The 70,413-nt window shown below is 39.7% G+C and overlaps 6 protein-coding genes across 17 annotated transcripts in view; 5 read left to right on the forward strand and 1 right to left on the reverse strand.

Moving 5' to 3' along the window:
• The window catches only part of LOC137725362 (abscisic acid 8'-hydroxylase 4), a 3,641-nt gene extending 2,012 nt beyond the window's left edge, over positions 1-1,629 (forward strand). The window contains exons 5-9 of the mRNA XM_068464021.1: positions 1-72; positions 292-370; positions 482-588; positions 750-868; positions 1,289-1,629. The exon at positions 1-72 is cut by the window's left edge and continues 18 nt beyond it. Of these exons, the coding sequence (XP_068320122.1) occupies positions 1-72; positions 292-370; positions 482-588; positions 750-868; positions 1,289-1,412 (501 nt within the window). The 3' untranslated portion in view covers positions 1,413-1,629. The remainder of the gene's footprint in view (positions 73-291; positions 371-481; positions 589-749; positions 869-1,288) is intronic.
• Positions 1,630-20,523: 18,894 nt separating this feature from the next.
• LOC137725653 (ceramide synthase LOH2) lies at positions 20,524-25,171 on the forward strand. Its single transcript, XM_068464411.1, has 6 exons — positions 20,524-20,939; positions 22,494-22,702; positions 22,926-23,081; positions 23,205-23,390; positions 23,483-23,661; positions 24,710-25,171. Exons 1-6 carry the CDS (start codon positions 20,823-20,825, stop codon positions 24,727-24,729), a joined length of 867 nt encoding a protein of 288 aa, XP_068320512.1. The 5' UTR covers positions 20,524-20,822; the 3' UTR covers positions 24,730-25,171.
• A 256-nt stretch (positions 25,172-25,427) lies between these two features.
• LOC137725650 (alpha-amylase-like) lies at positions 25,428-42,781 on the forward strand. Of its 2 annotated transcripts, none has more exons than XM_068464409.1 (4): positions 25,428-25,836; positions 25,957-26,092; positions 26,668-27,473; positions 42,505-42,781. In XM_068464409.1, exons 1-4 carry the CDS (start codon positions 25,750-25,752, stop codon positions 42,742-42,744), a joined length of 1,269 nt encoding a protein of 422 aa, XP_068320510.1. In that variant the 5' UTR covers positions 25,428-25,749; the 3' UTR covers positions 42,745-42,781. The 2 variants fall into 2 exon arrangements, with proteins under 2 accessions (XP_068320510.1, XP_068320509.1); XM_068464408.1 differs by lacking the exon at positions 42,505-42,781 and adding an exon at positions 27,712-28,152.
• Positions 28,774-31,275, forward strand: LOC137725654 (alpha-amylase-like). The gene is made up of 3 exons (XM_068464412.1): positions 28,774-28,988; positions 29,064-29,193; positions 29,385-31,275. The coding sequence occupies exons 1-3, from the start codon at positions 28,902-28,904 to the stop codon at positions 29,735-29,737; spliced, it is 570 nt and encodes a 189-aa protein (XP_068320513.1). The 5' UTR covers positions 28,774-28,901; the 3' UTR covers positions 29,738-31,275.
• Positions 40,687-51,815, reverse strand: LOC137725655 (probable LRR receptor-like serine/threonine-protein kinase At1g06840). Of its 11 annotated transcripts, none has more exons than XM_068464419.1 (13): positions 51,710-51,815; positions 51,479-51,624; positions 50,988-51,088; positions 49,958-50,526; positions 48,594-48,662; positions 48,341-48,415; positions 47,800-47,987; positions 47,621-47,693; positions 47,114-47,233; positions 46,908-47,027; positions 46,362-46,554; positions 41,024-41,104; positions 40,687-40,801 (listed from the first exon to the last, which is right to left on the reverse strand). In XM_068464419.1, exons 8-11 carry the CDS (start codon positions 47,657-47,659, stop codon positions 46,471-46,473), a joined length of 363 nt encoding a protein of 120 aa, XP_068320520.1. In that variant the 5' UTR covers positions 47,660-47,693; positions 47,800-47,987; positions 48,341-48,415; positions 48,594-48,662; positions 49,958-50,526; positions 50,988-51,088; positions 51,479-51,624; positions 51,710-51,815; the 3' UTR covers positions 40,687-40,801; positions 41,024-41,104; positions 46,362-46,470. The 11 variants fall into 11 exon arrangements, with proteins under 11 accessions (XP_068320520.1, XP_068320525.1, XP_068320522.1 ...); XM_068464424.1 differs by lacking the exons at positions 40,687-40,801; positions 41,024-41,104 and having other exon boundaries at positions 46,421-46,554; positions 47,551-47,693; positions 47,800-47,851; ... (1 more) ...; positions 49,958-50,031; positions 50,350-50,526; XM_068464421.1 differs by lacking the exons at positions 40,687-40,801; positions 41,024-41,104 and having other exon boundaries at positions 46,421-46,554; positions 49,958-50,031; positions 50,350-50,526.
• LOC137725652 (alpha-amylase-like) lies at positions 43,989-46,017 on the forward strand. The gene is made up of 4 exons (XM_068464410.1): positions 43,989-44,139; positions 44,243-44,372; positions 44,579-45,381; positions 45,763-46,017. Exons 1-4 carry the CDS (start codon positions 44,053-44,055, stop codon positions 46,015-46,017), a joined length of 1,275 nt encoding a protein of 424 aa, XP_068320511.1. The 5' UTR covers positions 43,989-44,052.
• Positions 51,816-70,413: the final 18,598 nt, after the last annotated feature.

The raw sequence follows: 70,413 nt of genomic DNA on the forward strand, positions 1-70,413 counted from the left end.
TATGAAGCTAATGAAGTATGTAAGAAGACCTTGAGTTGGGCACTGATTAAGAACATGCCACTCACATATAGGGTAAACCCAACTCACACTAGCCATCCAAATATTCAAAAGCGAAGTGATTTTTGTACTCATTTTCTCCTCTGCCCTCTCCGGCCGTTGAATAAATCAAAGAAGCATTAATGTACAGAATTAATAGGAGAGTGCAGAGTAAGAAAATGAGCCTGAAAATCACTATTTTTTTTTTTTTAAATGGGAAAAATTTTACTGAGCTGGATATATATGAAATTTCAGGTTATATTGGAGAGCTTGAGGATGGCAAGTATAATATCTTTCACATTTAGGGAAGCTGTGGTTGATGTAGAATTCAAGGGTGAGGAATTTAAGTTCATTTTTATGCCATTTAAGTAGAAAAATACAAGTAATTAAAGAGGTTTTATTTCCATAAATTTCGTTTCAAAAGTTGATCAAAAAAATATTGCAGGATATCTTATACCAAAGGGTTGGAAGGTGATGCCATTGTTTAGGAACATACATCATAGTCCAGAATTCTTCTCAGATCCTCAAAATTTTGATCCATCTAGGTTTGAGGTATGTAGAGACACTGATATCAGCTGGATTCTGTCAATTTTTTTGCTTTTTTTTTTTTTTTTTACCTTCTCTCTCTCCTCAAACAAAAACAAATTCTATGGAAAAGATCAAACTTGATTTTTTTTCCTTATATTTTATTTTTGTGGTTGTGGGCAAAATAGGTTGGTCCAAGGCCTAGCACTTTCATGCCATTTGGGAAAGGAGTGCATGCTTGTCCAGGAAATGATCTTGCCAAGTTGGAGATGCTCAGTTTGGTCCACCACCTTGTGACCAAATTCAGGTACACAATGCAAATATGCAAATATCATTTTTGTTTTTTTTTCATTAGAATTGTCTACATTATATCCTTAGGTTCTTAAAAAGAATAATATGTATAAAATTTGATGCAACTTACTATTGTTTCTGCATCTAATCTTTTTTATTTTTTCTCGAACAAACTTTCATTAGAGTGATGATCCTCTAGGGACAGAAATACAATCATAATACGTGTAACGTGTAACAAAACAAGATGTGTGTGAAAACCAAACTAAATTATTATGATATTAATGTTCAAGTTCAGCTATTGCATTGCATCCGCTGTATCTAAAACCGTGTTGGTAAAACAATCATGTTAAAACATTTTCACTGAAATGTGTAAAGATTGTGTGTTGATCCCAAATTAGAAAGCTCTTGTTGTTGATATAATGATTTGTGATTGCAGGTGGGAGGTGGTGGGATCACAAAGTGGGATTCAGTATGGTCCATTTCCAATTCCTCAGCATGGACTACCAGCCAGATTTTGGAAAGAATCCAACCAATCTCAAACAAAACTTGGGGGCCACTAATTGATCGCCTTCCCCAACCAACTTAATTACTCATGTTAATAACCTTCCTAAAACCCAATTAATTTTCACTAGTCCTCTTGTTTTTCAGATGGGGGTCTCTGTCTCTCTATGTCTTTAGAAGGAGTCTATCATTTATATCTTCCATGTAATTTTTAAGGGTGATTTTGATCATCTCTATAAGAAACTTCAATGATTAAGGGGTAAGCCTTTTATATTACCCTATGAGCGGATTTGTTGTTGCCTATTACAAAACATGTTCAAGCTATAGTTTAAAAAAAAAAAAATTACTTTATTCACTTGACGATGAAATTTAAATTCAAAACATCCAACAAATAGATATTGAATATCATTAAACCAAATAGTCATTGACACTATTATATCAAGAAGGAAATGCTTCAAGCTAGATGTGCCTTCTCAGTACAAATATACAACATTAAAACTGCAAGAAAGAACATATTTTTCTAGAATATAGTTTAGAAATGTTTTTAAAATGACTGAAAGCGCTTTTAAAGAAACTGTTTTTGAGTTCCAAAAGCTCTTCAAGCTGGTACTTCTAATAGAATGAACACTAATTAAATTACTACACACTTGGCCTCTTCGATCAATAAGGTGGAGACCAATAGCTAAGCTTTGTTTATGATATCTCACTGTTTATGACAGATTGAGAATCAGATTCCAACATGATGGAAGAGAAGCCAACCTTTTATTGTCATTTGCAACATGAAGGTGACTTCCATTCACATGACAAGACAACAAAAACGAAGGGACCATACTATAACTCAAAACGCCTAGACCAAGCAATTGAATGGTCATGCTTCATGTTAATAGATAAAATTTCCACAATACAATAAAAGATGTATATAAGATAGAAAAAATATTAGGCCAAATAATACAACAAGGGCAACGAACAAAGCAAATGCCGCACAAACAACTATGAAGTCCACATCTCTCTGGTCAAATCCACAAAGCTTTAAACAACGCATGGGCCTAAATGTGTCACCACGTAGAGCAATATTTGCCATCAAACGCCGCATCTTGCCAAGAAGATACTGGATAACGTCTAGTCTATTCCAGGAGCATCTCCAATTGGGTTATACCGAAAATGCTCATAACTACCCTATTATGAACAGCTTTAAAATATACATTGCTTTTTCAAATGTGCTTTCGTTTTACTTTAATCAACTCTTCTAACTTTGCAATTTATTGCTTTAATTTCTAATTAAGGGCACGTTCACTTAGCAGAAACGAAAAATTGAAAGAATCAGGAGTTTAAAAGTAGGAGAAGTAACAAAAGGGAATCAAATCAATTAGCGCCCCCCAGTTGATTTGATTCTTGATTTTTACGTATTTGATTACAGACAGCTAATTTCCTTACGTGTCACAAAAGTAAACGGAAGGGAAAGTTAAAGAGTAAAAAGATTCACTTACCCATTACTTTAGTAAACACATGAAACTCAAGAATCAAAACTATCAATTTAAATTTCTTGTAATTAAACATGGTTGTATGGAAAATATTTTCAAAGACGTCTTTCTTCCGCAATAAATTTGCTTTATCCAAATGGGTTTACAAAAGTTTGCTATCTCATTTGATGTATTGGACTGGAGGTGGAGGCCCATCGACCATAATAAGCACTAGTACAGACGTTAAACCTCACATTTTATACCATGTATTTTCTCTCCCATACTTTACTCTCATTCTCTCATCTCATTTCATCTTCCATCGTACTGCAATGACATTTGTTGCACATTCAATTCTAACGTATACCATACGAAAATACACACACGCAATACATTTTCTTTAAATTGACTGTGGACGTAACAATTTGTTGGTTTTCTTGAAAACAACCGTTTCGTAAGAACATTTCGAAAAATACTTCCGTGTGACGGGAGTGATAGGCAAGGTTTTTTATTTCTCCGGAAAAATTGTTCCACCTATCTCATGAGATTGGCATTGTTCGCCTGATGGGAACTTGCATATTGCTTCACGTGGGGGGGTCTTTAGCAGTGGCCACGAAAGAGCCAATTGTCAGGAAGTCGGTTGGCCGAGAAATAGCAAAGGTGCCGTTGATTGGACGAAAAAAAAAGAAAGAAAGGCAGGTGCCCACCACAAGGGCAAAGAGGTTGAATGATTTGTGAGGGTGAGAGCTTGAGAGGCCTAGCAAACTACACAATGATTTGTGAGGGTGAGAGCTTGAGAGGCCTAGCAAACTACACATTGATTTCCCTATTTTGCACGGGTGGCATTAGACCGACCAAACCGACTGATCCGAATCATATTAGTTGGTTTCATTTTTTCAGCAAGAAAAAGCTCAAATAATTTAAAAATCAAACCGGACCGATTCACATTTTGAGTTGGTTCGATTTTGATACTTTTAAAGCTGATCAAAATTAAACCGAAACGACTATGTATTTTTTAGCTATTAACTTATTCATTTTACATGTATCAACTTATTATAGCTTATTTGGAGGTCTTACCGTATGTATAAGTTATAGTGATCATTAACAATTAGGAGATTTAAATGTATCTTATACTTATGTGAGGTTATAATTAATAAATCGTTTGCTAATAGGAGATTTTATTTAATTGAAACTTAGTTCTATTTGACTTGATGAACCTTTTATATTCGGAAAAAACTAATCTTTCAATCAAGTTGAAATGTATGAGATGTGTGGATGTTTAGAAGATTAAAACTCTTGAAATGTTGAACGTTTTATTTATTTATTGTTGAATAAGCTCAAACCTACCGAATCAAACTGATTAACATTAGTTTCATTTGGTTCAGTTTCAATGGTGGTATGGGTCAAAACTAAACTCAAGCGAACCATCAAATATTAGTTAGTTCAGTTATATTGTTAGTGTCAACCCGATCCGCACCCACCCCTACTATTTTGCTTACAAATTGTGAAGCAAATGTGCTTTTGCTGGTGGTCCCTTTTGGCCCCAAATTTGATATTTCAATTAAAGGACATACATGGATAAATAAATAAAAAAGTTAAACGGATAAACATAATTGTCCTACAATGGGGCGCCCCCACCCTAGTTTGAAATTGGAATTACCCTAAATTATTATTGTCTGAAAGATTCCTACCAATATGCCCTCCACCTTCACTAACCCCCCCCCCCCCAACCCAATTTCTACATGCTTCCAATATAGCTCTAATATCTTTTTATTTTTGGGTCCGACCAGCTCTAAATATGTGGAAATTCTTGGGCACAAACAACATGACCATGTGGTCATCTGACCGCGCACACACAACACAAAACACCCCACCCCTAGTATTGGGCCCCGACAACCTAACCACGTGGCCATTTGACCGCACACATAAAACACCCTTACCCCCCCCCCCCGGGGCGGTGTACCGACTGAAGAATATCTCCTAATATGAAAGTCAAAATTAGCACTAACTAGAGACCAAATGCATAGTAAGCATAAGCTTTTTGAGAACATTCAACAAATACTATTAACTATTTTTTAGCATTTGAATATTTAGTACTGCTATTAAAAATATTGTGCCTTGAAAGGAGGAGAAAGTTGCCTAGGGTTTGGCTTCACAAGTGCTTTTGGCGGGCAATTTTCGTTCTGGATCTTGAAGATCTATGGCGGGCGGTCGTGCAAGGTAGACCTATCAAAGACCAGCAAGAGGTCGGGAACTATGGGCGAGCCTGATCTGGCAGGTGACATGGAGGAGCTGGGGTGAAGCTAGGATCAAATCTCAAGTTATTGGAGAAGGAAAGGAAAGTAATTGTCATGAGAAGAAAGGAAGTTGAGGAGGCCCTGATTGGGTTTCATTTTTGTCCTATTGTTGAGGTGTTCACGACCAAGGAGGTGCATAGGGATGTGTTTATCGACATATTCACGTCTTTGTGGAGAGGGAAGAGTGGGGTCTTGATTTGAGATTTGGGAGGTCGGCAGTTCCTTGCCTGCTTTGTGACTGAACAAGACCTGATTCGTGTGATTGAGGCTGACCATCCCTAGACTTTCAAGGATGACTTAGTCATGGTGGAGAACAGAACACACGCTGGTAAGAATCGATGGGAACCCCTTACTCTTGGGTCATTTTGGATGCAATTGCACAATATTCCCCCTCTGAGTATGACCGAGGGGGTCGCACGAGCCATAAGCGGACTGGTGGGTACATTTCTGAAAGTGGATAGAAGTGTGAGTAAAAAGTGTATTGGCAGATTCCTAAAAGTTAAAGTTCACTTCAATGTCAATGAGCAATTGATGCAAGGAACATATGTGCAATTCCCTGATGAAGATATAGAAGGTGAGAAGAAGGGGGACGACCTCTACACTTTCAAGGACCTTGATGCCATGACAGACTTGCGTGGTAATTCGCTTCATTTGGGGAGTCGCAAAGGAGCGGGGTCGGGAGATAGCAGAGGGAGAAGGAGCTCCAGAAGGCAACAACAGAGTGGGGAGACAGATAGCTTTAAAGTCGGAAGTGCACGGATGATCTTAAGTACAAGCGGTAACTTGGGGAGTGACTTCTAAGGCAGTTACCAGAGTGGGGTAGGAGGCAATGGCACCGGGAGGAGTGAGGGTGCGGGTGATGGTGAAACGCATGATACAACCAGCTAGCCTCTAAAAATGAAGCTTTATTTTGGCACAGAAAGTACCAGATTGACGACAAAGGAGAAGATCAGGGCCAAAAAGGAGAGGGATGAAGAAGTGAGGGGAAGCAAGGGAGAGAGCTTTCGATGAGGTCTGATTGGACCGGGGGGAACTGTGGCACCGAGGGTAGAATATATGGTCTTGATTAGTTTGGTTGAGGGTGAGGAAGGTTCCACAAGAGGGAAGGGCTGTGAGGGGGTGAAAACAAAAAGGGATTCTGGAGGTAGGATTGATTTGAATCTCATGCCGATGGAGGAGGATCCAATCAGTAACTCTAAAAACGATATTGGGGATTACTCAAGACAGGCGACTGGAGTGGAGGGGAACTCACATGAGAATCAAGAGCTGGTTTCAACGGTGGACACCCAAGACTCAGACATGTTTAAGTTGGGGCCAATTATTGATGTTATCTTGAGGGAGGGAAAGGCTAAAAAGTGAGGACTTATGCAAATGGAGGAGTCTGAGGATGCAATAAGGGTGCTGCCCAGGAGTGTAAGACAGCGCTCGACTAAAGCCACAACTAAGGCAGAGGAAACTAGCCTTGAGGGGTATCCTAAGTCCCTATGAAGCTCATAGTATGGAAATGTCAGGGTATCAGGGGTGACCTGACAGTTGACAACTTGCTGGAGCAAAATAAGCTATACACCTCTAACATAGTGATCCTGCTTAAAACAAAAAACAAGAGCAATCGCTATGGGTATCTAAAGAAAAAACTAGGAATGACGTTTATCCATGCAGTGGAACCTAGAGGAATTGGAGGTGGTTTGTGTTTATTCTGGAAGGATGTTTCACAGGTTCTCTTCGTGAAATATACTGATTTTGTAATTAGATTAGGGCAAAAAGTGTCACTGGCAATTATTTGCCATATACACTAGTACTAATGAGAAAAAAAAAGGTGAGACCAATGGAAGGTGCTTAGCAATCAAATCGAGAAGGAAAATGATCTCTGTCTCCTAATAGGAGACTTTAATGATATACTGTGCAACGGTGAAAAAGAAGGGGGAAATCATAGATTAGTGGCTAACATGAGGGATTTCAGGGAGTTTATGGTTCATAATGAACTGTTGGACTTAGGTTATGAAGGCTATCCGAAGGAATAATAGAGACTTCATGCCTATTTAATAAAGACTTGATCGTGGCTTAGCAAGTTCGGGATGGCATGACCTATACCCGGACACAAAAATCTTAAATGTAGCTTTGGAAGGGTCAGACCATTCAATGCTACTACTCACCATAAGGAAGTCAGAGGAATGGAGGGGAAGAAGGTTTATGTACGATGTAAGATGGAGCAAGTTGGCAGAGTGCCGCAACCAGGTAGCTAAGGATTGGAAGGAAGAGGCTAGGGGCTCTTATGCTTTCGATTCTGCGAAAAGCAGAAGTCCGTCAGGAGGAGTCTCAAGGGGTGATATAGAGAGCAAGCCAGAAACTCTAAAAAAACCATTGACAAGCTAAAAGGTGAGTTAAGGGAAGCTTACCAATCAAAGGAATTTGCCTCGGTAGGGGTGCACCTAAAGGAAAAAGAGCAAAGGAAAGCGCATAAGGAGGAAGAGTCTTTCTGGCGAGTTAAATTTGAAGGTCCAATGGCTTAACAAAGGTGACAAGAATACCAAATTTTTTCATGCACAAACGATGAAATGAAGGAAATCAAATAAGATAAATGGCTTGGAGGATCCGCAGGGGGTGTGGCATAAGGGTGAAGAAGAGATCTGTTCTTTCGCGGTGGACTATTTGTCTGACCTTTTTCAGTCCAATAAGGTGTACCGAATTGATGAAATTATGAGTTGTGTGTAGACAATCTGTTATTGACAGCTCCGGTACTTGATGGCAATATTCAGGAGGCTGTTTTCCAAATCCCACCCATGCGAGCTCTGGGGCTAGATGGTTTCTCCGGAAGCTTTAATCAGGACCATTGGGAAGCGGTGAGAGTGGATGTGATCAACACAGTCAAAACCTTTTGGCATTCAGGCAAGCTCTTAAGGAAACTAAACCGTATAAATTTGGTTATCATTCCGAAGGTGTCATGTTCGAAGAACTTGCTGCAGTACCGGCCTATTGCTTTATGTAATGTAAGCTATAAGGTCATTGCTAAAGTTCTCACGAATAGGATGAAGAGGGTGATGCCTAAGGTGATTAGCGAGAATTAGTCAGCCTTTGTGGCTGGGAAGTATATACAAGATAATATTCTTGTAGTACATGAGATTTTTCACTCTCTTATGCATTAAACAAATAAGGATAGGGTGGGTACGACTTTAAAGTTGGATATGGCAAAGGTGTACGATTGTGTAGAATGAGATTTCCTCTTAGTCATGATGGCTAAGATGGAGTTTGCTCTAGTGTTTTGCAGTTGGATTAAGAAGTGTATTTCATCTGCTTTCTACAGCATTTTGGTGAATGGGAACCCAACGGGGTATATTTTGCCACAAAGAGGGCTAAGGCAAGGTGACCCTTATTCCCCATACATGTTCCTTCTTTACACTGAAGGGTTCTTTACCCTAATCCAGAATGGTATGAAGAGAAGAGCTTTCCACAAGGTAAGGGTGGTACCACATAAGATGCCTATTTCACACTTATTCTTTGCTGATGACTCAATGTTATTCTGTGATGCGACCTTTGATGATATGCAAGGGGTGAAGGACATTTTGAACATTTATGCGGAGGGGTTGGGTCAGGAGATTAATATGGCAAAGAGTTCTATTTACTATGGGTCAAAGGTTAAGAAGCGGGATAAGAAGATTATTGAGCGTACTTTGAACATTCAAAGTAAGGTGGGGTTTGGAAAGTACCTTGGGCTTCAAGCTAATTTTGGTCATTCAAAAAAAGTTGTCTTCAAAGAGGTCCGGAAGCGGATCGAGACAAAGATGGCGGGATGGGCTGAGTAGTTTTTCAACCAAGCAAGGAAGGAAGTCCTTATAAAAGCAATGGCAATGGTTATGCCAAATCATGTCATGGGTTGTTTTAAGTTACCGATCAGGGTTTGCAAGGACATTGAGAAATCTATTCAAAGCTATTGGTAGAGGGGAAATGAGCACCGTAAGGGGGTTCAATGGGCCTCCTAAGATTGCTTATTGAAGAAAAAGCCATGGGGGGGCTGGGGTTCAAAGATATCCAGTGCTTTAATCTGGCCTTCTTGGTGAAGATTGGGTGGTGACTGATCTTATATGGAAGACATAGTCTATATACATAGGATGGAAATCTATAATGATAGATTTCAAGACATAATTGGATTATCTCAATCCCTATTGATAAATGATAGATGTAGGAAGTTTCTCGAATGATAAACTTCAAATGAAATGACAATTCCAGTCAGAGTGCGAGTTGCTCTTTAAAAAGGGAATGTACCTTTTTTGACTCCCAAAGAAGCATATAGCGTAAATATAATCATTTATGCATACGTAGAAAGGTGATTTACGTATTTCATATTGTATGAAAAACATTGATATGAGTTGTGCCAAGATCGGTACAAGACAATATCAGTGCAAGCCCAAGATCAGAACCATGGCAACTGTCGATTAAGTTCTTAAGTATTTAAGAAATACTAAAAGATAGATTCCTCAAGAATGAGGAAGAATTAGAGTAACACAATGGAAGCGTAAATGTATTAGATTATGAATCTAATATCGTATCCATCATTGAATGTCTTTTCATTTTGAATGAAGAGATAATTAGATATCTCTTTATTATGACTAAAGAGTTATTTGGGTGGAAACATTAAAAGTAATGACTTTAGTGTGTTCCATCATGCAAAATATATCGCCATATAGAAGCTTGCAACAATGTTGTTTGGATGGGAAAGTTCATTTATGAACTCTCCATTCGGTTCCAACCAGAAAGTGTCTCTAGTGTACCGACACTACGACACTAATGGGGTGATAGGTCAAGCCAAGGAATCAAGGTCTCATCAACATCCGAACTCAAATAAGAGACTGAACCACATGATTGAGAATCATGTATAATGGTGATGTCGTTATTCTCAAGGTTGCTTATGTGGATAACATATAGATATCCATTGTTAAGGCCTACTACTCAACTATTTTTGAAATGAATTCAGAAAAGGTATCATCACCGATGACCAAGCTGATTGGCTCTAGTGCAAATGGAAGATTGTTGGAAATGTGCCCTAAAGCTAATCATATGATGATGCTTTACAGATATTTCACATGTTAAACTAATCTAGTTTAATATAAAGGGAAAAGATTATTGTTTAAAGCCCTCTCATATAAATGTTGTATGCTTAAACGATAAGTAGGAATATGTAATTGGGAGAATGTGATCTAAAGAAGTTAGATTCATGAGACCATTCTCTTTCGTATACATATCCTAAACGTTCCTGATCATAGGATTGCTAATTGGGCATTGACAATCCGTTAAGATCAGTACGTGCTATGTCTTCTCTTAGAAAGAGTGACTGGTCTCGAATCATTGGTGTGACTGACACCAAGACAAGCATGTAGGTGTTCAATAGAGAATGAGCCCATTGAATGTGATTAACAAAGAGTTCTTATATGCATGTCACATGAGAACTCATGGTTGGGATAATGCAAAGTAGCCCTTTAACCTAAGGCATCATAGTTGTTTTGTGGATAGGTCTTTGATCTTTGACTATGTCAAAGTCACTCCGTCAAAGGGTGTCCACGACATAGTTAGGGTTAAGCCACTTAGTCATAGAGGCAAGTGAGTGCACAACAAGGGATCTCTAACCTTCAAACCATTTGAGTTAGAATACTTTATGATATGATTAAGAATCTCTGGCCAAAATATGAGTAAGATTTAGGAAGTCGTTCCAAATCACATTCAAGGTAATCGTATAAGTAAAAGAATCACATTGGATAGTAGACATGAATAAATTATCAAACCAAACAATGTGGTCAAGAGTATTGTATTAGAGAAAAATCGTATTGCATTGTAATCCTAAATTGAATAGGTTCTCCACCTCTTTTGATTAGCTTGGGTAGCCATGATATACTGTTAGGTGTCACTCATGGTTTGTGGAAGCCCTAAAGGTGTATAATCACTAAAGGGAGAATTGAAAGTACGTTTCAATTCACAATCAATTTCAAGAGTTCTAATCGCCCACTGCCTCGCTAAAAGGAACCTAATGGATTGTACACCGTGTAAGGTAGAAATTGAAGAAACAACGAAGATAAGTAAGGATAATTAAATGGTTTAATTATTTATGGCTAAGATTAATTAATATGTTAATTAATCAAATGAATAAGTTCGTATTAGACCTCGAGTTAGTTTTAGGCCTCAAGGTCCAATGGGATTTGAATGTCAAGTCCAAATACTCAAGTTGTATGACAACTTGAAAACACAAAGGGCTTGAAAGCCTAATAAACCCATCAAGGGCATCCATAAGATTAAGAGGTATAAATGCATCTTTATAGCCATTTCATCATTAGGGTTTTCTTTGAGGAAATTGGAAAGAATACAAGCTCTCATTTTTTTCTCTAAGAGGTCGGCCACCCTAGAGGAAAATAGCTAGCAATCTTTCTTCCTTTAGGTCACTCATCTCTTCCTCAATGCTCTCCTTGGTGTGGAGACTTAGAGGTTCCCCATTTTGGGAACTTGGAGAATCCATTCCTTCATCCATCCAAGAAGCCATGGAGCCAAAAAGCAAAGTTCCTCCATCCAGATCTATGGAGTCAAGGAGCAAGGAGACTAAGGAAATAAGACCCTCACATGGGTGAATATCCTTTGCTAAGCAAATAGGTGCTTCAAAGGTATAAAAGTTTCTCAACTTTTTTCTTTAAGATTTAAGTTGAGTCTTGGTTCACCACAACTACTAGGCCTTGAATTTCATGGGTAAAGTTTTGTTTTTGAGTGCATACAAGCATGATTCCGCCTTTCAATTGTTAATTGCATGCATAGATGTTGCTCAAATGAACTAGTTTTCACAAATATATCCTTCAAATGAAAATACGGCAAAAACTATACTTAGTCTAGTACCTTGGGCAGTTATGAAGCAAAACTTTTCAGTACAAAGGTGGCCGCCAAACCTAGCGTTGGAAGAAATAAATCTAGAGATGGTTCCTTTTTTGATACAGTTACATGGGGTTCCGTTGAATGTTAGCTCTAGGGCTAATGTCTGTAGAATTGCTTCAAAAATAGGGGAAGTGATGGAAGTAGAGGACCCAGCTATTGCACCTGATTTTCTCAAAGCTAAAGTGGTAGTCAATACTCTAAATCCTTACCCCTCTGGTTGTTGGCTATCGAGAGATGCTAATGAGCAAACATGGATATAGTTGCGTTATGAAAAACTTTAGGATTTCTATTAATGTTGTGGTCAAATTGGTCACTCAAACACTGAGTGTGCTTTTGAGCCAATGCATGGGGTGTGGCTGGGTATAGAGACTGGACTCGAGTGCCACCGGTTAGAGACATGGTGGAAACTCAAAGACTTTTACCTGTCAGTCAGGGGGATAAGAGAAGGGCAGAGGCTCAACGAAAAGGTGTTCAAGCTTCTACGTAGGAATCTGTAGAGAGGAAGTCTGACAACGAGAACTGGCATCCTGCCAATGTGAGCATGTAACCTCCTACTATTGAGACAAGTGGTCCGAGAGCAAGTCATAAAAGATGGCGAAGGTTTGGTAGACAAATGGCAGTTCAGTTCCTATATCCGGCTTATGACACTTCAAGTACTGGTACTTTTCCGATAAGTCAACAGGTAATGGTGGCTATTAGATCATCGAGCTCCACCAATCTTCAAGATTTGGATACTTCTAGCTGGTTGGCCGAACACTCGAATGTGAAGATTGAGGAAATTCCAGGAAAAAATATTCCAGCTATGAAGGCTCTGTAGGCTTACCAGGAGACAAGATATTCTTTTAAAAAAAGGCGGGGTTAGGGGTGATGGATATTGCTTGGCATTAATCCCTACAAAAGAAGTGTCGACCTTTTACTATGTCTAAAGATGTAGAGGAGAGGAAGCAGAGAGTGGCCGAGAAATTCAGGAAAATGAGTGTTAAGGAAAGATGTTCGATGATAGAAAGAGCGATTTATGCAGATGAAGAGTCGCAGGAAATTCCTTTTAAATATCATGATTTGTGGGAGTATTTGGCGGCGGAGTTAGAAAAAGAAATGCAGGCATCGACTAGGACCGAGGCAGGTGGTTCTTCGAAAGGTGGTGACGGTTAGCTTTCAACAGCCGCACGATAACCATGATTACCATATTTTGGAATTACTGTGGTCTTGGGTCGGACAAGGTAATTCGGGCCCTTTATGGGCTAATTAGAAAATACCGACCTCTATGATCTTTCTATCTGAAACGAAGATGAAAGATTGTCAAATCGCTGGTGTTAGAAAACATATGGGTTACTCGAATGGTTACAATGTTGCACCGATTAGCACAACTGGTGGCTTGAGTTTATGGTGGGATGATTCCATAGAGATTGAAACGATAGATTCTTCGAGATGTTTGATAGATGCCCACGGCACAGTTATGGACTCCCAATCTGTTTTCAGATTCACCAGAGTATATGGCACCTCTTACAAAGTTGAGAATGTGGGTTTTTGGAGGAGTGTGATTAATGACTTTTCTCCATCTAACATTCCCTGGATTTGTGGTGGTGATTTCAATGATGTCTTATGGGATTGGGAGAAGTTGGTGGCAATCGAGCTTGGTTTGAGGGTGTGCAGGCGGTTCTATAGAAATGACGTAATGTTTGCTTAATTCAAGTTGGGTTCAGAGTCCTTATTTCTCCAATAGTCGACATCATACTTCCTTCCCCAAAGTAAATTTGAAATTTGGGACCCTAGAAATAAATTGTTCTATTTGTGTAGATTTAATTAATTAATTTAGTGTTTAAGGTTAATTATGCATGTTGGTTGACAAAATTAGTTGAAATTAGTGGATATTTGTGGAACTTTTGGAAAATTTAGGTAGGATGTTAGTTCAAGTCTCACTACCAGCAATCCTAATTGGTGAGCGATCTATAAATTCCTATGTAAATATATATCGGTGGCAGTTGGCAATTAAGTGTTACATGTAAATCTTTCTGCTTCGGGGTTGTAGATATGTCCTAATGTTTGTGGTGAGAGTAACCAAACTCCCCCTAAACTTTTAGCAAACAAACAAAATGGGCATGAATATGTACCCCCACTATGAATTTTCCTCGAGAGACGAATGATATACAGACTTTGTTATTGGGCATAAAATACGTGCAAACTAATAAATTTTCTAGAGTGACAAATGATATTCAAACTTCCATATGAAAATGGGCACGAATTTTGTGTAGAGAAATATGATATTTTCATTATAAACTTGGATAATTGAAAATCTATAACCATCAGATGAAGATTTATAATCAATCTTAAACTTTCCGGTATAAACGTAAGCTTCAAGATGGTATACATGGAACACTAAATTTGAGATAATTTCATATGTAGCAAACCAAACTAGCCTTCTGACTCCCAAAAAATAACAATTGAAAAAGTTCTTATGGAACACTAAATTTGAGATAATTTCATATGTAGCAAACCAAACTAGCCTTCTGACTCCCAAAAAATAACAATTGAAAAAGTTCTTATTGCCATGTCGGAGACATCTTTATTTGAGGAGGAGGCTTTGTTGTCCGGCTCTTCATAAATGAAGTTACGATTGGCCAGCTCATCCTCATAATTGAAAATAAAAAAAGGACAGAGTGAATTGTTTCAATGACATATGTAGCAGAGTAAGCAAGGTAGCTTGCTTACTCTCATAGTAGTGCATGTTGGAAGACAGTATACATTGCTTACTCTCTAGTGGTGGAGCTAGCTGCTTACTCTCTAGTGGTGGAGCTAGCTGATGTGAAATAAACTAACACACAAATTAAACTCTCTTTTTGATAGTTGTAGTATGTGAAAGTAGGGATCGTTCTAGGCCGGGGATTAGAGGGGATGCTAATCTACACCAATTAAACTCTAAATCACTAAACTAGACTAAAAAAACAGAAAACTAAACTTAAACAACTCAAAACAAGCTAAACTAACTCAAATAACACAAACCTGACTCAAATAACCCAAAACAAGCACTAAGGAATGATTTGGACGAAAATCTAACTAAATTGCCTCAAAACATGAACTAAAGAGAAGTTTGGACGAAATTTAAACTAAAAAGACTCAAAATACTAAATGGGGATTTGTTTGGATGAATTCTAACTTAAAACAAGTAAATTGCAGAAAAAAAGTAAAGGGTACGAAATTTGGATGAATTAAAGAGTGAAAGGCTAGCTAGAGGGTCCTTCTCCACATATGACACATATGCATACAAATCGATTTCTAGTTATTATTCATATAAACCATGAATGACAATGCCCCAAGTTAATTGTGAACTGCACAAATTAACCATCAGATTTTCCTAAATTCATTGAATTGGACTCAGCGACGCAATCAAATTATTCTTATCAAGTTCCCTATATGAACTGCATGATAGAGATACACATCAAAGATCATTAAGTTTTATGAAAATCATAAGTATTGACAAGGCATTCGTAACTATGAACTGCATAATACTTCTGCAATGGATTTACTTAACACAATTATGACTAGTGATTTCCACTACTTATAAATATAAGTTCATAACGATTAGGTGAAATTCCCTTATACTTTAGCATCAAATTCATGCATGCAAACTAAGTATGCATCCTTATTCAACATACAAGAATAAGTTATCGATCAAACAGATAAGTAAATCGTATTCATGTTTTACGAAACAATAACTGGAGGAAATCAATTCATATCACATATATTCATGGCTTCGAATTCACCTCTAGCTAAAAAGAAATTAGTTCCACATGTTTGCAATTAAACAAAACCAATTTAATTTAAACATTGAACTAAAACTAAGGATAGAAAGAACCAAGAAACGCTTCAGCACTCCAATGGCAGGCTACACAATCCTTGGATGCAAGGCACGGCACAAAGTTCCTTCTTTCCTTCCCTTCTTGCTGCGGCACAATGTAATTTTTCTAGTTTTTTTCTCTAAGGTTCTCTAATGTGTAGTGGTAGAATTATGCAGCACTAAGTGGTATTTATAAGGCTAGATGCGGCACAATTTCTGAAGGAAAAATGATTGCACGGCATAATTTGTAAAGGAGAAGGATAGCAGAATCCTAGGAGGAAAAGGACTAGGGTTAGGTGCGGCAGAAATAGGGCTTCTAGAAAGAGGGAATTGTGACAGGTTTCTAGAAGGACAAGGGATAGGGTATGCGGCAATAATCTAGGGCAGATGATAAGGCTTCTAGAACCAGATATTTAGGTGATTTAATATGAAATTGAGTCCTCTTTGCAGCTGGAATTAAGGTAGGATAAGATTAGGTTAGGATAACATAAGATAAGGTTGGATAATGTTCCTTCCTTTTAGCTGATTCCTTATCTTCAATGTCTTGAATCAATTCTTTCATATGTTAAGCACATTCCTAGCCTCTTTTGATCTTCAAAAACGTCCATCCACCTTGCTCCATGCATGTGCTATCCATTACAAGCCCAAAACTACTCTAAAATGCTCCAAATTGTCTTTTCTTGCCAACTTTGCCATTTGGACCTACAAACACACGAAAATAGCTTAAATCACTATAATAAATAGAAACTAACTGAGTAAATGCAAGGAAATAGGCTAACAAAGTCGCATAAATATGCTCCTATCAGTAGCATGGGTCATTGGTTACTTTTGACCCCAATGACTTCAAAATGCCCATGTATATTTGTTTGTGTATTGTATTTGACCTCTATAAACAGTTAAGGCAAACTAAATTACAACCTCTTCCTACTTCTATTTTCTTCTATCATATTTGCCTTTCTTTTATCTCTTCTTATGTGCGACTCTATTATGTGCACCATGTGCTCAAGGAAATACCATAGTTAAAAAGCCTTGGCAGTCCTCAACATTACTCGACAGCTAAAGAGGTAGTTGAAAGCCTTTTTGGTTTATATGATGACCCCATTAATTAAAATTCCTGGCTCTGCTGCTACTCCTATCCATAAATCTCTTTTAGTCCCCTTGGAAGATAAGTTTAATCAGCTAAAAAGGTTTAACAAAAGTAAAAAAATATATCAATGAACAAATACTTTCACAACTAAAAAGTCAGTAACCAGCACAGTTACATGAAAATAAGTACGTGGATAAAGATGCAGGTAAAATCCTTGGTAAACAATGGAAGGTAGTTTAAAATGATCTTAGGATCTTAGATGGCCAAGATGGATTTCAGAAGCCAGGCCGAGTAGCAATTGACAGAAGAGCATTGCCTGCACTGGTCACACACATATTGCACTTCTGAGGGGGCACTAAAAGAAGTACATATATGGGGGATTTATTGGTATATTATCTAGTAAAATAGAGAAAGGAAACTCAAGAAAATTATAAAATCTATCGTTAATAAAATGATTATTAGAACTAATCTGATACCATATATCTTAAAATCTAGAAGAGATCCTATTAAAAGAGATGAATAAATACATTATTTTGGTGATTCCTCTCAAACACTTTAATGGGATTTGGCGATTTACTGTCGACGTCCCTAGCAGACTCTTTGTGCCATCTCACTACGAACAGTACATTGTTTCTGCTGTTGTATCTCGTCTTCAAGTTGGACAAACATCATCTTTATCAAGTTTGTCGACAGATGTGTATTCAAATTTTGTAAGTTAAAAAACAAAATGACAGAGTAGCCGCACGGTAATTTAGAACAGGGTTGGAAGGGTGTACTTGGCGTGTGCATGCAGCACTTATGTTTCCTTGGGCTAGGGGTAAGAAGATAGTAAGCAGAACAAATTCTAATAAAATGGCGATGATTGGACTATCACCATTCCAACAATGGAAAAGATACATATCTGAAACAGCAAGAATGAGTCAAGTTGCTAAAATTGTTTACAGCCTCAGAAGTAATCTATTTCAAAGACAGACGTACCAAGTAATCAAAATCCCTCAACAGTACTGCTGCAAGCTGTGGCCAAACAATTTCTCTGCCAGACCATTACTAATTCATATTCCATGGTGTTTTCATTCAATGTTTGAGAAGTATGACTATCATGGTGGTGATTCTGAACAAAAAGCATGGTGGTGACTATCATGGTGGAAGATAATCAAAACATGTGTTCGTGTTTGAACATGATGTGGAAATCCACAAAAGAAAGCACTTACAGGTCTCTGGTGCTTTTGCTTGGTCCCTCACTGCTATGAAGCACACTAGTCGATTGATACACATACACTAGTCGAAGGTGATATTTTATTACAAAAACAGGACAAGTACATACAAGTGCCCAATTACACTTAAAGCACAAAATAAAAAGTGAACCCCAAGGCAATGCCAAACGGAAGCCCAACCAAAAGTAAGAGCCCAAAATATGAAACCATACAAACAAAAAAATACCCCAAAAACCAACACCCCACGCCAAAGATCTCACCAAACACAGCCCATAATCACAAAAGAAGAACTCCATCTTCCTCCACCAAACACCACAAAAATTGAATCCGCATTCACCGAAGAAAAGAAGCTAGTGAAAAATACTTTTCACCAGTAACAATGCCGAAAACAACACACGGTTAGAAGGTGCGGTGTGCACACCTGAGTCGTAGCTCTACACACCTTCCTAGAAAGCTGCAAAATGCAGGTAAATGAATCTATGGAAGTTCATGAGTATTCAATCAAGATTTTAAGTGACTTTATATAACTCCATAAAAATTTGAGTGTCTTCATTTCGAATTTTAAAATACTTCATGAAACTCCATGTGTATTCAATTAGGATTAACGTATTTTGAAAGATGACGGATTTTAATGGATATGGAAACAGTGTTTTTTAGGCTTTAAGAAATTAGGCCTATTCCTCTAAGATTTCTAAAGATTTCACCAAAACAATTCACATGGAGTAACTCAATTGAATACAATTTTTCCATTTTACACCATAAAATATTGATATTGTATCAATGTGTATCTTTGACTGGATTAGTTTTTACCTTCATTAAATTGACGACATGGTGAGCGTGAGATTTTTATATAGGCTAACATGTAAGCCACATTTACATAATGTTGACAAAAAAAAAAAAACCCATCAATTTAATATATGATTAGATGTTCAAAGAGATAAATTGATTCCATCTCAAAACTTCATGGTGCAATGTGAGAAAATTAGAACTTCATGACTCATTTTGAAACTCACCGCAAACAAAGATTAAGCATGTAAAATACAATTAGTCTATATTTTAATTAATACTATTTAAATTTAATACAAATAAAATCTCACAGCTGAGAGCACATTACTGTAATCAACTTAATTGCGATGTAAGGTACATCAATATCACTTGCATTATATTCCTTACGGAAAATGAGATCAAGTATTATTGCCACCTTCTTTGACCATTCAAGCAAAGTGTGCAAGAATATATTTTTTAATAATTACACTTCAATAATTTGATTCATAATGTTTAAATAATCAAAATTCAAGTGGCTTTTGTAATTTTCCCACATGTAGTTGTCGAATGCAGTCTTATAAGAACATTATGTGGAAGTGGAAGACAACTACCACCGACGTGTGTGTGAAAAAAATCATTATGTGCATCCTTGTTTTCCATCGACTTGTCAAAAGGTTGCGTGTTCTTTGTCTACTTAATAATATGTGGAAAATTCTGTTGTTATTGTGCGGTAGAGGACCATGGGAATGCAGATTTTTCTCTTGCTTTTCTTCGGCAGCCGGCAGCCTTGCCTTATTAAACAAGTTACAACGTCAATACTTTCAAACGTAAGAAATAAGGCACAACGTCGCCTTCACGACCTCTTATCCTAGCCATTGGTTTCAAAGGATGACTTTATCCTAGCTATTGGTTCCAAGGGATGACTTTAACCTCTTCACCTGAGAGTCACGTGTGTTTATTTACCAGAGCTTACAACATGATTTAATTGATAACTTTTCACCGTAGAAATTACGTTAAACGTGCAATATCACCTCACAGATCCTCTATTTGTAAGCCTGATTGGGTGAATACGATATTAGGGAAAAGGATCCTCGCCATATCCTTTTCTTAGGGATCCCGTGATTGGGACTGTCTATCGTAAATTGTGCGGTCAAAATTCATTTTAAATTTTAAAATTTAAAATTAAATATAAATAGTACCTAACAAAAACTGACCGTACGATGTATGATGAACGATCACGATAATAGTATTCCTGCACCTCGAAATTGTCCCATATACCTGTTTAGGTTCTTAATTCAATAAAGTAGTTTTCACTTTTTGGTTTTCAAATTTTAGTTTGAAGATTTTATTTAAAAACCAAAAGTAAAAGTTGAAAACAACTAAAACAGCTAAAACTAAAAGTTGAAAACGAAATAGTTATTAAGCGGTTTCATGACCCCTAAAATCATAACTTTCGTGCGACCACTTAAACTTATAGGACCTGATTGCCATGATAAACAAAACAACAAGAGAAATGTTGAGAAAACTAAAATGACAGGACCAAATAGCAATATCATCACTTTCAATGGTATTTTTAATATTTAATTTTGTTTTCAATAAATTGACTCCTGTTTAATGGTATTAGATGAAGATTACTACTAAAAATGGAATTCCTGAAATTCTGCAAATAGCAATATCTCTCTCTCTGTCTTACATGCTCAGACACTCCCCTCCCTAACCAGCAAAATCCAGACTTCTCTTCCCGCACTGACAGACAATTAGGGCAAATACAGATCCCCAAGATTGGGAAATGGAAGAATATCGCCTGCAATTGTTGCTCATTGATCCATTCCATTGAGGTCGGAAGCTGTACTGGAATTTGATCCGCTGATTGATGCTCTTCGCCCGAGCTGTGGTTCCAAGACACCGCCAATGGATTCGTTCTGGAGCCACAATGCCGCCCCGGGCTTATGGGATTTCCTCGTCGCTGTCTACTTCGCTTTCGGCTTTTTCGCTGCTCGCCTCATCTTCGACAGATTCATCTTTCGCGTAAGGTTTCGAGATCTTTGTTGCCATTTCAAGTAGCTTGAACGTTAGGTTTCTGTTCAATTTTCTATGACAGTTTGGTGGGTTCTGTTTGGCTTCTGAGAAAATTGTGGGAAAAAGAGAGAGAGAGAGAGAGAGAGAGAGAGAGAGAAGGAAATCTTGAATTGTATGATCACATATCTTGTCCTGCTTTACTTTCATGACTTTTAGCAGTATTTTCTTTTTCTTTTTGTAGAAAAATCTTTCCTTTTTCATGTTTTAACTGCGTAGCTTAGTTACAGTGGCGCTTTTGTTTATTGGACTCCATTGATGACGCGTTTAAGTAGAGGCATTTAGCAGGACTTTTAAGTTTCTAACTAAGCTATGCGTTCGAATAATTGAATTCGGTCTTTTAATGGTTGAGAAAGAATCTTAACATAATTGGTCCCTTAATGGGTGAGCAGGTATGTTTTTTATTATGGTGATCTGCTTGAGTTGAGTTAGTCCAGTAATTTCGGTGATTTGGAGCACAAAAAAAGAAAAAAAACAAACAAACTGCCCTGTTTGAGGATTATACGGTTTGTGGCGGAAATCATCCGGAGACTTTGAGATTTCGATGATTTATCAGATCCGTGATAACGGTTGTGAGGTTTTATCATGAACTTGGTTTGATGATGGGGTGTTTAAGGTTCTGTTAGTGCTCGTTTCTGGTCTAGCATCTGGAAACGGTGATTTTCATAGGCCTTAAACTTGATAGTTGCTTAACTTTTTCTGATTCTGGGAAAAGTGGAGATTTGTTTGTGCTGAGTTGTTAGATTTGGTCCTTTGGAGTATAGGTTGACTAGTTAGTAATTAAATATTAACTTGCTGATGTCGGGCTGTTCAAGGTTTTGGTACAGTAAGTTTTGGTATCTGAAGGGGGTGCTCGTTATGGACCCTTAACCTGTAGATTTTAAGGTGATATAGATGATACCCTGGGAATTGTAATTTGGTTTTCCAAGTGTTGGTAATATAGGCTGTTTAGATTGGCTTCATCCCAGTGTTTGGTTTGCTTAATTTAATTCTATATCCTAGGAGAACTGATATTTTTGTGTTCTTTACTGTATGTACAACGATGTACTCTATTCTTGATCTATAAAAATGATCTTCCTTTAATTCTATGACATCTATTTCACCATGGTAACAGAGGAATATGGTCGTTGTAACTTCACATCTGCCTCTCGAAACCTTATCTTACCTTGAAGGCTTAAACTTAGACACCCCGCCCCCGCCCCCTGCCCCCCCCCCCCCCACAAAGCACAAACAAAAAAAAAAAAAAAAAAAAACCCACCACACCATCTGTAACTGGAATGCAGCTTTACCAGATTTATATGTTTTTCACATGATTCATAAATGAAATGCAAAAGAAGTGAGATTCAAATTTAAAAATTTTCATATCATAATCATCCTAAGTCTGACAAGTAGCATGTCTTTGGCAAACAGAGTGATCAGATCTTAGGTTAAACTATAACCTTATCTTACCTTAAAACTGTATCTCTCATACTACAATATTTTATGTTTTTCTTTTCTGCTTTTCAGAATATTTCCGTCTGGTTGTTGAGGAAGGGATCTGCTCCATTGAAGCTTGATATGGCCACACGGGCAAAGATTGTAAAATGTTCGGAGTCAATGTGGAAGCTAACATACTATGCCACTGTTGAAGCATGCATTCTCAGCATAACCTACCATGAGCCATGGTTCAGAGATACAAAAGAGTACTTTAAAGGCTGGCCAAACCAAGAGTTGCGGTTAGTGATTCATACGGTTGGGCTTAATAGTCCTAAACTCTCACTACTGGTTAGATAAACCATTTTTTTTTTTTTAATTGCTGAAAATGGCTCAGTTATGTCTTTAATTTTGCATATTGTTTGGAATGACTGAATATGTAAAACTCGAGATTTATGATGAGTTGAGTTTGACAGATATAGCAGGGCAAAATCATCTATCCTGACCCTATCCTTCTCATTTCAGGCTTCCCATAAAGCTTTTCTATATGTGTCAATGTGGATTCTACAGCTACAGCATTGCTGCCGTCCTTACATGGGAGACTCGAAGGAAGGATTTCGCGGTGATGATATCTCACCATGTAATTACTGTTCTCCTGATTGGGTTCTCATACATAACAAGGTATATTTCAGGTTTTCTGCAAGTACTTATGTTAGTACTGCAAAAAACAACTTTTTAGCTGTGTTTATTTGTGTGATGTGAAGGATCTCATGCAATTACTTTCATGTTATTGTCCACTTTCAGTTTTTTTCGGATTGGCTCAATCATTCTTGCCCTACATGACGGAAGTGATGTATTTATGGAAACTGCTAAGGTTTTCAAGTATTCTGAGAAGGAGCTTGCGGCAAGTGTGTTCTTTGGATTTTTTGCTGTTTCGTGGGTCATACTGCGGTTAATATTCTTCCCTTTCTGGGTCATAAGCGCATCAAGGTCTGCTCTCGTAGTAGATCATTTTATTAAACCACATTTACATGTACAGTGCCTCCTCCAACTTATCTGTTCTTATGGTTGATATTTTCCAGCTATGATCTTTGTGACTGCTTGGATCTGTCGAAGCCCTCTCCCACAGCTCTGTATTATGCATTCAATACAATGTTACTGATGCTTTTTGTGTTCCACATATACTGGTGGGTTATGATTTGTTCAATGATAAGGAGACAGGTGAACAATAGAGGACAAGTTGGAGAAGATATTAGATCTGGTAAACCATATATTTTGCTTGAGAGTTTTAAATATTACAAATCCTAATAGTGCTTATGAAATTTACTTTGTGAAGCACGTTATTATATTTTGGAAAGTATACTTTCTGTCTCTTGATCTCATTAATTTGGTAATGGCTGGAAGCATTTAGTCAGAGTTTCTTCCGTAAAAGACACTTTGTTAATAAGTGTGTGCCTTGATATTTAATAAGACCGCATGCAATAAAAAATCCTCATGTTACTAATCTTATTTGAACATGGTAAATTTGGGACGTATGTTGCCTATACTATATTTCAATGACTACTTAGAGTTTGTTTTAGTTGTAAGTACATGGATAGTTTAAGGAAATTTGATCAGGGTCCAGGCAGCTGATCAAGAAAGTAGCACGTAGTTCTCCTGCAATGTAAGTACTACTTAGATTGTATATATTGATATGAATGGGTTGGTGGATAGGATACATCATATTGAATTAAAATTTTCATGATTGCTACTAGACCTAGTAATTTAATTTTCAATTCACGTATAGTAGTTGGTATGGCTTGTCCCAAGCGGCCTGATGGTTGTCGGCTCATGCTGAAATAGCTTGTCAGAAAATGGGGATATGGCTAAGGACAATGCTACTTTTGCCAACCTTTATTTCCTGACCTAATGTCAAACAATATAGTTGATTGCATTAGAAAAGGAACACGATGTTACAGAACCCAATGTGAGCATGCATGTAAGTTGGGAAAGAAAAACTGGGAAGTAAATTTGGGTTCTCTGGCATTGTCTGATACGTTTTGCTATCCCCCGATTCCCAGACCAAGTATTGGTGAAGGCTCTGCCCATATCTAAGCTAAGGATTTTGGTTTGATGGCCACCTTTCAAATTTGTCACTTTATTGTTGTACTTGGACTAGGCATCTTGTGTTCTCTCAACCCACCGTATGTAACATCTACATTAACGCACAATGGAACACAGTTTAGAAGTGAAAAGTGAAGTCTCTCGTGTTTTTTAGATGGGATTTTTTTCTCCCTTTTTCTAAAGATTTTGTTTTTGCATTCTTACAGATTCAGAGGACGATGATTAGGCGGAAGATTTTCCCAAGTTCTTTTTGTGTGGCTGTTCTAGTATGATGGGGAGACTACTTTTGACTCCTTGGTTTATCGCTGCACTCTAAAATGATCATGATCTGTAGGAAGGGCTTTGATAATTTCTTCCATTTACAAATTTTCTTTGGTGAGTGCGGATAACCGTGGAGAGGTAGGAACGTGGAGGTAGGGACATGGAGCACATCTCATGATATATTTGTTTTCCTTGTACGGTGGAGTCTCTGTTAAGCTTTCGGGTGTATAAATAGAAGGCAGTTCCTGTATAATTCTTCTCTGGATAATCACTTGTTTCGATTTGGCCTTTGTATGGGGAAATGAAAGGTATTCACAATATAGAAAAGAGAAATTTTCTATGGCATGCTATGTTATTTGATTAAAGACCTCCTGTGTAGTAGCGCATCGTACTCTATATTCTCTCTCTCTCTTCTTTTTTTTCCCTATCTTTAACGGAAAACAAAAATAGAAACTTGTTTTTTTCCTCTATCTTTAACAGAAAACAAAAATAGAAACATTTCAAAGCGGACCCTTTGTTTTTCCATCCTCGGTTTATGTGTAGTGCTTTTTTTTCGTGAAATATAAAGCATTTGTGAACAGAAGTGTTTTCTAGAGATTCTCTCTCAACCAGGTTCTTATTTGATTGAGAGAGAGAGAGAGAGAGAGAGAGAGAGTTGTACTATTAAACTCTCTCTCTCTATCGACTTAACTGCAAAAGCACTCCATTTGGATGCGTGACATTGGTGTTGTGGGAAGTGTCAACTCACCACAAACAAAACTATAGCCAATTCAATATAATGCTTGAGCTTATCTTGTAAGGAATTCCAATGTATTGACTCATGACGCGAAGACTTGAAGTGGAATATGAGTAACATTTTCACACCTCCAATCCAAATTATCCAATCCATCTGAATTGTTAAGAGTTAGAGTTAAGATCGATCGATAATCTTTACAATTTAACCTCAAACAAACATTCTGGTAATAAATTCTGCAAGGAAAGAGACATGAAAGCTCTAACCACTTCCCTCTTCTTTCTCCTTTTCTGTATACCTCTACTCCCCAACTTCACTGCTCCCCAGATTCTATTTCAGGTAATCTCTCTCTCTCTCTCTCTATATATATATATATATATATGTATGTATATATGTGTGTGTGTGTGTGTTTGAATGACTAACCGGTTTTTCTGGGGCTGGCCGGCGAGCGATGATCAGGGGTTCAATTGGGAATCATGGAAGGAGGAAGGAGGATGGTACAAATCTTTAAGCAAGTGCACACCTCAACAACTAGCTTCTTCTGGGATTACGCATGTTTGGCTTCCTCCACCTTCTCATTCTGTTTCACCTCAAGGTATATGCTGTTCTTTCACCTCCCCCATTTAGCACTTTTCAATTCAGTTACTACTCAAAACCAGATTACAATTTGATAAAGCAGCCGAATTAGTTTAACAAATCTGTTAAACATCAGATAGGATGCATTCAATCCGATACAATATATTTGAAATGAACTTTGATTTATACGGAATCGATTTAAATCCAACCGTTTTCATCTTTTGGTCTAATTCAATTTTCCATATATAGGGCTAGTTCGGTACCTAGAATTCATCAAATAGGTCATATAATTCAATGTGTGTAGGTAGAGGTGAATGATTTTTTTATTTTTAGGGGATTAAAAGGGATAAATTTTCTTCTTGAGGAATTTATCTTCTGCCTTCAAGTTGGACACAAGTACTTCCTTTATTTCATCGACATATATACCTTGAGTACAAGAAAGTATTAAATTATATTCCAATCCTGGGCATCAAACAAGCCCAATATCCTATAGCCCAAACGGCACTGAACTTTAGTTTTATAACATTCTTCCTATCTAGTCATTAGCTACTTGCAGCAGCTGATGACTGTCATTTGACTCTTCACTTTTCCAAGGATACATGCCTGGAAGGCTCTATGATCTGAATGCATCAAGATACGGAAACCAAGATGAACTCAAGGCGCTGATAAACACCTTCCATGACAACGGGATACAAAGCATTGCAGATATAGTCATAAACCACAGATGTGCAGAGAAGAAAGATGAAAGAGGAATATGGTGCATCTTCGAAGGAGGAACTCCAGATGATCGCCTTGATTGGGGGCCGTCTCTTATTTGCAGCGATGACACAGCTTATTCCAATGGCAAGGGCAACCCTGACACTGGAGCTGACTTCAGTGCTGCTCCTGACATTGATCACATAAACACAAGAGTCCAGAGAGAGCTCGCAGATTGGATGAATTGGCTAAAGACTGAAATCGGGTTCAGTGGATGGCGATTTGATTTTGTCAAGGGATACGCTCCAGAATTCACCAAGTTGTTTGTGACAAACACAAGGCCTAGTTTCTCAGTAGGGGAACTTTGGAACTCCCTTGCTTATGGAAGTGATGGAAAACTCGAGTACAATCAGGATGCTCACCGTCGAGCACTTGTGGGATGGGTAGAGGGTGCTGGTGGAGATGTTACAGCATTCGATTTTACTACAAAAGGGATACTTCAAGCCGCAGTCCAAGGGGAACTATGGCGGATGAAAGATTCGAATGGAGGGGCACCAGGAATGATTGGCTTGTCGCCAGGAAAGAGTGTAACTTTCATAGATAATCATGATACAGGTTCTACACAGAACATGTGGCCATTTCCATCAGATAAAGTCATGCAGGGATATGCATACATTCTTACTCATCCGGGAATCCCCTCAATCGTAAGATTCTAAATTTGATTTACTTTCTTCCAAGCGGGAAAGCTGGCATCTTCATAACCGCTAAAATTCGTCTAGCTGAGTACAATATGAGATTTATAATTATTGGAACAGAAATCTCTTTGGACAGAAAAGTTAACTTTGTTAGCATTTAGTCAACAACTATGTTGATCTAGTGAACTTATGTTTTTTTTTACTTATACATTCTTAAATTTTCCTTATCTGAACATATTTGTAACAGTTTTATGACCACTTTTTTGACTGGGGCTTGAAAGAGGAGATCACTAAACTCGTTGCAATCAGATTAAGGAACGGGATCGGACCTGACAGTGCCTTGCGTATTCTAGCATCTGATGCAGATCTCTATGTAGCTGCCATAGATGAGAAAATCATAGCAAAGATTGGTCCAAGGTATGATGTTGGGAACCTTGTACCTCCAACCTACCAAATTGCAACTTCTGGAAATGATTACTGTGTGTGGGAGAAAAAAGCAGGAGCCTTGTTGGAATGAACTAATTAATTACAAATTTCTGTATTACAAGTGTATTATATGCTTAATTATTGAGGATAAAGCAAATAGTAGTCCTCAACCAAAATAGAAATTGGGGTCTTTTAAGCCCCGATTTGAGACTATAACATGTGTAGATTCTCTGGAAGCAACAATTTGGTGGAAGTCAGGACAGTGTTAATGTTGCCTGATTTGATTCAAGACCTCCTGCAAAGATTCTTATCGATGGAGAACCCAGTTAAACCGTCATTGCTAGCAAAATGGGGTTACTAGTAGACCCGAATCTGAATCAATGAACACACTACCACTTCACTTGACAAACAAACTTTAGTAACGCTAGCGGCATTGCTAAAGCTTTCACACACGGAAGCTTGTATCTCTGAAAATACCATTCAACTCTCTCTATTCAATTGAACTTTGATGCATTCTTGCTTGAAATTTGATGCGTCAAAGCAGCAGATGCAGCAGACTGCACATTTAACTTCGCAAACCAGCACACAGAAAGCTTAACTAATGGTCCATGATCCGCATTGAAGTAGGAACGGAACCTTAATCATCGTTTTTTAGGAAAAATAACAGTCAGGTTTACAGTTAAACAGAACAGTCGGGATTTCACTTAACAAAACAGTCGAAGTTTTTTTCACATCTTTCGGCAAAGTAACTGTCAGCTTTCCACTTACCAAAATAGTCAAGATTTTGGAACCAAGTCAAGTCTCCTCCCAAGATTTTGGTCCGACTATTCTCGTTAATCTCGTACCTTAGTTTCTTTCCTTACAAATCAAATCACTTGCCTAAAAAGTCCAATTTGCACCTCTTTTGGGCCAGATAACAGTCAAGTTTTCACACCCTCCATCTTGTTATATAACATTGAAAAACAGTATTGAACCATAACGTTCACAAAGCAATTCAAGCTCAAAGGAGACATGAACACTCGAATCGTTTCCCTCATCTGTTTCCTACTCTCTATCCTTCTCACGCCCAACTTCACTGCTTCACAGATCCTCTTTCAGGTATTTATCTGAATACTTTACCTCTCTCTCTCTCTCGCAATAGGACTAACGTGTTTTTGGGTGTATGATGGTCAGGGGTTCAACTGGGATTCAAGCAGGAAAGGAGGATGGTACAACATTTTAAAGCAGTCTGTACAAGACCTAGCTAGTTCCGGAATCACACATGTTTGGCTTCCTCCATCTTCTCAAGCTGCTTCAGATGAAGGTATTTCTATGTCCTAAACTGTAAACTCCCTTTTGAACTTTGTCATTAGTCCAAACCAGATTTTGTTCAAAGTTTTTGAGCCAGAATATGATCTCAAAGTCCGGTATTAGGTGTTCACTTTCAAAAGAATAGTCTTGTATGATGGTTATGACAATTCTTGTCCTGAAGCTTCATCTCCTATTTTTCCTAAGGATACATGCCGGGAAGGCTTTATGATCTCAATTCAAAATATGGAAACAAAGATGAATTGAAGTCACTGGTAAGCACGTACCGTGACAGTGGGATACAGTCTGTGGCAGATATAGTTATAAACCACAGAACTGCAGAGAAGCAAGACGAGAGAGGAATATGGTGCATCTTTGAAGGAGGAACTGACGATGATCGCCTTGATTGGGGCCCATCTCTTATTTGCAGCGATGATACAACTTATTCTGATGGCAAGGGGAACCCGGACACTGGAAAGGACTTCGGTGGTGCTCCAGACATTGATCACAAAAACACGAGGGTTCAGAAAGAGCTCTCGGATTGGATGAATTGGTTATAGACTGAAATCGGATTCAGTGGTTGGAGATTTGATTTTGTCAGGGGATATGCTCCTGAATTTACCAAGCTGTATATGACAAACACAAGTCCAAATTTCGCAGTAGGGGAACTTTGGAATCCACTTTCTTATGGAAGTGATGAAAAACCGAACCCAGATCAAGATGCGCATCGTCAAGAACTAGTCGGATGGGTGGAAAGTGCTGGAGGAGGTGTTACAGCATTTGATTTTACAACTAAGGGGATACTTCAAGCTGCAGTCCAAGGGGAGCTTTGGAGGCTGAAGGACTCGAATGGTGACGCTTCGGGGATGATTGGCGTGAAGCCAGGAAATAGTGTCACTTTCATTGACAATCATGATACAGGTTCCACACAACATATGTGGCCATTTCCATCTGATAAGGTCATGCAGGGATACGCTTGCATTCTCACTCATCCAGGGATCCCATCAATCGTAAGCTCGTACACTTTCATTTAACTTTGAGTAATGCTATAGGCACGCAAACCCGACATCATTGTTGACATATTCTTTTATACTGGCCTGCCCCATATACAAATGATTTAGGGCCCACCTATACTAGAGAGTGTCAGCAATAGTGTCAGTTTTGCATGTGGACATAGAATTATTATTTACGTTTTTCTCAAGCTATAACATTGCCATCTTTCTTTATAATGAATTTGTTTCCCAACCTATATAAATATGAAAGAATGTGAGAATTGAGTCAGAGTCAAGCACTCACTGTTTAGCATTTGAGTGCTTGCTATTGCCCTGGTGAACTTATTTTTAACTGATGCCTATGGTCTATGTAGCTTCCATAGATGAGAAAATCATAGTCAAGATTGGTCCGAGGATGGATTTAGGCCAACTTATACCTACAAACTTCCAAGTTTCGACTTCTGGAAATGATTATGCCGTGTGAGAGAGAAGGGCATGAGGGTCTGTATCATCTGGAATAAGACTACTTTTGAATTAAATAAACTCTCTGTTTTAGTAATTTAAAAGTTGATCATATATTTTATTTCCTAACGTTTTGTTTGTTTAAATTCCTCCAAGACGGAGAATAATAACCAAGAAAGTGGAGTTTTCTCCTATATATGTTTGCAGTCCATCAAAATTACAACACCCTTCACGTAAAAAACATGACAATTAGAGTCACATTTCAAAGACTTCCCAGGAATGCGGAAAGTGTAACTTAGATGATAGGGTTCTTCCGAGACACCGAATTATCTTGAATAGGATCCGGTTTACAACAAAAAGGGACACCTGCTGATTTATTCAGTGCTAATTCTCATGTATTTCTGTGCACTGCAGAGGGTGAGTGTTCTTCGAAAATGTGTCAAGTGCTGTGACATCGATGTCGAAATTGATGTGAACCGAATAAAAAAATCCTCATCGAATAGGACATGGCGAGACACATACATGCGTCTCGTAGACAGATCCAAGCACTTGTAATCTTGATGATTCAGTGAGTAACCTAAGAAAACAAAAGCATTTGATTTTTGTTGAAGTTTATTTTGTGTATAGGGCATTAACCAGGGAAAATGTCGACAGCCAAACACCTTTAAAATGTCATACATTGGTTTTTTTTTGAAACAGTTTCTCATAGGGTGATGCATTAGACAGAAGTCTAGTTGGCATGCGATTTATCAAGTAAGTAGCTGTGGAACATGCATCAAACCAAAATTTATTAGGCATGTGAGATTGAGAAAGCATAACTATACTTGTTTCAACAATATGTCAATGTTTTTGCTATACAATTCCATTTTTTCAGGGTGTTTAGGACATGCAAATCGTTGTGAAATGCCATTAACAGTGAGAAATTTTTTAAATGCATGGCTTTTATATTCTCCGCCTTCATCACACTGAAGGGTTTTAATTTGCAAATTAAACATTTTTTCAACATTTGCCTTAAATTTGACAAAGATTTCAAATACTTCACTTTTGTTTTTCATGGGAAAAATCCAAGAGTAACGAGTATAGTCATCCACAAACAACACATAATAACGAAAACCTTTATTAGAAATAATTGGAGAGCACCACACATCAGAATGCAAAAGTTGCAAAGGAAAACGAGAAACTGATTCACTCTTTCAAAAGTAACTTAGTACTCTTTCCTAAGGGACATGACTCACAAAAGCTTACATCTGAGGTACCATGAATTGGTACCAAATTATTTGAAATTAAAAACTTAATTATTGAATTGGCAGGGTGACCAAGCCTAGCATGCCATTTTTTTACTAAAGACCGAATCCCTACAAAGGCTGAGATTGGATACTTGAGTTGTCCACTTCCACTCAGAAATGGGTATATGATAAAAGCATATTTATGCGACTTTGTTATTTTATTTCTTTGCATTGACCTAGTTAATTTGCATTTATTGTAGTGATTTAAGCTATTTCCGTATTATTAAAGGTCCAGTTGGTAAAGATGACAATAAATGGCAAAATGGAGCAATTTGGAGCAGTTTTGGACTTGGATTGGATAGCATGCTTGGATAGCATATGGGCTGGATGTTTTTGGTGTTTAAATGATGTTAGACATGTGCTAAAATCTGGAGAAATTAAAGTTGAGGCTTGGAAGGCCAAGAATTACACAAGAAAGAGGAATCCTAGTTGGAGAGGAACATTATCTTATCATATCTTATCGTATCTTATCATATCCTATCTTATCCTATCTTATCCAACCTTATCTTATCTTATCTCTAGCTGCAAGGAGGAATCCTAATCACATTTTAACACTCTCTACCTGATTCTTAGAGTCCTAAAATAATTCAAAATGCCAAAACATTTTCCTCCTTAGATTCAGCCGTTCCCCTCCCTATATATATGAAATTTATGCATGTTTTAGGGTGTGCCATGCCTACCATTCATCCATTGAAGTTGATGAAATTTTCAAAGTTCTTTCTATCTTTGTTTTAAGTTTCAATGTTTATTTTAGATTGTTTTTCAGTTATGATGAACATGTGTAACTAAGTTTCTTTTTAGCTAGAGGTGAATTTGAAGCCATGATTATATGTTTTATATAAATTGATTACATCCAGTTATTGTTTCATAAAACATGAATGTGATTTACTTATTTGCTTTGTAAAGAACTTATTCTCGTATGTTTATTAAGGATGCATACTTAGTTTGCATGCAGGGATTTGATGCTAGGATATAAGGGAATTTCACATAATCGTTATGAACTTATATTTGTAAGTAGTAAAAGTCACTAGTCATGATTGGTTAAGTAAATTCTTGGCAGGAGTATCATGTTTTTCATAATTACGAATGCTTTGTCAATACTTACGATTTTCACATAACTTAATGATCTTCAAGATGTATCTCTATCATGCTTTTTATAGTTAGGGAACTTGAGAAGAATAATTTGGTTGCGTCATTGAGTCCAATTCAATGAACTTAGGAAAATCTGTGAGTTAATTAGTGTTGTTCACAATTAATTTGGGGCATTGTCATTCATGGTTTATAGAAAGAACAACTGGAAATCGATTTGTATGCATATGATTCATGTGTGGAGAAGAATCCTTTAGCCATCCTTTCATCCATATTTCATTCACAACTTAATTTACTTGCTGCCATTTACTTTTGTTTTAATTAAATTCATCCAAAATCCCCCCCCCCAGTCATTGTTTTGTTGTTAGTTTAACTTAGTTTTCAGTTTTATAAGTTTAATTTGTGTTGATTAGCATCCCTTCTAATCCCCGAAATAGAACGATCCCTACTTACTCGTCCTACGATTGCATAATTTATAGGGTTTAATTTGTGTGTTAGTTTCTACCATATCAGTATAACCCATTCTCACATCTCCCTCGGAAAAACGTCTTCCGAGTCTTGAGGTCCTTAACAAGGAAAAAATATGGAAAAATTAATCGGTAGAAATGGTTGTCTAAAGTAAACCTATGGGCAAATATAATGTTTTGTGATGCAGTGGGACAATGAAGGATATTGTGCAAGTCAAATGAGCAAGTGGTAGTATGTAGTTTATTCGAACCAGAATGAGAGATAGAGATGCCAGAGTCATTACCTATACTTTCAATAATGTCATTACTATTGTACTTTTTAGGATTGACCAGGTTTTGAATTTCAAGAGTGATGTGAGCATTGGCGCCTATGTCTAACAGCCAGGTACCATTTTGTTGTTTGTTGAGGGTGATAGGAGAAGACGACATTGCTATGAGTCTTTTTGCTGGAATTCTTCCTTCAAAGGCAGCATTCATTCTTTGATAACAGTCAAGAGCCAAATGGCCTGGTTTGCCACAAATTTGGCCAACAATTCTCTCACCATTGGAACCAACTTTCTCTCCATTACATGGCACACTACATGGGTTATTGTTGTTGTTACGAGGACTGTTTCCTTGTTGGTTGAAAGGAATACCTCGATAGGATGAAGAAGCACCTCTCCTAGTCCCCCAAGTGCAGCCACCACCTCGGCCCCAAGAAGCAACAAATGCATTGACCGACGTAAATTCCACCAAAGGATTAGTGTACTCAGTCATTCTACACTCAGTGGTTAACAACAACGCCTCAAGAGTTGGGTAAGTGAATGGTGAATCACGAGCTAGAGCAGCACTGACAGTCATCTTGAAGGCAGGTCCTAGATTATTCAATAAATCTGGACCAGTTCATTATCACTCACTGGTTGCCCGGCTAGGTCAAGGTTGTCAGCAATCGCGTTCATACGATCCAGATAATCCGCCACAGTAAGATCACCTTTCTTTGTCTGCAGCAATTCATTTCTCAAAAAAAAAAAAAAAATTGTTTTGTGAAGTAGAAGCATACCTTTGCTCTAGTGCTTCCCAGGTGGCTCGAACAGTCCTCTTACTCGCCATGACAGACAATACAGAAGTAGTCAAGGATCCATTTATCTAACTAAGGATCATTGGATCCCGTTGAACCCACAAAAGGTTCACGGTTGTTACACCAAGCAGGTGCTTTGGAGGAGACATCAAGTACCATCAACGTATCCCATATGATCTCTGCTTTTTAGAATTGGGAGAATTTGGGCCAACCACAGTGGGTAGTTGGTCCTGTCGAGTTTGATGTTGACAATAGTGGAGAATGGGTGGAACAGATTATTAGGAATGGGGGGAGTGGGATCAGAGGATGAGGAGATAACATTGTTTTCAGCCATTGAAGCATGGAAAAAAAAAAAAAACAAGGATCGTTGTCGTTAGACAAAAGGGCTCAATACCAAGTTAAACTTACTAACTCAATGTTTCACTTCAATTGCATACCTAATCAATAATGCACTACTACGAAACCATTTATTAGTGTCGCTATAATCACCGACAAGAAACGTATATTACTGTCGGATATTAAGCAAAATCCAATAGAAAATGGATGCAGTGGTGGATATAATAAGCGACAGAATTGTCAACGTCAGGAAATGAATTTTTCGACAGAAAATACTCTAAAACCGAGAAAAATTGTGTCGAATATAACCGACAAAGAATATATTAATAATGAATAAATAAGAGCATTCTCTATCGAATAAAACTGACAGGCACAATTTTGAAATTTATTCAATTTAAAGTATTCTTTTTCTCGTTGCCTTTACGTACAATGTCCTCTCATTGACGCTACTTCTGTTCTTGATTTTGTACTTCACTTTTCGTGTGAATACAGAAAGGTAAAGCTTGGGCGGTGCAATTGCCGACAGCAGCCAAAGTAAATTTAAATTGACAAATCCATTCTTCATCCATTAAAAAAAAAATTTTAATTTACTTGAAGACGTTGAATTTACTTGAATGTTTACACTAGGCCAAACCAAATCTGAAAAATAAAGTAAAAGAAACAACAAACATTTGTTGACAACTTCATCTTCCTCAAAAGACTTGCACCTCACAAACAACTTCATCTTTCTCAACTTCATCACAATTACTCAAGGCAACATACATACCAAAAAATAATAATAATAATACATGAGTATAATGAAGACTATCAGATATATGGATACATAAACCATGCTCATTCTGCGTTAAGCATTTATACCTGTATTTCTAAGATCTGTGGACATCGTGGTTACCGCTGCTCATTTTTCTTGCGGATCTAAAGTCTGACGTTGCTACCGTTCCTTGTGTTTGCCATCATCTCCGATCATTGTCTACAACACAACCTCACGGACTAGGCTTGGATTTCACTATTGCATTTGTGCTGGAATTAAGAAATTAATGAGGAAACAAGATCGATGCATTTTACCTTTATGCGTCGGCAAACCGAGACGGCTGAAATAGGTAAGTTGGGCTCGGGTTTATGAAGAAATGAATGCAGATCTATGTTCAGATTTGTAGGTTTCAGCATATGGAGCTGTAATATGAAACCAAAGAGAACTGATGGATGCTTTCGGCTTGGATGGATTGGTTTGACAGAAAAGAGGGAAGCTTTGGTTTTGAATGTAGGCGGGTAAGGCTTTTCTAAAAGCAAGAGGAATGGAAGAAATTGTAGGAGAAAGTGGAGAGAGATGGGGTAAACGGCGCATGAGAAAAGGGAAGCTGATAACTCAGTTTGTATACTAACTTGCTAGGGTTTCTCTCACACTGGAATCTGAATAAACAACAAATTGAAAAACTTTTGGTGTAAAAATAATAAAATAGTCAATTTCTATCGGTTATAACTGTCAGAATACTAAAATAATAACCGCTAGAAACTAAAATAATAAAATAGTCAATTTCTGTCGGTTACAATCGCCATCATTAACTTAAAAACCGCCATAATATGTTAAAAATATTTTAAAAAAATGTTCAAAAATACTAGTGGTTGCATCTGACACTAAATATCCGCCAGGAATTTATGTCAGATACAAACGACAAGATTTCATTGTTATCCGATACTAACTGAATGATGTGTCGGATATCTTTTATCCGACATAATGGCTTATTAAACCGCCACCATCATCCGACACTAAAGCTAATATTTTAGTAGTGATAGGATGCATGTATTTATAATACTTTCACGATTATAGCTTGGGTTTGAAAACCCTAGATACAAGGAACTTTTGAAAATAAAAAATACAAATAGAAACAATAAGATTACATGCGCAGCTTCAGATTACAACAGAGTTTCAAAAAAAACAAGTCCTATAAACTAGGAATAACTAAAGGGATAAGAAGTTTGAACTAAGTTAAACTCCTCAAGTTGCGGTGATGCACTTAGCATACTGACTTCGTCTAACAGAAAACTCTTCTATTCTTTAAATTATTGTAAAAGTTTCGAAACCTTTCACTTTTTAATAATAATAAAATTTAAAATAATATGTGTGTGTGTGTGTGTGTGTGTGTGTGTGTGTAAAACAAAACTTGTCAGAAAAGTTTTCAATTTTCTTGTTTCAGCAAGTGCATACATTGCATGTAAAATCAGTTTTCTAGATGGCAATTGGCAACACAATTACAAGTTGGGATTAGCTGATACTAGACTGTAGACTTATTTGTTTTTCATTAATTAGTCGTGGAAGTCTTGGCACACCAGTTAGTCTTTGGTGGAAAATTCATAGGCAGGAGACCTTGAATAGTGAGTCACTAGCGTTTGTTAGGCAGAACTAGAAAATGTGCCCGTGCTTTGCTTCGAGCTTTGAATGTATTAGTCGCAACAAACATGAATAGTTTCCACACAAAGCAACTAAAAAGACACAGTACCTAAGAATCATTGAAGTTGAAGTCAAACTTTGCTTACTATATATGGATAGCTATAAGAAACATTCATTTGTAAATCGTATTGTTTCATCGATATCATAGTTTCAAGTAATTAGCCTCTGACATAGGGGTGGGCAAACAGGTCCTGGACCCATGGATTGAGGTGGGTCTAAGAGATTTGGGGAGGGTACGGGGCGGTTCCAAATTTTTAAAATTCAACACGGGGCGGGTCCAGGTTAATAGTAGGGTGGGGCGAGTCCAAATCCTGGAAGAAACGGGCCCTCGGCCAGAACCGATTTCCACCCCCAATGATCTTCGAAGACATCGTAAAGAGCTCCACCACCATCTTCTCCCTATCCACCCTCCTCTGCTTTTAGGAGCTCTACATCCTACTCCAAAGAATCCAGACCTTTATCGAAAACTCTTCAAACGAGAGATGGATCTGGCTTCTCTTACAGACAGAATCCCTTGCCAACAGTTTCCCTAAGCTATCATCGACCTTTCCACCTTGCTTGACAGTCTCCCTATCAAGGAGCTCTGATAAAACGACGATGTCAAAGAGGCCATATCCCTCCTCCGCACCCAATGCTCCCGTAACACCACAAAATTGCTCGTTGATCCGAGAGACGATGTCTTCCACCTTGAGGTTTGCTCCATGCTCAACAACCACAGGAGAAAAATCGTCCCCGACCATTTCAAGCTCTGGAATCTTCGCGCAATTAGGGATTTACGATGGTTCAGATTGCAGATAGGAGCTAGAGAGCCTCCAAGACGAGTTCCAAAACCAGAAGGAAGACGAGTTTCAGTGGGAGAGGGAGTGATGAGTCAGATCGTCACCTTCTGCTTAAAACACGTATGACTTCAGGTAGTTGTCATCGATGGCCTTCGACATGGTGAGAACTCCAAGAACGCTCACGCCATCCCAGTAGATCACGCGCTCGCCCACTGCTTCGATCCGAACGAGCTCGTCAAGAGAGCTAAAGAATAAGAGAACCCCAAAAAAAAAAAAAAAAGGACCCGTGAACCAGTCTCGTTTCAAAAGGGCCAGGTTAGGTTCGGTTTCTGTATTAAAATTTGTTGTACCCGCCCCGACTCGACCAGTTTCTTTTAAACCAGGATCTTGTCTGGTCCCTTCAAAATTGGGCCCGGCCCGGCCTGTGCCCAGCCCTACTACTACACGGAGGAAAAACACAAAAAAGGAAAAGTAGAAAAGTAGATGACATAATACTTGAGGATCAGGCAGGAATAGTAAGTCTGAAAAAATTGCTAAACCGTCTTACAAATTCAATCATTAAACGTTATACTGTAACCCAAGACAAAGATAAAGTATATAGTTTGTTTACAAATCAAAACAAAGTGATGCTATAATCCGCAACAGCTATGAATCATACAAAAGCACTGCAAATCCACCATCACACATTAGCCAAGAACTAAGGTTAAATCTAGTGCAACAACAAAGAAATAGAGTATAGGATCAAACAAAAGAAAGTTGTATAGTTAGATACTACATAGATACCTAAAGAACCAATCAGAATGCTCTTGAAGGTGTTCATTAACTGTCTACCCAATATACATTACAGCCACCTACGTCATAAACACTTTAAACTATCTATAAGTTGAAACAGCCAACACAACTTTTCAATTGTGAGTTGAAATTTAGTATGAATTCTTTGAGATATCAAGATACCTTTATAAAGTAATCTCTGGTACGTTGAAAAAATTGGTTGTACATAGGTTTTTCTCTCATGCTGTATTGTATGAAGTCCGCTTTTCTAGCTTGAAAAAAGATACAGATAGAACTGATAAAAAGCAAGAAATGAAACCTCATGGCAATTCATTAATGGCTGTCGAAAGGGGAGAGTATAGAGAAAGTCTTGGTCAAAATGGTACAGTGCTTGCAAGGGATAAAAGACAAAAAATTGTAATGTCTCTAAATGCAATTGTAAAAGAGAAATTTAAAAAGAACAACAACAAAACATTATCCTACTAAGTGGGGAAAAGAGAAATTTAAGAACAAACAATAAAAATAATGATCGCAGACTTCTCGGGGAATTCAGAGGACCAATTATCCCAACAGACAATGCCCTTTGGTCCTCCGCCTTCACCATTTCCTCCTTGTCGCCTAATTCCTTATCATCTACATGCCAACACTACCTCTAGAAGAGCCTTACCAATAACCAAGTTAATAAGCATAAGTTGAAATATTAAACGAATATAAAATGATATATATATACAAAATAATGTTCCATTTTTACATGAACAACTAAGCAAAAGCATTATTACAACTAAGCATAAATTTTGAGGACAAACTTAAACTAGATGTTTTTATCGTTAACACGAATAACCATCTATATGAATACTAATTGCATACTCCCTAACATATGATAAGCATGGTGTGTATAAGGTATTTATATAAAAGTATTTACATAATGTTGTACCAAACGACAGTTTGATAGAATAACATGAAAAACTTTATTTTGATTTGGAAGGTGAAAAACTATCTAGCAATCCAAATCTGCCAAGAGATACCAATTCTCTATATATATGTATATCAACTTGTCATATTTAATAAAACTAAAAGTATGGACAATTCAGTGTACCTTGGTTGCACATTTGTCATATCTAGTAGCTCACATCGGCCACCCCCTACTGGAATCCAAGGCTGAGAGAAGCCTTCTGCGGGAGTTGTCATCTGAAGCACTACTCTTATCTTTGCCCTTGTCTTATCTGACATATTGCTTATTATTGCATGGATGCCAAGTTGCTCCAACAGCCTTCGATGTACATATATCTAAAATGCGGTCTTGTCCTACTGTTAGAAGCAAATATAAGAGCCCTAATGGCTAATAGCATAAGCTCCGCTTTGATATTCTCAAGAGCTTCATAGAGAGCTCTTATGTTTCTCTTTGGCAACCACCGGAAGGAGTGCAATTAAAATTTAATCAAAATACCTCATTTCGCATTCATAATAAACCCGAAAATGACTTCATAAGGTGAAATTAACCTAATTACATGTGAAAGGAAACCTTTCCAATTAAATGAATGAAATATTCGATGTGGATCGAAACCAAAATCAAAACCGAAACAAAACATACATCGACAACGGCCCAAGTTGGTGTTTGCTCCAAAGGTCTTCCTCCTGCCATCCTTTAATTGAAACCAAATTTACCTTACCACCAAATAATGCTATTTTTGATCTATTTCTTTCGGTATGTAAACTTAATACTAATTCTCAATAATTTTCAATCACTTTAACTGTAATTAAAATAAGTACTGAGTATACACACTCATAAACACAAAATTCAGATTTCCATTATATAAAATGAAACGAAAGCACATACGTCAAGTCAGTGTTCCTACTGTATTCATTAATTCAACGCTGCATCAAATACAAAAATTAAATTATACCTCTAATTTATAACCTTTTGATCTCGCTTCATCTGCAGATAAACCAAAATTTAGACAGTCCCCAAATAATTTTGTCCAAAACCAGATAGCAACACCATGTAAAAATCATATTGGGTGTCTACACCCACACTTCAACAATTTACACATAAATTTGAAATTTGAATCGCCTGGCCTTCAAAAATATTTGCACACAAATTCGAAGGAAGATGAACAAACTAAATTAAAATCATATGTACTGGGCAATTGAGACTCACCCAAAACTGCTATTGAGCTATGCTGCACGGTAGTGGTGCGCTGTGAAGAGACTCCACGTGGTTGACAAAGTCCTAGAATAACTTGGAAATATACAGAGGTCAATTTTACAACCGAAGGAGCAATCATTTACTGAATTATAAAGAAAAATCTTCACAAAAAAGTTTCTAGTTTCACAAATAAATGAAACCCAAATTAAATTTCTAGATAAAACTAAGAAGTTGAAAGCATAAGAAAAACCCATGAATCCAACCATAAAAAAGACGCAAACTTTCGCATTGGCAAACCATTCACAATCCCAAAATGAAATCTTAAACAAAACTCACGAATCCAACTCAAAAAAGCTCAAATTCAAATCACCCAAGACAAACAAAATATCAAACACAGTTCAGTGTCTCTCTTAGCATTTTAAATCACGTGGTGTTGCCCAATATATTATTGTCTTAATATTTCATGCACTCATGCATTAGATAAAAAAAGATATAAAATGATATCCATGTTAAAATACTTGGACTCCTTTATCATGGTTTAAGAAAGCAACCCCAAATCATAGTATCCATGATTACCTAAAACACTAAAACAAAACCCTCACTTCTCACTACATGTTTAAGATACATGAACCCATACAAACCGCTTCACCATTCACCTATACGCTTGGTGCTATAAATCCAAATTAAAAAAAACAAATAAATAAAACAGGCTACTAACCAAAGAATCCTTTGAACAAATTAAGAAATTCAAATAAAATTAAACACCAAGGAAACAATAAACACATAAAAGATATATATATGCTTGAACTGTTAAGCAAATCAAGATACTAATACAAATAAAGATATGCTCTCAGTAATTCACCAAGGTGGTTGTGACAAACACAAGGCCTAGTTTCTCAATAGGGGAACTTTGGAACTCCCTTGCTTATGAAAACAATGGAAAACTCGAGTACAATCAGGATGCTCACCGTCGAGCACTTGTGGGATGGGTAGAGGGTGCTGGTGGAGATATTACAGCATTCGATTTTACTATGAAAGGGATACTTCAAGCCGCAGTCCAAGGGGAACTATGGCAGATGAAAGATTCGAATGGAGGGGCACCAGGAATGATTGGCTTGTCGCCAGGAAAGAGTGTAACTTTCGTAGATAACGATGATACAGGTTCTACACAGAACATGTGGCCATTTCCATCAGATAAAGTCATGCAGGGATATGCATACATTCTTACTCATCTGGGAATCCCCTAAGATTCTAAATTTGATTTACTTTCTTCCAAGCTGGAAAGCTGGCATCTTCATAACTGCTAAAATTCGTCTAGCTGAGTACAATATGAGATTTATAGTTATTGGAACAGAAATCTCTTTGGACAGAAAAGTTAACTTTGTTAGCATTTAGTCAACAACTATGCCGATCTAGCGAACTTATATATGTTTTTTTTACTTATACATTCTTAAATTTTCCTTATCTTCCTTATCTGAACATATTTGTAACAGTTTTATGACCACTTCTTTGACTGGGGCTTGAAAGAGGAGATCACTAAACTCGTTGCAATCAGATTAAGGAACGGGATCGGACCTGACGGTGCCTTGTGTATTCTAGCATCTGATGCAGATCTGTATGTAGCTGCCATAGATGAGAAAATCATAGCAAAGATTGATCCAAGGTATGACATTGGGAACCTTGTACCTCCAACCTACCAAATTGCACCTTCTGGAAATGATTACTGTGTGTAGGAGAAAAAAGCAGGAGCCCTGTTGGAATGAACTAATTAATTACAAATTTCTGTATTACAAGTGTATTATATGCTTAATTATTGAGGATAAAGTAAATAGTAGTCCTCAACCAAAATAGAAATCGGGGTCTTTTAAGCCCCGATTTGAGACTATAACATGCGTAGATTTTCTGGAAGCAACAATTTGGCCGAAGTCAGGACAGTGTTAATGTTGCCTGATTCGATTCAAGACCTCCTGCAACGATTCTTATCGATGGAGAATCCAGTTAAACCGTCATTGCTAGCAATCTCGAATAATATTAGAGACACCTAACTTTTGTACTAAATTTGTACACCAAATGGTGTGTGCGTATTCATGTCCCTATCTTAGTTGTTAAAAGGAAAATGGGGTTACTAGTAGACCCCGAATCTGAATCAATGAACACGCTACCACTTTACTTGACAGCTTTCACACACGGAAGCTTGTATCTCTGAAAATACCATTCTACTTTCTCTATTCAATTGAACTTTGATGCATACTTTCTCTATTCAATGTATCTCTGAAAATACCATTCTACTTTCTCTATTCAATTGAACTTTGATGCATACTTTCTCTATTCAATGTATCTCTGAAAATACCATTCTACCTTCTCTATTCAATTGAACTTTGATGCATACTTTCTCTATTCAATGTATCTCTGAAAATACCATTCTACTTTCTCTACTTTACTTGACAGCTTTCACACACGGAAGCTTGTATCTCTGAAAATACCATTCTACTTTCTCTATTCAATTGAACTTTGATGCATTCTTGCTTGAAATTTGATCTGTGAAAGCAGCAGATGCAGCGGACTGCACTTTTAACTTCACAAACCAGCACACAGAAAGCTTAACTAATGGTCCATGATCCGCGTTGAAGTAGGAACGGAACCTTAATCATCGTTTTTTAGGAAAAATAACAGTCAGGGTTACAGTTAAACAGAACAGCCGGGATTTCACTTAACAAAACAGTCGAAGTTTTTTTCACGTCTTTTGGCAAAGTAACAGTCAGCTTTCCACTTACCAAAATAGTCAAGATTTTGGAACCAAATCAAGTCTAATCCCAAGATTTCTCCCATGATGGATCATCATTCTTGGTCTGACTATTCTCATTAATCTCATACCTTAGTTTCTATCCTTACAAATCAAATCACTTGCCAAAAAAGTCAAATTTGCACCTCTTTTGGGCCAGATAACAGTCAAGCTTTCACACCCTCCATCTTGTTATTTAACGTTGAAAAACAGTATTTGAACCATAACGTTCACAAAGCAATTCAAGGTCAAAGGAGACATGAACGCTCGAATCGTTTCCCTCATCTGTTTCCTACTCTCTATCCTTCTCACACCCAACTTCGCTGCTTCCCAGATCCTATTTCAGGTATATGAATACTTAACCCCTCTCTCTCCCTCTCTTTCTCTCTCTATCTCTCTCTCTCTCTCTCTCAATAGGACTAACGAGTTTTCGGGTGTATGATGGTCAGGGGTTCAACTGGGAATCAAGCAGGAAAGGAGGATGGTACAACATTTTAAAGCAGTCTGTAAAAGACCTAGCTAGTTCCGGAATCACACATGTTTGGCTTCCTCCATCTTCTCAAGCTGCTTCAGATGAAGGTATTTCTATGTCCTAAACTGTAAACTCCCTTTTGAACTTTGTCATTAGTCCAAACCAGATTTTGTTTAAGGTTTTTGAGCTAGAATATGATCTCCGAACTAGTACGCAAAGTCCGGTTTTAAGTGTTTACTTTCAAAAGAATAGTCTTGTACGACTCTTATATGACAATTCTTGTCCTGAAGCTTCATCTCATATATTTCCTAAGGATACATGCCGGGAAGGCTTTATGATCTCAATTCAAAATTTGGAAACAAAGATGAATTGAAGTCACTGGTAAGTGCGTACCGCGACAGTGGGATACAGTCTGTGGCAGATATAGTTATAAACCACAGAACTGCAGAGAAACAAGACGAGAGAGGAATTTGGTGCATCTTTGAAGGAGGAACTGATGATGATCGCCTTGATTGGGGGCCGTCTCTTATTTGCAGCGATGATACAAAATATTCTGATGGCAAGGGAAACCCTGACACTGGAGAGGACTTCGGTGGTGCTCCTGACATTGACCACAAAAACACAAGGGTTCAGAAAGAGCTCTCGGATTGGATGAATTGGTTAAAGACTGAAATCGGATTCAGTGGTTGGAGATTTGATTTTGTTAAGGGATATGCTCCTGAATATACCAAGCTGTATATGACAAACACAAGTCCAAATTTCGCGGTAGGAGAACTTTGGAATTCCCTTTCTTATGGAAGTGATGGAAAACCGAACCCAGATCAAGATGCACATCGACAAGCGCTAGTCAGATGGGTGGAGAGCGCTGGAGGAGGTGTTACAGCATTTGATTTTACAACTAAAGGGATACTTCAAGCTGCAGTCCAAGGGGAGCTTTGGAGGCTGAAGGACTCGAATGGTGGCGCTTCGGGGATGATTGGCGTGAAGCCACGAAATAGTGTAACTTTCATTGACAATCATGATACAGGTTCCACACAACATCTGTGGCCATTTCCATCTGATAAGGTCATGCAGGGATACGCTTACATTCTCACTCATCCAGGGATCCCATCAATCGTAAGCTCGTACACCTTCATTTAACTTTGAGTAATGATATAGGCACGCAAACCCGACATCATTGTTGACATATTCTTTTATACAGGCTGGCCCCATATACAAATGATATAAGGCCCACCTATACTAAAGAGTGTCAGCAATTGCATCAGTTTTGTGTATAGTATTATTTACGTTTTTCTCAAGCTATAACATTGCCATCCTTCTTTATAATGAATTGGTTTCCCAATCTATATAAATATGAAAGAATGTGAGAATTGAGGCAGAGTCAAGCACTCACTGTTTAGCATTTGAGTTCTTGCTATTTCTCTGGTGAACTTATTTATAACTGATACCTATGGTCCATGCTTAAAATTTGTTTATCTTATTTATCTTTTGTGACAGTTTTATGATCACTACTTTGACTGGGGCTTGAAAGAGGAGATATCTAAAATCACTGCAATCAGATCGAGAAATGGGATCAAACCCGACAGTGCCTTGCGCATTCTAGCAGCTGATGCAGATGTCTATGTAGCTTCCATAGATGAGAAAATCATAGTCAAGATTGGTCCGAAGATGGATTTAGGCCAACTTATACCTACAAACTTCCAAGTTTCGACTTCTGGAAAGGATTATGCCGTGTGGGAGAGAAAGGCATGAGGGTCTGTATCATCTGGAATAAGACTACTATTGAATTAAATAAACTCTCTGTTATAGTAATGTAAACGTTTATCATATATTTTATTTCCCAACGTTTTGTTTGTTTATATTCCTCCAAGATGGAGAATAATAACCAAGAAAGTGGAGTTTTCTCCTATATATGTTTGCAGTCCATCAAAATTACAAGACCCTTCACGTGAAAAACATGACAATTAGAGTCACACTAGCAATGGTGCCCGCGCGTTGCTGCGGGATTGAAAATTATATGTACAACATCTTTACAATCCTATTTACACATAATATCCTAATCAGCATTTAATTGAAATGAATAATTAGTGACTTACTCAACAAGGTCCGAGTACTTTTCACTTAGCCAAGAGTAATGGCCTGCATGAGGAAAGCTGAAGATGGTGACATCAAATTTCTTCCATTGGAGACGGGATGGATGTCCATCTAATGCACATCAACTTCATGCAACACCAAGAACTCCATCCTCGTTTGCTCTTCTAAATATGACCAACTGCTCCAATGTTTTGCCTACGAAGAACATAGAACATCAAATCGATTAATCTTGGACCACATTAAACAAATTTAAACCACCCCAAAATTTAATTTGTAGCCCAAAAAACCAAAGGATCAGTAGTCGTGACATTTGATGAGTACATATATGAAAAATGTACTTGAAGATTGAAACTTTCATCAAATAAATCACAAAAAAAGCAGAAAATTAGATAAACCCAAAATTATAAATTGTATAAAATTAGATCATCCATTTCAGTCATGTGTAAATACACCATCACACATAACAAATTTGCCTATATGACGGTGATGCACAATGTAAATGTTCAGATTCAAACCACACACAAAACACTTGTAGCTCCCAAGTATACCTGTATTACATTCTGATGTTTGCTTGTTGACTTTGCTCCTGGAGTCATGACTAATGTGATCTCCTTCAGTGGTGCATGAGCTTTTTCCTCCAAAGTTGCTTCCTTAAACATCCCTCTTTCCTTAAAAAAAACCCAAAATATATCATATTAAGCATCAACGCTATTAATACTTATTAAAGAAATTGGTCGCAACAGGTTTCACATACATCAGTTCTAAACCTAAAAGGCTTCAGATTTGTAGGCTTTGGTTTCCTATACTTCTCCCCATGAGCATTGCTGGCAACAGATCTGGAGTTTTCTTTCCAAATCTTATCTGCTTGATTGACCTGCATCATTGTTTAGGCGTTAACAGGCATAAAAAACCGTAAGGGAGAAATGAACAAACATAAACACTATATAGATACATTACTCTCGTATACTTTGTAGCCTTCTTCAAGGCCTGGAATTATACAACTATTTTTTCCACTAATAGCTCTTATTTACATCTTTACTGGATTTGCATCACTTCTTTTATATTAATAAAATTAGAGGATTGCACATGCTTCTTTTTGGACGCCAAAACATTTTTTTCAATTATTCTAGTTCCTTGTGGTTGAATGGGATTCTAAGCTTCAGACTTCGAAAACGGAGGGTTTCAAAAAACCTCAGAGTCAGCACCAATGAGCTTAAACAGAACAGATGAGAGCTAATGGGATAGAGCTAAGCTACTTCACCACTTCCATAAGTCCACGTCTCCACCCAAGCCTAGACATCCCAACATTGCCCAGATAGGTATCCCATCTTGACCTACAAGATTTACAGAGAAATGCAAAATTGGAAGAGGTTTAAGCATGAACAGATTGTAAAACGCAAAACTTTACAGCAGCAAATTGGGTTGCAAGCGAGCACTAACCATCATGAATAAAAAGTGGGTACACAAAATTGGCAAGAGACAAACTTGTTTCCTGAAACGCAGGTATGAGTGACGGCGATCAATCTCTCCATTTTTTACACAATTAAACTTGAACCTGTGCATAACCAGGGTTTGGAATCCTACTGAAATCAGGAATAGGCCATTGTAAGTTGCAATTCCTCAAACTCCTGAAAGAAACAACAAAAACACAAACATATTCAATCTTGACATGATTCGTCATGTTAAATATTAAGAGCTACTTCTCGATTGTCATTCCAAACAACCAGCACCATCACCTAATGTGATAGAACATCAGATAGAAACAGGAGATGTTCCCTGCAGTGGTTGGAAATATGTGTTTCCCAACAAAAACTATGATTCCCTCTATTGTTGCTATGATTAATCACAAATCTTTTGGATTTACACCTCCGTAGTTGGAGTTTTAAATCTGATGTATGAATAAATAGAGATTGTAGTCCTTATATCACACAATTTTACCTTTAAACTTACTAAAAGACATAGAATCAGAAGCAGCACTTACAACTTGAACAGTTTAGACATGTTGCTATACGAATCTGGAATTGTACTCCCACCAAAGTTGTTGTTGTCAACTTGACTGCAAAACAAATAAGATTATAGGGCTAGGAAACTTGATACGGGATTGCATCCCTCAAATTATGTTGTAGAAAAAGGAAAGTCTAGAGAATTGTTCCCAACAGTACGAAAATTTAAGAAAGGAAAGGATGAAAACATAATTAAGGCACAAATTTATGTTCCGAAGTAAGAAAACATACAATATTAATAAGCTTGGCAACTCCGAGAACTCTGGCGGAAAATACCCAGATAAGTTGTTGTCAAGAAGACTGCAAAAAGGTATTGGTCTATAAGAGCAGCTCCAGCGGGAGCTTTTGCTCTAGGGACAGGCCCGTGAACAGGGCCAGAGAGCCCGACTGATTTGGTCCAGCGTGTGGTAGCCCGAGGGACAGGCCCAGCCTGGGGGAGAGGCCTGGCACGAGTTGCCAGCTCGAGAGCCCGAAGTGAGTGTGATGTCAGGGCGACGTCAGCCGTTTTTTTAATTTTTTTTCTGTCAAGCGCGTGGCCTTCAAGTGCGCGTGGGCGCGCGTTAGGAGACATAAATTCAGAAATGGGGCCTGCGGCCCACTCAGATTTCTTACCGTTGGGGAGGCCACGTGGCTTCCCCATGTCCGTTGGATTTCAACGGCTATATTTTATGGACCGTTGGATTTTCAAAGGTAAAAAAAAAAAATTAAAAACCTCATTTAATTTCAGTCGTTGGATCTGAGATCAACGGTCCACGTTATTAGGCTACGGAAATTTTAAAAAAAAAAAAAACAATTTAAAATTCTGAAACGTTACAGTTGTGCCACGTGGCACAATCTGGAGTGTTGGAAATTCAAATTTTTTAATCCAACAACAGAGATTAATTAGGCGAATAAAAATTTAAAAAAATGTAAAAAATTATTATAAATCAGAAAAAAAAATATGAAAAAATTAAAAAAAAATTGATTTTACTTTTCTATATATACCTTCTCATTATCTTCTACCTTACTCCACAATTTCATATTTTCTCAACTAGTTTCAACCACATTCTTATCTTTCTTTCAAAGTTTCAATCCAATTTTTTTTTTCCATCACCAATAATTGTTTTTTCGGATTTTATGACAAGCAGGGCAACAAGAACGATTAAAAATCTTATCTGAAATTACAAATAAAATTATTTTGTATTATTTTATAACTTTTCGGATAATGACATGTGGTGCAACGAAAACGATTAAAAATCTTATCCGAAATTACAAATAAAATTATTTTGTATTATTTTATAAATAAAAAAAATACTAATATTTTATTGTCTATTGCCAGGGCTATTGAAGTGCAACGGTGAAGATGCAAAAGGCGATTACTATTCATTAAAGGCAATTACTGTTCACTAGGTGGATTGAATAGTGAATAGCCTGGGAGGAGGGCTCCCACGCTGGAGTTGCTCTAATGTGATTTGTTTTCTTTTCAGTGGACATCTGATTAAAGTTAAGAGTTTTTCTTCTTTTTTCACTTCACATAGAATATAGGGGGTGATCTATGACATCTACCAACCGATAACATATGCATGCGCTAACCCAAGAATAAAATAAGAACATACAGTGTTGTGAGCTGCAGAGCCACCATACTGCTGCGCAAGAGCATCTCCCATGCTCTGGTACATATCTATTTGAGCTGCAGCAACGGTGCTATCAGGATTACACAACAATATTTATTTGAATATTAGAAAGAAATCAAACAAACAAAAGAGGAGAAATATTTGACGACCAAACAATCGTCAATTTCTTCAGCCATTAAATAAACCTTCTTCGACTGTTTAAGTTCACAATCAAAAAAACAAACCCTTCATAGAGTTTTAGGCAACAAAAATTAAGAGGAAACCAAATAAAAAATATTGGAGATTTTTAAGAACCAAAAACTCTGCAATCAAACAAAATATATTCCACAAAAAGAGTTTAGAGAGAAAAAAAGGAAGAGAGTGAAGAGGCTTACCATCCTTCAAGGCAACCAGAACTTACAGATAAAATCACACCAAAAAAACCCACAAATTTAACGAAAATTTGAGCATAACCCAGAAATTTAAATTAAAAAAAATCTACGAATGGATTTTCAACTTTCTCCTTGTGGGAATCCATTGACTTTCAGCCTCCACTTTCTTCTCCTCAGACTCTGCAAACGCAAACAGACAAAGATAAAAGTCAATAGACTCAAACGTAGGCGTAGTCATATTGGTTAGAGCGGATACACACCCCTATGTACCCGAGTTCAAACACCCTACTTGCAACCGCAGATTAGATTAGTTTAAAGCAGATCATCCCTTGTATCAAAAATAAAAATAAAAATAAAAAAACAGAAAACCATCACTAATACCATTTCTTTCTTTAGTTTCGAACTTCGAAGTTTTTCAATTTGGGTTTGCTTCCTAAGAGTCTACGACCATAAAGAACGTCAGCTATCTCAATCTCAATGTCCTCATCTTCTTCTACAGGCGTGAAGATTTTGAGGATTTCAAAATACCAATCTTGGGGCCATTTGATTCCTAAAAAATATGAATTCATAAGCTAAAAAATCTCAAAACTTTCCACAAACTTCTTCAAAAATCATTTTTCGAAAACATAGTACCAATTGACCATCGTCTTCCTCGATGAAACATTAAGAGGGAAAAAGCGACGTAGCTTTGAAGCTCAGTTGCTGAAGACTCTGTTCTTCCTCCCCAACTCCTCGATAACTGCTAGAAGAGAAATTAAAAAAAATATATATATCAAATTTAAAAACGAAATCCAAAAACAGAGCAAACAGGTTGGGTCACTCTCGAGTTTGGGTGCGAGCTTATCCCTAACCTTCTCACCAGAAAAGAAGAACATGTAAAATTAATTCAACTGATTACCTGATAACCTACTGGAAACAAATAATAAATATACAGGGAATTTTAAATTAATTCAACTGCATGCAATTTATAAAGAAAAAAAAAAGAACTCAAAATATTAGTAAAATTAAGAAGAAAAATTATTAACCACACAACCAAATTTAATAAAAATAAATTACTGAAATTAAAACCCAAATCCCAGAAATAACCAAATTTAAGAAAACTGGAACCTTAATATGGAAATTGAAGCTTTACCTGCAGATCGGCAACAGCGGCAAGTACCTCAAGAGTGAAAGAGACAGAGCTGAAGATGCGTGAGAGAACAGAGGGTGGAGTGTCTTGCGATCCATAGCTTTGTGTAAAGCTTGAAGACCTTGTAGAAATACGTGCGGTACTCGTGCCTGAACAAATTAAAAAATTTGAAATTAAGAAATAGTTGTTTGGAAATTAGGATTTAGGATGAGAAATGGGGAGAATTTGAAGAACCTCTGCTGCAGTGGTAATAGGGGAGCTCTCTGATTTTAAAGAATCACGGGGAAGCTCTGCCCTGCAACGGAAGGAAAAAGTCGGAGAAGAAAAGTGGAAGCAGTCGATGCACTACGATGATGATCGACTACGCGTGGAAAGCATGTACTGAAAAGGAACGAGAGATGGGCAACCATCAAGGACAAAACGGGCTTCTTACTGTAGCAAATTGTGAACAGTAAGGGGACCAAAGCAGAAATCAAGGGCAGTTCCGCCCTTTCACTGTTTATGAACAGTGCTTACTCTCACTTGATGAACGGTGATTTTTTGCTGAGCTTTAGTATATAGATAATTTCAACTTCTAAGAAATGCGGAATGTGTAACTTAGATGCTAGGGTTCTTCGGAGACATCGAATTATCTTGAATACGATCCGGTTTACAACAACAAGGACACCTGCTGATTTATTCAGTGCTAATTCTCAAGTATTTCTGTGCACTGCAAAGGGTGAATGTTCTTTGAAAATGTGTTAAGTGTTGTGACGTCGATGTCGAAATTGATGTGAACCAAATAAAAAACATCAAACATGTTTTGAGTGCGCTTTCAATTGTAGCATATTTTAACTTGTCACAAGCATGGGTGCAAGCATGGGTTTACACCCATGAGTCCTAAGTTCAAAACTCCGCTATTCTTTTTTTGAGATGAAGTACAATATTCATTGAATAGTGAAGTAAGTACGTACAAAATCAAGGATATGGTGCAAACAGTGGGCCTCAATAAAAACCTTGCCGAGGCTTTCAACCTGATCGAAGGGAAAAAGATTGTCATGCACCAAAATTAACTACGAATATTATCCTTCAATAATAAATCAGAAATTACATCCGGAGATTCCTCGAACCAAGAAACTAGATGATCGAGAGCTGAACTAGGTCTTGCTAGGCAGTGAGTCACTTTATTTGTATCTCTTCGACCAAACGAAAACTACTCTATTCTTTAAATTATTATAATAATTTCGAAATCTTTCATTCTCTTTACTAATAATAAAATTTATAATATATATGTGTGTGTGTGTGTGTGTGTGTGTGTGTGTGTGTGTGGGAAACACAACTTGTCAGAAAAGTTTTTCAATTTTCCTATTCCAACAAGTGCATACATTACATGGAAAATAAATTTTCTAGGTGGCAATTGGCAACACAATTACAAGTTGGGATTAGCTGATACTAGACTGTAGACTAATTTGTTTTTCATTAATTAGCTGTGGAAGTCTTGGCACACCAATTAGTCTTTGGTGGAAAATTCATAGGCAGCGGAGACTTTGAATAGTGAGTCACCAACTTTTGTTAGGCAGAACTAGAAAATGTGCCCACACTTTGATACGGGTGTTGAATGTATTAGTCGTAACATGAATAGTTTCCACATAAAGCAACTAAAAAGACGTAGGACCAAAGAATCAATGAAGTCAAACTTTGCTTACTATATATGGATAGCTATAAGAAACTGTTTGGGCCCAAAATATTATTGTGGGGCCGAGCAGCAGGATGTGCTCGGCCCAAGGTGATGACAAATACTATGGGCCGAATAATAAATCCCGGGCCAGTTGGCAGGGTCGGCCAATCCTATCCTAAGTAGTCCGGATATATAGAAAAGGTCGAGGAAGTCCTGGTGCGACCAGGATTCCCGACCGGCGAAGAGGAAAGCCTCGAAAAGAAGGAAAATTCAGAATCCTAGTGGGAGTAGGTTTGTTCGAGTTAGAGTCGAAATGGGACAAGGACTCCCAATCCAAATCAGAATTGGTCTCAAGGAATGGGGTGCTATAAATACAAGAAATCATGCAACAGAAAAACCCCTTCAAATCAGCATACAATTGCCCTGCGCAAAACCTCGCAAACACCTTGAGATTTTTCCTTTTCTTTTCTGCCGACACACCTTCAGTTTGGATAAACAGCACTATGGAAGCACCCGGCGAGCATTTTCAGTTTGGATAAACAGCACTGCTGCCGCAAAATCAGCCGACCAATAAGCACCTTCAGTTTGGATAAACAGCACTGCGTCGAGGTCAACCGGTTATCTATCTAAGTCTCGACCGAGAACGGTTTTTGAACCTTTGTTGGCAGAGGTCACCTTGCTAGCCTTCTCGGCATAGTCAGGTGTTACAAATTGCATCGCTTGGCGTGCTGGACGCCAAGTGATTGTATGATTGGATACTCGCAAGTAAGTTTCAGGGTTCGGCATTCCGACGGCCGAACTACGTTTACCATCAAGACATACATCACGTTTAAGTACCTGTGCCCATATCGTTTGGTCTCGATTCGACGTGCTTATACTCTTACGAATATAATCACAATGACCGAATCGGGCTCCGACGATTTGTGAACTCCACAGAATTAGTAGCCTTGTCTTCAGGCTGTAGAACCCAGAGACCGAAAGTGTTCCTTCCTTGGTCGCAATCGCAAGATAGAGAAGTCAACGACGCGCCCAACGCGACATCAACAAATTTTACTCCTCGGCCAAGCTCGGCCGACGAGTTGGCACGCCCCGCATTCAACTGAAGGATGTAGTTAGCTTATTAGTTACTCGGCCTGCGCGCCACGTAGGTTTTGTAATTTTTAGAGTCAACATTTTGGCACGCCCAGTGGGACCTTTGTGCTAAACTTTCGGAGTTCATGACCGTTGAGACACGGTCTGTAAAGAAGAAAACAACCATGGGAAAGTCAACAACTGACTTACCAGTGCAAGGCCTTGGGCAGGATTTGCACCCTACAAAAAATCTGATCATTGTTGCGCCGCCCGAGGCCACAAGTGTGACAGGCCGAGAAAATGAAATCTGTCACAGCGGACAACCTCACAACTCAGCGGTCCCGAATCAAACGGCGGGCATGTTTGTGGAAGGGATAATGGAAGATTGCGACGATGATGGTGGGGAAGGTTCCGATCCACCAACTAGGTAGTTTCTTCGGAGACGACTTGATGAACAATATCGTCAGGTCGAGCATTCGATTGGTCAAAAGATGAATGATTTACTAGAAGCAATACGAAGTAATAACGATACACAGACCAGAATGCTTGAATTATTGGTTAGCAAAGCCTTCGAAGATGGCTAGGTCGGCCAACCTCGGCAGCTTTCGACAAATGTACCAGTACAAGCCAAGAGAGGGTCCGCCCGGCTGCAACCAATCACCTTAGAAAAAAGAGGTGGACTGGGAAATAGATCCGAGGGACCAAGCCAGGGAGAAGAAGCCGCTTCCGTAAACATAACCGAAGTCCAAAGAATGATTGACTCGGCTCTGAAGAAGGGGCCGAAGTTTCCAAAATTCATCCATTCATACCCGGCTTATGTAGAAAGGTTTGAATACCCACGAGGTTTTAAGATCCCTAATTTCAGCCTTTTCACCGGGGAATCGTCTTTATCCTCATTAGAACATGTGGCTCGGTTCACAGCGCAGTGTGGAGACGTCAATAGCGACTTCTATAAATTACGGCTGTTTAACTTTTCACTGACAGGCTCAGCCTTCGCCTGGTACATTAATCTCCCGCCTAACTCCGTGCAGAGTTGGGAAGAGTTAGTCGAAAAGTTCCATGAACAATTCTATCGGCCAGGGATGGAGATGTCCGTATCATCGTTGGCCAGGATGGCTCAAGCATCCGACGAATCTCCAATAGAATACTTAACAAGGTTTAAGTCGACCAGGAATTGGTGCCGAGTACCACTCCCCGAAGTGGAATTCGTCAAGATCGCCCTCAACGGATTAGACGTAGAGTACAAAAAGAAGTTTCTGGGGGCAAATATTCGAGATATGTACAAACTTGCTCAACACGTTGAACAGTATGATTATCCGCTCCGAGAAGAAAAGATATCGAAGTCACCATCCCGGGGGACGTTGTATAAGAATCCCACGGTTAGTTATGCATTGGCCGAAAGTGAGGATACTCAGTATGCTAGTGTGGATGCGGCCGAGATAATAATAGATAAACCCTATGTATGCAAGGCTTTGGCTCAAGTAAATTCCAAAGACACCAAAACCCGTTCGGCCGCCGAGGAAATGAGTAAATCATCAAAAGTATACACTTTCGATATCACCAAAGCTGATGCAATTTTCGATCAATTATTGGCAACAAAAATCATCAAGCTTCAGCCGGGACATATTATCCCTAAGGCCGATGAATTAAAGGGAAAGATATACTGCAAGTATCATAATTCTAATAAGCATGCAACCAATAATTGTGTTGTATTCCGGGACACAATTCAAAGTTGGATCGAGAAAGGAAAGTTGAAATTTTCGGAAAAGCAGATGGCGGTCAACGTCAATCCCTTCCCTTCGACAACAATTGGTATGGTGGATGCTCATCTTCCTAAAAACAAAGGGAAGGCCGAATACGTCCCGGTGCAGCATATCCATCAATGGAATGGTTGAACAAGACTAAAGCTTGATTTATTTTCAAATGCACCACCTACGGAATAATCGGTGCCACCCGCCGATGAGCCTATGACGAGGTCAATTTCCAACGGAACTCATGAATCAAAGGTTTTATGTGACCATTGTAAAACACCAGTTGAACCTGGGTATGAGACATCTTCAACACCTCCCACGGCCCCTACAACATCACTAAAGGGACTTGGTGACAGTCCACGACGTCAAGTGTTTGATCGACTCGGCCCACAAGTACGGACGAAAGACCAAGCCTCAGTTAGGCGACGTCTTGACTTCGATGCACCTTTCTATAATGAGGATTATTACTCGCGCAATACCAACAGTTCGGGCTCACCAGCCGATCGCAAAACTTTCAAACCACCCAGGACATCGGATCAACGCTGGTACAGTTACAATTCTCCGACTGGCTTATATACGGCGCTGTATAAATCTCAAAAACATCGCCGCCAATGGATAGATTGCATGGCTCGGCGACGAGAAGCGCAGCCGAAGGGAAGAAACTAGCAGCTACCGGTTTCCAAACCACCATTGAAGAGTCTGAGAAACGTATCAAGATCCTTCTCCGGCCTGGGGAGACAAAAGCTCGTCTAGAGCACTTTAGACAAGAGGCCGAAAGGAAACTTTCTCCGTTACCACCGCGCGAGCCGTTTATCAAAATACGGCGCAACTTACACCCTCCGTTCCTCGGTGAATCCCTGGAGTACATGCGAGAGTTTCACAAGAAATACTCCGCCAATGACTTGTACGGACTACCCAAGGCGTGTCAGGAAGCCCTCGACCTAGCTCTAACTTGCCCTAATGCCGAGCAAATTATTCAGAAAACTTCCGACCCAGCAATTAAAGCTAGGTTCCAACATATATGGGAGGCTCGGGTCCTTGGTTTTGAGGTCGATGCTTACACAGATATCGACACCGCCAAGTTACCCTTTTCGCTCGAAAACCTTCAGCATTTGCGCTATCATTTCGAAGTTTTCTCGGCTGTATCGCTCTTCGGCCTCACGGCCGACGAGGAAAAACGGATAGCACGGTTGGATACATATCTAAACACGAGGAACACCCGTATTGCCTATGAAGAACGAGCCCGTGTAACGAATGACCAACATAAGCCTTCGGCAGTCAACATAGTCGAGGAAAATAGCCAAACCAAACTCGACTTGGTCCACACGTCTCAGATACCGGTTCTTACTGAGGCACTCAAAAGTTTGATCGAGGATGTTCCACCGACTGCTACTGTGGTTAGTTCTGCAGAAGACGACGACCACGATCCAATGGGTCCCTCGGTCCTCGAACATATGGAGATCAGTATGGTCCACGTCCTACCAGCTGAATTCCAGCCAAGTACCCACCAGTCAAATTTCTTGGACGGGGACGTGGTTGCCGAAGAAGCAACACAAGTAGATTTCGTCGCAGACGACGACGACAGAGAAACCCGAAGCAGGGACAACCTTAAGGCGGCTTTGGCTGAACTATTTCCCCGTTCCCCCTCAGTTAATCTCCAACACCTGAAGTCGTTGTACGTCACAGCTCACATCGAAGGATTTCCCATTTCTAAAGTGTTTGTCGACTGTGGAGCCACAGTCAACATTATGCCAATATCCGTCATGAAGGCTTTACGCCGTTCTAATAATGAACTCATTTCGTCAGGGATCACTATGAGCAGCTTCGTTGGTGACAAGTCTCAGACCAAAGGAGTGCTCCCGTTGGAAGTCAGCATTGCCGGTCGTCAACACATGACAGCATTCTTTATAATTGATTCCAAGACCGACTATAACGCATTACTTGGCCGCGACTGGATCCATCAAACCAGTTGCATTCCTTCATCACTATACCGAGTCCTCATCTTTTGGGATGGCAAATCGGTCGTAGTCCACCCAGCCAATAACCAACCATTTGAAACCAACATGATTCAGGCTCGCTATTACGATGATCACGTCGGCTACATCACCCTCCAAGGTCTTAATGAGGATGGGCGGCCGACGAGAATTTCGGTACAGAAAGTGATTAAGGTCAGCGCCGAGACTGTCCAACAGGATTCGGCGAGACTTGGCTTGGCAGATTTAGTCACCAATGCCGATGATTGAGCACACCACGCAAGAACGGCGTCAGGCTGCGGTTTCATCTACAATGGAACGTCTGCTGGCCCATTGGTATGCCATTACCAAGCAACCACATTCTGGCATCAATTTAATCAAATTTTTGGCCGAAGCAGATAACGGCCCCGTTCTATCTTTCGATAAAGTTCAGGCTGCACCGGCCGAACTCGAAGACCATCGGCCTCAAGTCAAGGACCCATTAGAAGAAGTTAACGTAGGCACGGCCGATGATCCTCGAACATTGTTTATTAGCGCGTTACTCCCACCGTCCATGAAGGTCGAACTCCGTAAGTTACTCCAGGAATTTAAAGATTGCTTCGCGTAGAGCTATCATGAAATGCCAGGCCTTGACCAAAACCCTGTAGAGCATGAGCTACGCATCAAGGAAGGGTGTAAGCCTTTTCGACAACCCCCTCGCCGATTTTCGAATGAAGTACAACTCGACATTAAAGAAGAATTAGTTCGGCTTCTAAAAGCTGGGTTTATTAGGACCGCTCGGTACGTCGAATGGTTGGCCAATATCGTCCCAATGTTGAAGAAAAACGGTGCCCTTCGCATTTGCATCTATTTCCGTAATCTAAATCTGGCTACTCCCAAAGACGAATATACAATGCCAATCTCAGATTTATTAATTTATGCCGCAGCTAATCATGAACTGTTATCTTTTATGGACGGCCATGCAGGTTACAACCAGATTTTCATCGCGAAGCTGACGTCCACAAGACGGCTTTCCGTTGCCCTGGGGCACTTGGGACTTACGAATGGGTAGTCATGCCATTCGACCTCAAGAATGCCGGCGCCACATACCAACGAGCCATGAATATGATATTCCACGACTTAATCAGTACAATCGTCGAAGTTTATATCGATGATGTGGTCGTAAAATCTAAACGCCGTCAAACGCACCTGGACGATCTGCGGTAAGCGTTCCTTCACATGCGCAAGGACAACCTCAAAATGAACCCGGCCAAATGTGCTTTCGGTGTTTCGGCCGGTAATTTCCTAGGATTTTTGGTGCACCATCGCAGCATCAAAGTCGACGAAAATAAAGCCCGCGCCATCATTAGCGCCCCATCTCCGACGACAAAGAAACAGCTCCAGTCGTTACTTGGGCAGATAAATTTCCTCCGTCGTTTCATCGCCAATTCGGCCGGTAAGATGAAGGCATTCTCTACGCTCCTGAAACTTAAGGATACCGACAAATTTGAATGGCGCGAAGAGCATCAAACTCCATTTACGCAAATCAAGGTGGCCCTTTCCACCCCACCCGTGCTAGTTCCACCTTGTCGCAACAAACCCCTTAAATTATACATTTCGGCAGCCGCTGAATCCATTGGTGGTTTCAGTACTTCGACCTCGGCGGGTGTCGGTATTGCAATTCAATCGCCTGACCACTGCCAATGGTATTTTTCTCTCAAGTTGGATTTCAGCTGCACCAATAATCAGGCCGAATATGAAGCCTTCATTATCGGCCTCCACGTTTTACACGATCTACGGGCCTCCCGCGTTCTCGTCCTCGGTGATTCCGAACTTGTGATTAACCAACTAAACGGCCTGTTTCCTTGCATGAGTTGTACTTTAGCGCCCTATTACATGGTCGCCACCTACCTGGCCGAGTCATTCGAACGGATCACATTTGAACACATTTCACGTATCCACAACACAGACGCCGACGAACTCGCCCAGATCGCCTCTGGAGCACAACTCACGGGGGGCAAGCTAGGCCGAATTGCAGCCACAAGTCTGGGCTCGTACCCAGCCTTGATCAATCGGCAAACTCTCCAGCGCGCACACGTAATACGTACAAGGGTAATGTCACTCCCATCCCTACTGGAACGAGGAGACCCCATAGAAGTATGTGTCGTCGAGGTAGAACCAGATGATTGGAGAAAGACGATGTTATGGTACCTCGATAACCCCAATGGGAAACACGACCGAAGAACGAAGGTCCTCGCCACGAATTACGTGTCGTACCAAAATGAATTATACCGCAAAGGCGACGACGGGTTACTACTATTGTGCCTCGGCCCACACGAGGCTGCCCAAGCAATGGCCGAGGTACATGAAGGAATTTGCGGGGCACACCAATCTGGACGAAAGATGCGCTGGTTGCTTCGACGACACGGTTATTTTTGGCCCAATATATTAAATGACTGCATCGAATATGCACGAAGATGCGTACCATGCCAAATTCATGGACCCGTGCAGAGAACCCCGGTCGAATTACTCCATTCGGTGACTAAACCATGGCCGTTCAGGGGTTGGGCAATGGACGTAATTGGCAAAATCACGTCATCATCGGGTGCGGCGAAACACGCGTGGATAATTGTAGCAACTGACTATTTCACTAAATGGGTCGAGGCAAGATCATACGCCGAATTAACGCCCAAAGAGGTATGCAAGTTCGTAGAGGAGAACATTGTGACCAGATTCGGCGTGCCAGAAACGATCATAACTGACAATGGCACCATATTCACAACCGATAGGTTTAAGGAATACACGGCAAGTTTGAATATCCGACTTGAGCAATCTACACCGTACTACCCTCAGGCGAACGGACAGGTCGAGGCAAGCAATAAAGTGTTGATCGGCATCCTCGAAAAAATGGTAAGAGAGAGACCTGGGTTGTGGCATTTAAAGTTAAATGAAGCACTATGGGCATACCGAACTTCACCCCGGTCGGCCACGGGAACCACTCCTTACGCGTTAACTTATGGACACGACGCTATGTTACCGGTCGAGTTGAGTATAAGTTCATTACGAGTGATCGAGCAGAGTAATTTGTTCAGTGTTGAATATAGTCAAGCGATGCGACAAGAATTAGAAGACTTAGAAGAAAGTCGAATCGATAGCACAAAAGAAAATTGCCAAGCGAGCGTATAACCAGCGTGTAAGACAAAAAACGTTCGGCGAAGGAGAATTGGTTTGGCAAACTATGTTGCCTGTCGGGATTAAAGACCCCTGATTTGGTAAATGGTCGCCGAATTGGGAAGGGCCATTCATCATTCACAAAGTCCTCGGTAAGGGGGCATATCATCTCAGAGATCGGGCGAGTTCAGTTCACAAATTGCCGATTAATGGAAAGTTTTTAAAGAAGTATTATCCAATTACATGGGAAATGCAAGAGTAAAAGACCATTGTGTGAGTAAGAACCGTCAAGACCATTGTATTGATAGCAAAAGAACCATTGTATTTATAGCAAAAAACAAATACAAAGATGATTTCCTAGGGGGTCGAGGGGAGGAAAGTCTTGAGGGCAGCTTTTAGCTCCAACCACTTCGCTTCGCCCAAAATTATCTCAGCCTGCCTTGTCTTTTTATTGAACTGCAGCTGCTGGATATGCCGTGCACCGGCAGCGAAGGCCGTCAGCCGAGCCTTGTTGGCCTCGAAGTCCTTCTCAAGCTTGGAAGCAGCAGCAGACCTTTGCCGTTGAAAGTCAGAAATTTGACGCTGGAGGTCAGAAATCTGGTGATCAAACTCGGTCAGCTTCGCTTTCTTAGCTTTGATTGCCTCCATCTCAGCTCGGCCGGCCTCTTGCGCGACCTTGGCAGCCTTCAAGTCATCCTCGGCTTGTAGGGCTCGCTCGAAGATGTAGAAGTGTTGCCGAGTCCGCTCCAAGAGGTCGGTGAGGAAGGAGATATTCTCCGTACTTAGGTAACCGCCGCTGGCAAGGTCATTAAGACACTCCCCAACGGAGTCAAAACCCTTGGATCGGAGAGCTTGGGAGGCAGTGAGAGACAGGACTTCGTGCAGCTTCACGAAGGCTTCGGCCTCGGGCATGGCTCCCTCTGGTTCGGCAGGAGCAGCAGAGGAGCCGGCCTCACCAGTCGTGCTCTGAAGAAGAGCGTCGAGCTCCACTTCCCACCATGGCTGCACATGAAGGGAAAACTTTGTGAAGGAAGGTAAGACGTCGTGATACAGTGCATGACAAAAAGGGGATTGTTTTAGACCTGCCGAGAGGAGACTTCGGCCATGCCCTCTGGGTCATTGCTCGAACCCAGGGAACTTAATGGCCGAGCCCAGTACCTTAGACCGCTTCGTAATTCACGTGGCCGATGGAGGTCATCTACATTTGATGGCCAAGACGGCGACCAGGAAATATAGACAACGCCCGTCGGCGCATAAAATTGTCGGTAAAATGAACGTTCGGGCACCTGACATTTAATAGTCTTTTAAGAACATGTGTCATGAGAAAATCAGCGCAAAAGAAACAAAACTTACAAAGGCCGATGAGACTTCCTGCGGAGGAATGGGAAGGTCTTCATCCTGCGGGTGGATTGGCGTTTCGGCCGTGGCCTCAAGATCGGCCATAGGTCTCTTGTCGCGATCCGCCGCAGGAGGACACGGTCGAGCGGTCGCCTCGACGATCGGAGGAGAATGGATGGGAGGAGAGTTGACTGGTCGACGACGGCGTTCCAGCGGGACTTCGTCGCTCTCGTTCTCGACATCCTGAACAAAAAGAAAAACATTTTGCGTTACGACTAGAAACCTAAAGAAACAAGAGTGGAAGTAGAATTATACCTCTTCTAGAATGACCGTTGGAGTAGAGGGTGCCTCGACGGGTGCAGCCGACTTCCCCACGGCAGGAGCCACGACCAGCTCCGAAGCTGGAGCTGATGCGACGATTGGATCGACCGTGGTCTCAGGAAGGGAGACGGCTGGAGGAATCGGGGTTGGAGATGCCGGGGCAGCCGGTACAGAAGGAGAGCCGGTAGGAGCAGACGTCCCTGTAGTGTCACTAGGGACGACATGAATCTCCCGGTCGCCCTTCTTCGCCAATTTCTTGACGCGTTTGGAAGGGCGAGGGGCATCATCCTCCAGCTCGGCCTCTCGGTGGGGGTGTTTGGCAGGGACTGTCCGCTCGGTGGCGATGGTCCTCTTCGTGGGCACCAACTTCTTCGCCCTCGCCAACGTGGCGACCACTTCAACCTTCCTCGACACGCGACCCCCTGAAATAGCAAAGTAATTAATAACAAGGACAAGTGATATATATAAAAAAATATATATAAATAAATAAAAATAAGCGGAAAGACTATACCTTGGGCCGACTCCTTAGGTTGGGCCGAGGGTGCGGGTCTGGGACGGTCGCCGAATATTTTGTTCACCATGTCTTCGGCCGGGACGCCGAAGAAGTCACTGGTGTACTCCTCCCACCAGTCCCCGAAGGTGTCGGTTCCCAAAGATTCAGGAACCGTCGGCCGGAGCCGGAATTTCTTGCACTTCTCTTGAAACTCCTGCTCCGACGTCTTGCATTCCCTTTCAGAGGAACCGGAAAGACGCCCTCGACTCAGGAGAGACCGAAAGGCAAGCAGGGGGACGGGGCAGCCTTGAAGGTAGCCGAGTTGCCGGGCGACAAAATGGGGGTGGTAGACCTCCCAGCTGGCTCGGCAGGCGTCGCAACCAAGAGGAAGATCGCGAGCCAGGACGAAAGACCCCCAGCATTGACGGATGTCCGCATCCTCGGACTCGGCCCATGCTGCCGTAGGGAGCTGAAGTGAGGTAGGATACTCCTGGCGCTGGCATACCAGGAACTCGTCATCCGAAAGGACGTCGAGGCTGAGGAAGTGTTTGAAGACCTCGTCGGCTCGGTGAGGTGGCGCCGGCCGAGAGGCCAGTTGAAGGCCGAGGGCGGCCGATCGTTAGAAGGCAGGAACCTCCGGCCGAAGGGTGGAGAACTAAACCTGTAACCAGAGTTGGAACACCCAGAGGGGTCCGTTCTGGTGCGGGTCAATCTTGCTAATGGTCGCCTCGGCCAAGCAACGGTAGAGGTTGGCGAGTATGGCCGGACTGAGCGCCAGTGAGCGACCATTAGCCAGTGCCTGGGCCACCAGCATGTTCTCGACCAGGCATTTGTTTGACCTAGTACAACAGATGAATTTGTTGTACCAGTAGAAGAGGAAGGCCTCGTGTTCTCCCTTCCTAAGGCCTTCCTCGCCTCGGCCGGCGAAGTGAAGGATGAGAGTGTTGTAGTTGAAGAAGTTCTTGTGGAGCTTCTAAACTTCTTCCCTTGAGGGCTCCCGATCGCCCCGGCTTAGCGTCTCGACGGCCCCCTCGTCGAATAATGCCTTCAGGTCGAGAGAAGAAGGGCATCCGGAAAGGGCGGCATCAATGGGAAGGCCGGTTGCAGAAGTCCCAAAGATGGCCGAAATGTCGAGGACTGTGGTGCCGAGAGGGCCGAAGGGCAGGACCATGGTGTTGGTGGCCGAACACCATAAACTCAGGGCGGCCATGAGCAGCTCCTTATCCATGGCAATCTCCATGGTCGACAGAATAATGGCATCGTAGATACCGAGAGCCTTCCACTCCTTGCCAAAGAATGTGCTCATTCGGTCAACCCAGGCGGCCCAGGCCGTGGTGGTCGAGGGCCAGGCTCCCTGAGGCCGCGCCAGAGTCCACTTCGACCAATCGAACCCCTGCAGCAGGGGTATTAAACACTGCTCCTTGAGCAGATTAGTGATAGACGACGGCACTGCGTCCCTGAAAAGGGGACCCAGAATCTGGTGGGTGGTGGCCATGTCATTTTCAAATCGTAGCGTCTTGACGGCGCTCCAATCAATGAAATCCTTGCACTTGTTGACCTCGTCGGAGAGCTTCGAAATAAAGGAGGCCATTGGTAGAAAGGAGAGGAGATGGTTTGGAAGAAGAAGATATTGCAGAAGGAAGAACTGGAAGGTTTTGTTTGAACAAACAGGAATGATAAAATTGGGATTTTGGAATTTCTGAAGGCGTGAGATGCGAATGACAGAAGTTTGGGTATTTATAGACTTTTCAGAAGGAAGATCAAACGTCTGGAATTCGAAAAGCACTGGTTCAAATTGGGGGGAAAATTTAACCGGGAAAGGTCCCAATCATTTCGGATATTTTGGGAACCTGCGAAGATAGGATCGAGGGGTCGAAAATCCAAGACGCACGATTGCGTGCGGCGACAGTTTTAATGCATTAATGAGGATAAGACGCTTCAGTTAGTGCACGGTTTCGAGGCCCATGATTGAAAGCTTTTAAGAGCGGCGGAGAATCGACACGTGGCTGTACGTTGGGGGCAGCGAGGAGAGTACAATCATGTCTCATAAATATGCATAAGTAGTGGTCATCAAGGGATGTAAAGTCCGAAAAGCACTAGGCGTTTCTGCTTCTTCAAGGCCAAGGCCCGACCAAAAGTTAACAGTCGGCGACCTCAGAAGCCAGGGGGCAATGTTTGGGCCCAAAATATTATTGTGGGGCCGAGCAGCAGGATGTGCTCGGCCCAAGGTGATGACAAATACTATGGGCCGAATAATAAATCCCGGGCCAGTTGGCAGAGTCGGCCAAATCCTATCCTAAGTAGTCCAGATATATAGAGAAGGTCGAGGAAGTCCTGGTGCGACCAGGATTCCCGACCGGCGAAGAGGAAAGCCTCGAAAAGAAGGAAAATTCAGAATCCTAGTGGGAATAGGTTTGTTCGAGTTATTGTCGAAATGGGACAAGGACTCCCAATCCAAATCAGAATTGGTCTCAAGGAATGGGGTGCTATAAATACAAGAAATCATGCAACAGAAAAACCCCTTCAAATCAGCATACAATTGCCCTGCGCAAAACCTCTCAAACACCTTGAGATTTTTCCTTTTCTTTTCTGCCGACACACCTTCAGTTTGGATAAACAGCACTGCTGCCGAAGAATCAGCCGACCAAGAAGCACCTTCAGTTTGGATAAACAGCACTGCGTCGAGGTCGACCGGTTATCTATCTAAGTCTCGACCGAGAAGGGTTTTCGAACCTTTGTTGGCAGAGGTCACCTTGCTAGCCTTCTCGGCATAGTCAGGTGTTACGAATTGCATCGCTCGGCGTGCTGGACGCCAAGTGATTGTATGATTGGATACTCGCAAGTAAGTTTCAGGGTTCGGCATTCCGACGGCCGAACTACGTTTACCATCAAGACATACATCACGTTTGAGTACTTGTGCCCATATAGTTTGGTCTCGATTCGACGTGCTTATACTCTTACGAATATAATCACAGTGACCAAATCGGGCTCCGACGATTTGTGAACTCCGCAGAATTAGTAGCCTTGTCTTCAGGCTGTAGAACCCAGAGACCGAGAGTGTTCCTTCCTCAGTCGCAATCGCAAGATAGAGAAGTCAACGACGTGCCCAAGGCGACATCAACAAATTTTACTCCTCGGCCAAGCTCGGCCGACAAGTTGGCACGCCCCGCATTCAACCGAATGACGTAGTTAGCTTATTAGTTACTCGGCCTGCGCGCCACGTAGGTTTTGTAATTTTTAGAGTCAACAGAAACATTCATTAGTTTCCACACAAAGCAACTAAAAAGACGTAGTACCAAAGAATCAATGAAGTCAAACTTTGCTTATTGTATATGGATAGCTATAAGAAACATTCATTTGTAGATCGTATCGTGTCATCAATATCTTAGTTTCAAGTAATCAGCCTACTACATGGAGGAAAAACACAGAAAAGGGAAAGTAGAAAAGTAGAAGACATAATGCTTGAACATCTGGCAGGAATAGTAAGTCTCTAAAAAATTTGCTAAACCGTCTTACAAATTCAATCGTTAAATGTTATAATGTAACCCAAGACAAAGATAAAGTATATAGTTTGTTTAGAAATCAAAACGAAGTGATGCTATAATATATCCACAACAGCTATGAATCATACAAAAGCACTGCAAATCCACCATCACACATTAGTCAAGAACTAAGGTTAAATCTAGTGCAACATCAAAGAAATACAGTATAGGATCATACAAAAGAAAGTTGTATTGTTAGATACTACATTGATACATAAGGAACCAATCAGAATGCTCTTGAAGGCGTTCATTAACTGTTTACCCAATATATATTACAGTCACCTACATCATAAATACTTTAAACTATCTATGAGTTGAAACAGCCAATACAACTTTTCAATGGTGAGTTGAAAATTCATTACGAATTCTATGAGATATCAAGATATCTTTATAAAGTAATCTCTGGTCCTTTGAAAAAATTGGTTGTACATAGGTTTTTCTCTCATGTTGTACTGTATGAAGTCCGCTTTTGTGCCTTGAAAAAAGATGTAGATAGAACTCATAAAAAGTGGGAAATGAAACCTCATGGTGATTCATTAATGGCTGCCAAAAGGGGAGAGTATAGAGAAAGTCTTGGTCAAAATGGTACAGTGCTTGCATAAAAGACTAAAAATTGTAATATCTCTACATGCAATCGTAAAAGAGAAATTTAAGAAGAACAACAACAACGAAGTTTTATCCCACTAAGTGGGGAAAAGAGGAATTTAAGAACAAACCATAATAATAGTGATCCCAGACTTCCCGAGGAATTCGGAGGACCAATTATCCCAACAACCAACGCCTTTTGGTCCTCCGCCTTCATCATTTCCTCCTCGTTGCCTAATTCCTCATCATCTACACGCCAACACTGCCTCTAGAAGAGCCTTACCAATAACCAAGTTAATAAGCATAAATTGAAAAACTAAACGAATATAAAATGATATATGTACAAAATAATGTTTCATTTTTACATGAACAACTAAGCAAAAGCATTATTACAACTAAGCATAAATTTTGAGGACAAACTTAAACTAGATGCTTTTATCGTTAACACGAATAAGTATCTATATGAATACTAATTGCATACTCCGTGTACATGGTATTTATATAAAAATATTTACATAATGTTGTACTAAACGACAGTTTGATAGTGTAACATGAAAAACTTTATTTTGATCTGAAACGTGAAAAACTATCTAGTAAACCAAATCTGCCAAGAGATATCAGTTCTCTATATACATGTATATCAACTTGTCATATTTTATAAAACTAAAAGTATGGACAATTCAGTGTATCTTGGTAGCACATTTGTCATATCTAGCGGCTCATATCGGCCACCCCCCCCTCAAACTGGAATCCAAGGTTGAGAGAAGCCTTCTGCGGGAGTTGTCATCTGAAGCACTACTCTAATCTCTTTGCGTTTGTCTGGCCTGACATCAGTTGAATATCAGAGTACGGAATAAACAAGACTACAAAATAATAAGAATATTATTAATAGAAAAGAATGCCGGAATGGCTACAAAACCCTAAGAGGCTACATTATGACTAACTTATTCTTTAATGAATAACAAAGCACTCTATTTATAATAAACTAACCCTAATCTCTAACAAAACCTAATTCTAGCGGGCTCAGCCCAAATCCTAAATCTATTATTTTCCAACACCCCTCGTCAAACTCATAGCGGTAAACAACATGAGTTTGCCAACAAGTAGATGTGGATGTAGGTTTCGTTAGTTGGACATATAGGCAGGCTTTGCAACGTGAACAGACAAATAGGCAAGCTCCACAACTCGAACAAATAGACAGGCTCCATAATGCGGACAGACAAACAGGTTCCGACAAACGAACAAACAAGCTTCGCTACAAGCGGATAGGTAGGTATGCAAATAGGATCTGCTACAAGCGGACAAGGCAAGATCCGCTACAAGTGGACATGCACTAATGATAACAGATACAGATTTCGGCAAACATATGTTGGAAGTATATAGCCTATCACTTAACGACGAGATTCCTATAACCCAACAGCAAGAAACAAAAAGATGAAAACTTTGACAATAATCACTCGAGTAGTCACTGATCCAAGCACTCGAGTGATTGCCAAACAGGAAACATCATACTTTAAACAAATCATATACTTCGGACAAAAATCCAACAACCCAATATAGGCAACCTTATCTTCTTAGCCCATTTTATCGGTCCAATCCAATAAAGTAGCCCAACAGACAAACAATGGCCCAACTACAGCAACTTTATCCTTTTCTTTTCTTTCTTTCTTTCTTTCTATGTGGTCTTATCCAGAAAGAGCTGCAAAACACGAGAGTGCAGAAATATGGGTTTTCATCAGAAAATGATGCATGTTATATCTGTGATTATCTTAATCATAGTTTTGCAATTAAATAATCATTTTGATTAAGTTGTTTTGTAATTAGTTATGCCAGCTGGTTTTGAGAGTTTTGGGGAACCATATATGTAGTCACTTGTGAAAGCGAAAATGGGACGAATATTTGTAAAAGAAATATATTTAAAAAATACTCTTCTCTCTATCTCTCTAGCTCTTCTCTGTATTCCTCCATCCGTCATTGTAATATACTTGCAGGTCTAAGTTAAGGTTATGAGTTTGGATCATAACAATTGGTACCATCTTGCTTGATCCTCGATTCCCTCTTGTATTCTCCGTCACACTCCGACAACTCGTTTAACAACCATAGATGCACGTCTCACTGCCATTGAAGCTATCTTGGCGAACCTCCCCAACCTCCTTCGAAATTCTATCGCAGTCGCAAACGCCGACCTCTCAGCCATGATATCTGCTGAGTTCGATGCTAAGTTAGCTTTCTCCTTCGAGCAATTCTGGCGTGAACAGTCCTTTGTTGGTGGTATCGAATCTTCCAATCCTGCTTCTTTTGCCGCCGATCCTATCCCACCGCCAGTTCTAGTCACGGATGATGTTGATTTCCGTCTTTTGGAGACTCATTGACATCCTCGTCATGATCAGTTTGAGCCTGGGGGCGAGCCGCCTAAACTTCTGTGGCAGCAACAGGTGGATTTTCCTTGATTTTTTTATGGTGATGATCCCATCACTTGGATCTACAAGGCTGAGCAATATTTTGCTTGTTACAACATTCCAGATCCACAAAAGGTCTTTACAGCCTCCTTTTACTTGGAAAATGAGGCGATGCAGTGGTTCAAATGGTGCAATTGCTTACTTAGTACTCTTACTTAAAAGAAATTTACCAATGCACTTTGTAGGGAGTTTTGACCCTCTGAGTTCGAGGATTGTACTGAGTCATTATTTAAGTTGCACCAAATAGGTACTCTGAAGGAATATGCGACTGAATTTCGTTGGCTTGCCAATCGTGCTTCCAATGTTGGTCATGCTCTCCTCAAGAGTTGTTTCCTTGGGGGTTTAAAAAGGGAATTGGTTTATGATGTCAAATTATTGAGGCTTGCGTCCGTTCATGATGCAATCTCTATAGTTATTCAGGTTGTTGCTAAACTTTCTGCATTGCGTAGCCACAATCTTAGAACTCTTCCTGCAACTAAGGTCACTCCACTGCCCATCATGCTACCTCGACCTAAAACTACCAATTTACCATATCGTAAGCTTACTCTTGAGGAAGTACAGAGAAAGAAAGACCGAGGGGAATGTTGGTTTTGCCTTG

Source organism: Pyrus communis, chromosome 2 (assembly GCF_963583255.1).
Source record: "Pyrus communis chromosome 2, drPyrComm1.1, whole genome shotgun sequence".
NCBI classification, from domain to species: domain Eukaryota; kingdom Viridiplantae; phylum Streptophyta; class Magnoliopsida; order Rosales; family Rosaceae; genus Pyrus; species Pyrus communis.

What these genes read in the sequence shown, in the direction of transcription:
- LOC137725650 (XM_068464408.1), top strand. Translation starts at nt 25,750, where the DNA reads ATGAAAGCTCTAACCACTTCCCTCTTCTTTCTCCTTTTCTGTATACCT. An exon ending in TCATTCTGTTTCACCTCAAG is followed by an intron (nt 26,093 to 26,667) that starts GTATATGCTGTT and finishes CACTTTTCCAAG; the next exon opens with GATACATGCCTGGAAGGCTC. An exon ending in ATCCGGGAATCCCCTCAATC is followed by an intron (nt 27,474 to 27,711) that starts GTAAGATTCTAA and finishes TATTTGTAACAG; the next exon opens with TTTTATGACCACTTTTTTGA.
- LOC137725655 (XM_068464419.1), bottom strand. Translation starts at nt 47,659, where the DNA reads ATGTCTAGGCTTGGGTGGAGACGTGGACTTATGGAAGTG. An exon ending in CTTTTAGGTTTAGAACTGAT is followed by an intron (nt 47,028 to 47,113) that starts GTATGTGAAACC and finishes GTTTTTTTTAAG; the next exon opens with GAAAGAGGGATGTTTAAGGA. An exon ending in AACATCAGAATGTAATACAG is followed by an intron (nt 46,555 to 46,907) that starts GTATACTTGGGA and finishes TGTTCTTCGTAG; the next exon opens with GCAAAACATTGGAGCAGTTG.
- LOC137725652 (XM_068464410.1), top strand. Translation starts at nt 44,053, where the DNA reads ATGAACGCTCGAATCGTTTCCCTCATCTGTTTCCTACTCTCTATCCTT. An exon ending in CTTCCCAGATCCTATTTCAG is followed by an intron (nt 44,140 to 44,242) that starts GTATATGAATAC and finishes TATGATGGTCAG; the next exon opens with GGGTTCAACTGGGAATCAAG. An exon ending in ATCCAGGGATCCCATCAATC is followed by an intron (nt 45,382 to 45,762) that starts GTAAGCTCGTAC and finishes CTTTTGTGACAG; the next exon opens with TTTTATGATCACTACTTTGA.
- LOC137725654 (XM_068464412.1), top strand. Translation starts at nt 28,902, where the DNA reads ATGAACACTCGAATCGTTTCCCTCATCTGTTTCCTACTCTCTATCCTT. An exon ending in CTTCACAGATCCTCTTTCAG is followed by an intron (nt 28,989 to 29,063) that starts GTATTTATCTGA and finishes TATGATGGTCAG; the next exon opens with GGGTTCAACTGGGATTCAAG. An exon ending in TCAAGCTGCTTCAGATGAAG is followed by an intron (nt 29,194 to 29,384) that starts GTATTTCTATGT and finishes ATTTTTCCTAAG; the next exon opens with GATACATGCCGGGAAGGCTT.
- LOC137725653 (XM_068464411.1), top strand. Translation starts at nt 20,823, where the DNA reads ATGGATTCGTTCTGGAGCCACAATGCCGCCCCGGGCTTATGGGATTTC. An exon ending in TCGACAGATTCATCTTTCGC is followed by an intron (nt 20,940 to 22,493) that starts GTAAGGTTTCGA and finishes TCTGCTTTTCAG; the next exon opens with AATATTTCCGTCTGGTTGTT. An exon ending in GGGTTCTCATACATAACAAG is followed by an intron (nt 23,082 to 23,204) that starts GTATATTTCAGG and finishes GTCCACTTTCAG; the next exon opens with TTTTTTTCGGATTGGCTCAA.